Source organism: Heterodontus francisci, chromosome 30 (assembly GCF_036365525.1).
Source record: "Heterodontus francisci isolate sHetFra1 chromosome 30, sHetFra1.hap1, whole genome shotgun sequence".
NCBI lineage: Eukaryota > Metazoa > Chordata > Chondrichthyes > Heterodontiformes > Heterodontidae > Heterodontus > Heterodontus francisci.
This window is the reverse complement of record NC_090400.1, coordinates 59,905,162-59,977,250: the sequence shown is the minus strand read 5'-3', so window position 1 is coordinate 59,977,250 and position 72,089 is coordinate 59,905,162. Positions and strand designations below refer to the sequence as shown.

General features: G+C 44.7%; 1 protein-coding gene across 2 annotated transcripts; it reads left to right on the top strand.

The window, feature by feature from the left end:
- Nucleotides 1–12,447: 12,447 nt before the first annotated feature.
- ywhae1 (tyrosine 3-monooxygenase/tryptophan 5-monooxygenase activation protein, epsilon polypeptide 1) lies at nt 12,448–69,853 on the top strand. Of its 2 annotated transcripts, none has more exons than XM_068010809.1 (6): nt 12,448–12,810; nt 47,812–48,011; nt 56,360–56,466; nt 58,512–58,718; nt 59,341–59,477; nt 68,841–69,853. In XM_068010809.1, exons 1-6 carry the CDS (start codon nt 12,747–12,749, stop codon nt 68,891–68,893), a joined length of 768 nt encoding a protein of 255 aa, XP_067866910.1. In that variant the 5' UTR covers nt 12,448–12,746; the 3' UTR covers nt 68,894–69,853. The 2 variants fall into 2 exon arrangements, with proteins under 2 accessions (XP_067866910.1, XP_067866911.1); XM_068010810.1 differs by lacking the exon at nt 12,448–12,810 and adding an exon at nt 30,486–30,567.
- Nucleotides 69,854–72,089: the final 2,236 nt, after the last annotated feature.

Sequence of the window (72,089 nt, the reverse complement as noted above, 5' to 3'; positions counted from 1 at the left end):
CCTCAAGTTTATAGATGGTAGCATGTGGGCGGCTAGTCAGGAGTGTGTTGGAATAGTAAAGTCTAGAGGTAACAAAGACAGGGTTTCAGCAGCAGATGAGCTGAGGCAGGGGCGAAGTTGGGTGATGTTACGGAAGTGGAAATAGGCAGGGTCAGTGATGGTGCGAATATGTCGTTGGAAGCTCCCTCGGGGTCAAATGTGACACCAAATTTGCAAACAGTCTGGTTTACTCGCAAACAGTTGCCAGGGAGAGGGATGGAGTCGGTCGGTGGGAAACAAAATTTAGAGTGGGGATTGAAGACAATGGCTTCAGTCATTCCAATATTTAATTGGAGGAAATTTCTGCTCATCCGGTACTGGAGTTACTCACTAATAACCTGCTCACCAACGCTCAGTTTGGGTTCCACCAGGACCACTTGGCTGCAGAGCTCATTACTGCCATAGTCTAAGCATGGACAAAAGAACTGAATTCCAGAGATGAGGTGAGAGTGACTGCCCTGGACATTAAAGCAGCTTTTGACCAAGTATGGCATCAAGCAGCTCTAGTAAAATTGAAGTCAATGGGAATCGGGGAAAACTCTCCACTGGTGAAGTGATACCTAGCGCAAAGGAAGATGGTTGTGGTTGTTGGAGGTCAATCGTCTCAGCTCCAGGACATCATTGCAGGAGTTCCTCAGGGTAGTGTCCTAGGCCCAAACATCTTCAGCTGCTTCATCAATGACCTTCCTTCCATCATAAAGTCAGAAGTGGGGATGTTCGCTGACGATTGCACTGTGTTCAGCACCATTTGCAACTTCTCAGATACTGAAGCAGTCCATGCCCACAAGAGAGAATCTAACCATCTGCCCTTGACAGTCAACAGCATTACCATTGCTGAATCCCCCACTATCAACATCCTGGGGGGTATCATTAAAAAAAAGAAAGACTTGTATTTATATAGTGCTTTTCACAACCAACGGACATCTCAAAACACTTTACAACCAATGAAATACTCTTGAAGTGCAATGTGATAACAACCAGATAATTTTGTTTCTGTGATATTGATTGATGGATAAGTATTGGCCCCAGGACACTGGGGTAAAAGCCTGCTACCCGACCCAAACCCGACGGGACACGACAACGTGTTGGATTCAGGTCAGGTCGGCCCCATCTTCTGGATTCGGTTTTCGGGCTCGGGTCAGGTCAGGCCGAGTCCGGGCTGTGCTTGGGTCGGGTCGGGTCGGGTCGGGTTGGGTCAGGCCGGACACACACGTTAAGTGCTCTGCTGGTAAGTATTGAAATTTTAAAAATTTACCTGAGCTGGGAGTCCGGGATCAAACTGAGTCTGCGGAGTGAGCGACGTCACTATGACATCATCGCGCATGCGCTGCAGCTTCCTGGAGGTTCCGAGTCCGAAGGTTTAGTTTAGTTTAGTTTAGAGATACAGCACTGAAACAGGCCCTTCGGCCCACCGAGTCTGTGCCAACCATCAACCACCCATTTTTTTATACTAATCCTACCCTAATTCTGTATTCCTACCACATCCCCACCTGTCCCTCTATTTTCCCTATCACCTACCTATACTAGGGGCAATTTATAATGGCCAATTAACCTATCAACCTGCAAGTCTTTGGCATGTGGGAGGAAACCGGAGCACCCGGAGGAAACCCACGCAGACACAGGGAGAACTTGCAAACTCCACACAGGCAGCACCCAGAATTGAACCCGGGTCGCTGGAGCTGTGAGGCTGCGGTGCTAACCACTGCGCCACTGTGCTGCACTGGTCAGGTCAGGTCAGGTCGGGCTCGAGTTCGGTCAGGTTCGGGTCAGGTTCTTTTTCCTGACCTGAACAGGCCTTTAACTGAGGTTAACTCCATAGGGCTGCAAAGTTAACTGGACCAGCCACATAAATACTGTGGCTACAAAGGCAAGTTTCGAGGCTGGGAATTCTGCAGCGAGTAACTCACCTCCTGACTCCCCAAAGTCTGTCCACCATCTACAAGGCACAAGTCAGGAGTGTGATGGAATACTCTCCACTTGCCTGGCTGGATGCAGCTCCAACAGCGCTCAAGAAGCTTGACATCATCCAGGACAAACCAGCCCGCTTGATTGGACCCCATCCACCCCCTTAAACATTAACTCCCTCCACCACAGGCACACCATATACAAAATGCACTGCAGCAACTCGCCAATCCTCCTTCGACAGCGCCTTCCTAGCCTGCGACCTCTACCACCTAGAAGGAGAAGGGCAGCAGATACATGGGAACACCACATGGCAAGTTCCCCTCCAAGTCACGCACCATCCTGACTTGGAACTATAATCGCCGTTCCTTCACTGTCGCTGGGTCAAAATCCTGCAGCCCCCTTCCTAACAGCACTGTGGGTGTACCTACCCCACATGGACTGCAGTGGTTCATGAAGGCAGCTCACCACCACCTTCTCAAGGGCAATTAGGGATGGGCAATAAATGCTGGACTAGCCAGTGACGCCCACATCCTGTAAATGAATAAGTAATAAAAATAAAATAAATCAGCATAGATAATGGCCTTAGGTCACTGGTGTATGGCTGCAATCTATAAACCTCTGACTCAGAAACAAGAGTCATGTCTGACACTTTCTAAGTGACAATACTTCATTGTCTTTTGGATATCATGAAAGGTGCGATATACATACAGGTTCTATCTGTGGCAAGGCCCTGTGTGTCTGGTTGTGTGTGGCAGTTGTAAAATTAAAGGAGCTTAAAAATACAGGAAATTAAGCAAGAAATTGAACCAAACACTCAAACTGATGAAGATGTCATCCATCCAGCTCATCAGATGGACCTTGCCTAACCCAGTGCTACCCACCCTTGTTTGATTCCTCCCTACAGTTGATACACAGACACTCTTTTTAATTCATTCTCAGTATGTGGGTGTCACTGACAAGGCCAGCATATATTGCCTGCTCCTGGCTACCCTTCAGAAGCTGGTGGTGGGCATTCTCCTTCAACCACTGGTAACAAGTTTAATGTAACTGAGTGATTTACTACGCCACTTAATACCTAAGAATCAACTACATTACTGCGGAACTAGAGTTACACATAGTCCCAGACTGGGTAAGGACAGCTGGTTTCCTTCCCCAGTTAAAGAACCAGATCGGTTTTTACAACAAGCCAACAGCCTCACTTTTACACGTACCAGTATTTTATTGATAAGTTGAATTCAAATTCTCAAACTTCCAGGGTGGAGATTTGAGCTTCCATTGTCTGGGGAGGCGGTGGCATATTGCTAATGCCAGTAATCCAGAGGTCCAGACAATGCCCTGGTGACATGGGTTCAAGTCCCACCACGGCAACTGGTGGAATTTAACTTCAGTTAATTAAAAATCTGGAATTGAAAGCGAGTCTCAATAATGGTGCCATGAAACGAGCATCGATTGCTGTTAAAAACCATCTGGTTCACGAATGTCCTGTAGGCAAGGAAATCTGCCGTCCTTACCCGGTCTGGCCCACATGTGACTCCAGACCCACAGCAATGTCGTTGACTCTTAACTGCCCTCTGAAATGGTCGAGCAAGCCACTCAGTTCAAGGGCAATTAGGGATGGGCAACAAATGCTGGCCTTGCCAGTGATGCCCACATCCCATGAAAGCATTTAAAAAAATTAGTCCAGTCACATAACCACTTCACTGCTTAACCGTCCAGTCCCTGCAGAAGTTCTCTACAATGCCTCCTTGGGTTGTTGAGTGACACTTCCTTATCATCTGAGGCATCGCATCAACAGGGGGAGAGAGCAATTTGAAGCCCCAACAACTTGCTTCCAAAAACATTTTTTAATGTGCATTGTGCAATTTTAGTAATTAATTGGTTCCTATAATTTCATAAAGGTGTAAAATGTGAACTCGCTACCACAGGGAGTGGTTGAGGTAAATTAAGGTATATTTAAGGCAAAGCTGAATAAACACAGGAGGGAGAAAGGAACAGAAGGATATGTCGATAGGGTGAATTGAAATAGGCACCCCATCTATTGCCTCAAACAACCACTCCGTCCACCACCGATGCACAGTGGCAACAGAGTGTACCAGATACAAGATGCCCTGCAACAACTCACCAAGGCTCCTTCGTCAACACCTTCCAAACCTATGACCTCTACCACCTAGAAGGACAACGGCAGCAGACAGGTGGGAACACCACCACCTGCAAGTTTCCTCCAGGTTACACACCATCCTGACTTGGAAATATATCGCTGACTATGCTGCCCCTCTGACAGTGCAGCACTCCCTCAGTACTGCCCCTCTGACAGTGCAGCACTCCCTCAGTACTGCCCCTCTGACAGTGCAGCACTCCCTCAGTACTGATCCTCCGACAGTGCAGCACTCCCTCAGTACTGCCCCTCTGACAGTGCAGCACTCCCTCAGTACTGCCCCTCTGACAGTGCAGCACTCCCTCAGTACTGATCCTCCAACAGTGCAGCGCTCCCTCAGTACTGACCCTCCGACAATGCAGCGCTCCCTCAATACTGACCCTCCGACAGTGCAGCGCTCCCTCAGTACTGACCCTCCGACAGTGCAGCGCACCCTCAATACTGCCCCTCTGACAGTGCAGCACTCCCTCAGTACTGCCCCTCTGACAGTGCAGCACTCCCTCAGTACTGACCCTCCGACAGTGCAGCACTCCCTCAGTACTGACCCTCCGATAGTGCAGCGCTCCCTCAGTACTGACCCTCCGACAGTGCAGCGCTCCCTCAGTACTGACCCTCCGACAGTGCAGCGCTCCCTCAGTACTGACCCTCCGACAGTGCAGCGCTCCCTCAGTACTGACCCTCCGACAGTGCAGCGCACCCTCAATACTGCCCCTCTGACAGTGCGGTACACCCTCAGTACTGACCCTCCGACAGTGCAGCACTCCAATACTGACCCTCCGACAGTGCAGCACTCCCTCAGTACTGACCCTCCGACAGTGCAGCGTTCCCTCAGTACTGACCCTCTGACAGTGCAGCGCTCCCTCAGTACTGACCCTCCGACAGTGCAGCACTCCCTCAGTACTGATCCTCCGACAGTGCAGCGCTCCATCAATGCTGACCCTCCGACAGTGCAGCGCTCCCTCAATACTGACCCTCCGACAGTGCAGCACTCCCTCAGTACTGACCCTCCGACAGTGCAGCGCTCCCTCAATACTGACCCTCCGACAGTGCAGCACTCCCTCAGTACTGACCCTCCGACAGTGCAGCTCTCCCTCAATACTGCCCATCTGACAGTGCGGCACTCCCTCAGTACTGACCCTCCGACAGTGCAGCACTCCATTACTGACCCTCTGACAGTGCAGCACTCCCTCAGTACTGACCCTCTGACAGTGCAGCACTCCCTCATTACTGACCCTCCGACAGTGCAGCACTCTCTCAGTACTGACCCTCCGACAGTGCAGCACTCATTCAGTACTGACCCTCCGACAGTGCAGCACTTCCTCAGTACTGACCCTCCGACAGTGCAGCACTCCCTCAGTACTGACCCTCCGACAGTGCAGCACTCCCTCATTACTGACCCTCCGACAGTGCAGCACTCCCTCAGTACTGACCCTCTGACAGTGCAGCACTCCCTCAGTATTGACCCTCCGACAGTGCAGCACTCCCTCAGTACTGACCCTCCGACAGTGCAGCGCTCCCTCAGTACTGACCCTCCGACAGTGCAGCGCTCCCTCAATACTGACCCTCCGACAGTGCAGCACTCCCTCAGTACTGACCCTCCGACAGTACAGCGCTCCCCCATTATTGACCCTCTGACAGTGCAGTGCTCCCTCAATACTGACCCTCCGACAGTGCAGCACTCCCTCAGTACTGACCCTCCGACAGTGCAGCACTCTCTCAGTACTGACCCTCCGACAGTGCAGCACTCATTCAGTACTGACCCTCCGATAGTGCAGCACTCCCTCAGTACTGACCCTCCGACAGTGCAGCACTCCCTCATTACTGACCCTCCGACAGTGCAGCACTCCCTCAGTACTGACCCTCCGACAGTGCATCGCTTCCTCAGTACTGACACTCCGACAGTGCAGCGCTCCCTCAATACTGACCCTCCGACAGTGCGGCACTCCCTCAGTACTGACCCTCCGACAGTGCAGCGCTCCCTCAGTACTGACCCTCCGACAGTGCAGCGCACCCTCAATACTGCCCCTCTGACAGTGCGGCACTCCCTCAGTACTGACCCTCCGACAGTGCAGCACTCCAATACTGACCCTCCGACAGTGCAGCACTCCCTCAGTACTGACCCTCCGACAGTGCAGCGCTCCCTCAGTACTGACCCTCTGACAGTGCAGCACTCCCTCAGTACTGACCCTCCGACAGTGCAGCGCTCCCTCAGTACTGACCCTCTGACAGTGCAGCACTCCCTCAGTACTGACCCTCCGACAGTGCAGCGCTCCCTCAGTACTGACCCTCCGACAGTGCAGCACTCCCTCAGTACTGACCCTCCGACAGTGCGGCGCTCCCTCAGTACTGATCCTCCGACAGTGCAGCGCCCCCTCAGTACTGATCCTCCGACAGTGCAGCACTCCCTCAGTACTGACCCTCCGACAGTGCAGCGCTCCCTCAATACTGACCCTCCGACAGTGCAGCACTCCCTCAGTACTGACCCTCCGACAGTGCAGCGCTCCCACAGTACTGACCCTCCGACAGTGCAGCGCTCCCTCAATACTGCCCCTCTGACAGTGCGGCACTCCCTCAGTGCTGACCCTCCGACAATGCAGCACTCCATTACTGACCCTCTGACAGTGCAGCACTCCCTCATTACTGACCCTCCGACAGTGCAGCACTCTCTCAGTACTGACCCTCCGACAGTGCAGCACTCATTCAGTACTGACCCTCCGACAGTGCAGCACTCCCTCGGTACTGACCCTCCGACAGTGCAGCACTCCCTCATTACTGACCCTCCGACAGTGCAGCACTCTCTCAGTACTGACCCTCCGACAGTGCAGCACTCATTCAGTACTGACCCTCCGACAGTGCAGCACTCCCTCAGTACTGACCCTCCGACAGTGCAGCACTCCCTCAGTACTGACCCTCCGACAGTGCAGCACTCCCTCATTACTGACCCTCCGACAGTGCAGCACTCCCTCAGTACTGACCCTCCGACACTGCAGCACTCCCTCAGTACTGACCCTCTGACAGTGCAGCGCTCCCTCAGTACTGACCCTCCGACAGTGCAGCACTCCCTCAGTACTGATCCTCCGACAGTGCAGCGCTCCCTCAATGCTGACCCTCCGACAGTGCAGCGTTCCCTCAATACTGACCCTCCGACAGTGCAGCACTCCCTCAGTACTGACCCTCCGACAGTGCAGCTCTCCCTCAATACTGCCCATCTGACAGTGCGGCACTCCCTCAGTACTGACCCTGCGACAGTGCAGCACTCCATTACTGACCCTCTGACAGTGCAGCACTCCCTCAGTACTGACCCTCCGACAGTGCAGCACTCCCTCATTACTGACCCTCCGACAGTGCAGCACTCTCTCAGTACTGACCCTCCGACAGTGCAGCACTCATTCAGTACTGACCATCCGACAGTGCAGCACTCCCTCAGTACTGACCCTCCGACAGTGCAGCACTCCCTCAGTACTGACCCTCCGACAGTGCAGCACTCCCTCATTACTGACCCTCCGACAGTGCAGCACTCCCTCAGTACTGACCCTCTGACAGTGCAGCACTCCCTCAGTATTGACCCTCCGACAGTGCAGCACTCCCTCAGTACTGACCCTCCGACAGTGCAGCGCTCCCTCAGTACTGACCCTCCGACAATGCAGCGCTCCCTCAATACTGCCCCTCTGACAGTGCGGCACTCCCTCAGTACTGACCCTCCGACAGTGCAGTACTCCAATACTGACCCTCCGACAGTGCAGCACTCCCTCAGTACTGACCCTCCGACAGTGCAGCGCTCCCTCATTATTGACCCTCTGACAGTGCAGTGCTCCCTCAATACTGACCCTCCGACAGTGCAGCACTCCCTCAGTACTGACCCTCCGACAGTGCAGCACTCTCTCAGTACTGACCCTCCGACAGTGCAGCACTCATTCAGTACTGACCCTCCGACAGTGCAGCACTCTCTCAGTACTGACCCTCCGACAGTGCAGCACTCCCTCAGTACTGACCCTCCAACAGTGCAGCACTCTCTCAGTACTGACCCTCCGACAGTGCAGCACTCTGTCAGTACTGACCCTCCGACAGTGCAGCACTCATTCAGTACTGACCCTCCGACAGTGCAGCACTCTCTCAGTACTGACCCTCCGACAGTGCGGCACTCCCTCAGTACTGACCCTCCGACAGTGCAGCACTCCATTACTGACCCTCTGACAGTGCAGCACTCCCTCGGTACTGACCCTCCAACAGTGCAGCACTCCCTCATTACTGACCCTCCGACTGCAGCACTCTCTCAGTACTGACCCTCCGACAGTGCAGCACTCATTCAGTACTGACCCTCCGACAGTGCAGCACTCCCTCAGTACTGACCCTCCGACAGTGCAGCACTCCCTCAGTACTGACCCTCCGACAGTGCAGCACTCCCTCATTACTGACCCTCCGACAGTGCAGCATTCTCTCAGTACTGACCCTCCGACACTGCAGCACTCCCTCAGTACTGACCCTCCGACAGTGCAGCGCTCCCTCACTACTGACCCTCCGACAGTGCAGCACTCCCTCAGTACTGACCCTCCAACAGTGCAGCACTCCCTCAGTACTGACCTTCACTGTAACTGGGTCAAAATCCTGGAACTCCCTTCCTGACACACTGTGGGTGTACATACACCCCAAGGACTACAGCGCTTCCAGAAGGCGGCACACCACCACCTTCTCAAGGGCAATTAGGGATGGGCAATAAATGCTGAGCTTGCCAGTGAAGCCCACATCCTATGAAAGAATAAAAAAAAGTCCGGATGGGAGGATCTTGTGTGGAGCACAAACACTGGCATGGAGCATTTGGGCCGAATGCCCTGTTTCTGTGCTGTAAATACTATGTATTATAATCTATTAAACACCTTCCTCTTCCAGTCTGCTTCTTGAGAACAGCCAACTGCTTCATGATGATGCAGTCTCTTTGTTGCCATGGATCTTACAGAAAACCGGATGCATTTAGATCCTTTATCACTCAATGCACTCTTCTCCTCCTCCGAAGGCACTGACAAATGCAGGGCATGTTCTGCGGGGAACAGTGCTCTTTAATAACCCAAATAGGTGGACACTCTCTGTGTTTGAGCTCAGTCCGTGAGGATTGCGACATTGTTGAACCACAGAGGGGCGTGACAGCTCAACTCCAGCCTATCCTCACCGAGTGTCTGTCTACATGCTTCTTCCAGCAGGGTGTGTATTGCCTCTGAGAGTGCAGCACTTCCTCAGTACTGACCCTCCGACAGTGCAGCACTCCCTCAGTACTGACCCTCCGACAGTGCAGCACTTCCTCAGTACTGACCCTCCCAACAGTGCAGCGCTCCCTCAGTACTGACCCTCCGACAGTGCAGCGCTCCCTCAGTACTGACCCTCCGACAGTGCAGCGCTCCCTCAGTACTGACCCTCCGACAGTGCAGCGCTCCCTCAGTACTGACCCTCTGACAGTGCAGCGCTCCCTCAGTACTGACCCTCCGACAGTGCAGCGCTCCCTCAGTACTGACCCTCTGACAGTGCAGCGCTCCCTCAGTACTGACCCTCTGACAGTGCAGCGCTCCCTCAGTACTGACCCTCTGACAGTGCAGCACTCCCTCAGTACTGACCCTCCGACAGTGCAGCGCTCCCTCAGTACTGACCCTCTGACAGTGCAGCACTCCCTCAGTACTGACCCTCCGACAGTGCAGCGCTCCCTCAGTACTGACCCTCCGACAGTGCAGCACTCCCTCAGTACTGACCCTCTGACAGTGCACCGCTCCCTCAGTACTGACCCTCTGACAGTGCAGCACTCCCTCAGTACTGACCCTCCGACAGTGCAGCGCTCCCTCAGTACTGACCCTCTGACAGTGCAGCACTCCCTCAGTACTACCCCTCCAACAGTGAGCCGCTCAAACAAGAGAGAATCTAACCATCTGCCGTGCCACTCAATGGCATTACGATCACTGAATCCCCCACTATCAACATCCTGGGGTTACCATTGACCAGTAACTGAACTGGAGTAGCCATATAAATAACATAGCTACAAGAGCAGGTCAGAGGCTAGGAATCCCAGGGCGAGTAACTCACATCCTGACTCCCCAAAGCCTGTCCACCATCTACAATGCACAAGTCACGAGTGCGATGGAATACTCTCCATTGCCTGGATGGGTGCAGCTCCAACAACACTCAAGAAGCTCGACACCATCCAGGGCAAACCAGCCTGCTTGATTGACACCCTATCTACAAACATTCACTCCCTCCACCACTGACGCACTGTGGCAGCAGTGTGTACCATCTACAGGATGCACTGCAGCAACTCACCAAAGCTCATTCGATAACACCTTCCAAACCCGTGACCTTTTCCACCTAGAAGGACAAAGCAGCAGACACATGGGAACACCATCACCTGCAAGTTCCCCTCCAAGTCACACACCATCCTGACTTGGAACTATAATCGCCGTTCCTTCACTGTCGCTGGGTCAAAATCCTGGAACTCCCTAACAGCACAGTGGGTGTACCTACCCCACATGGACTGCAGAGGTTCAAGAAGGCAGCTCACCACCACCTTCTCAAGGGCAATTAGGGATGGGCGATAAATACTGGCCTAGCCAGCAACACCCACATCCCATGAACAAATAGAGAAAAATATCTGATCCACTTGGCCCATCTCATTCCCAAGAACCACGTCTGGCAATGCCTCCCCTCTCGTTGGACTGAAACATTTTCCTGAACACACTTTAGGAACTCTTCCCCCTCTCTGCCCTTTATACTACTACTATCCCAGTCTATATTTGGATAATTAAAATCCCCCATTATATACTCTATAATTCTTACATCTCTCTGTAATTTCCTTGCAAATTTCTTCCTCTTCATCCTTTCAACTAGTTGGTGGCCTATAGACACCGAGTAATGTGACCGTACCTTTTTTGTTTCTTAGCTCTGGCCAAATAAGAATTTATCCTTGACCTTTCAGGGATACTGTCTCCCCAACACTGCAATGCTTTCCTTAATCAATAGCGGCACTCTTCCTCCTTTTCCATCTTTCCAAAACAGCTTATATCCAGGAATATTAAACACCCAGTCTTGCCCTTCTTTGAGCCAGGTCTCTGTTATGGCCACATCATATTTCCACATGGCAATCAGTGCCTGTAACTCACCAATCTTATTAACCACACTCCATGCATTCACATACATACACATTAACCCTGATTTTGACTTTATTACTTTCTCCCTTATTCTGACCCCATTTAGTAACTTACTATTCCCCACTCTAGTGCTATCTATCTCTCCCAGTGTTCTGTGCATCTTGGTATTCTGTTCTGATATTTCTTCCTGGTTCTCACACCCCTGCCAAGTTAGTTTAAACCCTCTCCAATAGCACTAGCAAAACGCCCCACAGGGATATTTGTCCCAGCTCTGTTCAGGTGCAACCCGTCTGGCCTGTACAGGTCTCATCTTCTCCAGAACTGGTCCCAGTGTCCAAGGAATCTAAAGCCCTCCCTCCTGCACCATCTTTCCAGCCATGCATTCATATGATCTATCCTCCTACTTCTATACTCACTTGCGACCGGTACTGGGAGTATTCTGGAGATTACTACTTTTGACATAGACTGCTTCAGTATCTGAGGAGTTGCGAATGGTGAACATTGTGCAATCGTCAGCGAATATCCCCACTTCTGACCTTATGATGGAGGGAAGGTCATTGGTGAAGCAGCTGAAGATGGTTGGACCTACAACACTACCCTGAGGAACTCCTGCAGTGATGTCCTGGGATCTCCAACAACCACGACCACTGCAGGGTCCCACAGTTCTGACCTTCCGACAGTGCTGCACACCTTCAGTACTGCCCTGGGATTGTCAGCCAAATGGATTAGTTTATCACTAAATGGATTAATAGTGGAATGCATCTACCAGTTTCCTTTTTGAATGTATATATATCATTATTGCAAGTATCTAATAATGATGGTTTACTTTCAGCTTGCATTATTTAATCTCTGGGTGGACATCCTGTGCTCCATGCGCCAACACACCCTCCTTTCGGGAAGTGGCTGGCGCTATTTTTCCAGGGTGGCTGGACACAGTGGCCTTCGCCTCTCTTTGTGTCTGCGCTCCGCTAAGCCGCTGCACCGCGCGGAGCGCTCGGCCGAAAGCGCGGTGCCCGGCACTTTGTGCTTTGTGCCTATTTTTTTGAGGGCGGCGAGGCCCCCCCCCCCACCGCGTTTGGGTATCCTTCCGCCGCGCTCCTGCCCACCGCGCACGCGCGCCACCCGTGTAGAGACAGTGACAGCTAGGGAAAGTAGTGCGCCGACCGAATCACCACCGGAGCAAAAAAAAAAGGGAGGCGGCGCAAGCGCTCGGGCAGCGGGGCCCGGTACTACACTCTGTCCGTCCGCCATTTTGGCAGCTGCTCGGCGGCGGGTGCGGGCTTAGAGTGTTGGCGGCTCAGCTGCTTCCTCAGGACGGCGGTCACTCCCTGGGTGTCTGCCTCTTGCCTCTTCATCATCTCTCTCTCTCACGATTTTAGCGAGAAAAAAAGGAGAAGCTTTTGCGGGTTTTTTTTTTAGAAACTCCACATCCTTCCCCCTCCCCCCAAAAAAAAAAACAAAAACCAACAACAAAAAAAAAACCCTCCCCCTCTCCATCGAGCGCCTTAGCTCCCCCGCCGGAGAACATGGCGGACCGCGAGGACCTCGTCTACCAAGCCAAGTTGGCCGAGCAGGCTGAGCGCTATGACGGTGAGTGATGTTCGGAGGGTTTAGGATGATATTTTTGGGAGGTGGTTTGTTGGGATGAGGTGGTGGTGGGGGGGGGTTTTAATCCTTTCCTTCTCCCTCCTCCTCCTCCCTCTTTCCCGGCCGCCGGCTTCACAAAATGGCGCCCGGCGGCAGCTCGGTGCCCGCGCTCTCCCCTACCCCAACTCTAACAAATACCCTGTCAGGGTCCATACCCCCCCCACCCCACCCCACCCCCATCTCTGTCTGTGTGGGGGAGGGGTGTTCCCTCCAGAGACAGGGAGAGGCACAGCAAGATTCCAGGCGCCTCTTTATTCACAGCGACCCCTCCCTTTTGCAGCGTGGAGAGGTGCATCCGCTGAGCCTTCTCGCTCTTCTAAATTCCTATCCCCTTTATTGCCTCTTTAAAATGTAATTTCTCTCCACATTTTCTGCAGTCACTGCTTCAAAATGCTAATTCATTGCCCCCGCCCCTCCTTTCACCTTGCAGAATGGCATTGGATTGCCCCCTGAACCTGGGGGGTGGGGTGGGTTCTGGGGTTAATGGACGGGGGTTATCCCTTCCTTCCCCCTCGCCCCCTCAATTTTAATTTTTAAAAAAGATTTTAATGGGTTTTGTCTCGGGAGTCCCACCACCCAGTGAATTGGCCAAGCCTCAAATTTTATTTATATATATATATATGTTCTACATAAAATAAAATGTCCAATTGGAAATGAGAGTTGGGATCCTTTAATCTTGTGTCTTTGTAATTTAATGTCTTTATTATCTGCACAGTGTGATTGAGGGTGATTTTTTTTCATTCTGCTGAGGTGGAAGTTACAGGTCAGCCTTTGCACAAACATGCTGAGAAATGAGGCAGGGTGGAGGTAAGAAATTCCTCCTCTCAAACCCAGCTTCTCATTGTAAAGGCCTTTTTCCTACCTCTAGTTCATCATGTGTTGATGGATTTTTATCTGATGAAGGTTTGATGGGTCATTTGGTTTTTGAGCTCTAAACCTGTTTTTAAGGGTTGGTCTGGATCCTGCTGTTGCAATCCTGGATATGTAGGTGCAGTTTTGGGGTAAAGTTGTTACAAAATTAATCTTTTAACATGAGGACAATTTCAATTTGTGAGTCTAGGACATTATTTTGATGCTATTCTGCAGTATTCACCCAAAAAACTGAAGTTTTGTTTACCTAAATGGTTATGTTAATGTATTCTGTTAATAATTAAAAGTGCAATTCCTGTCATTCATATTTTTAAAATCAGTTTGTTCCCTGTTGGTTATAAATCTAGCAATGTCATGATACTGTTGCAATAAATTCGTTTTAGTTTCTTAATGGTACCAGGCCAACTTTCTTTGTGGAGAGGGGCTATTCCTGTTTTATAGCTACCAGTTAGGGAGGTTTCAGCAGATTTCTGTGATTTGCTGCACTTATGACATGTTTTCAACTGTATTGCAATAACTGCAAGATGTATTGTAATTCCAAAGTCAGCTGTGAAAGGGATCACACTTTTTAATTGTAACAGGGACTTGTGCCTTGTAACTCTGTTTTGAGTGAAACTCCCTCAGTGCTGGCCTGTAGTTGGACATTGAAAAATCTTAAAGGCTGAGAGATTGTCAGCAGTAGTGTTGGTGGGCTTGGTTTCAAGAATTCACACTGAAAGCTGAGTGATTTGCATTGTTTTTCTCAAATTTTAGCTATTTTAGTTGGTTTCTCTAAAATGATTTTCTTGCATATATTTAGTTCCTTAATTGTGCATTGTTGGTAAAATTGCTCTGTAATCTTTACCATTGCTGGCATTATTCTGCTATGTGGGTGGCATAAGCAGAGTCCAGATGCATTTACCAGGCAGGCCACTGTTTCCCAGGCACCATTTGGTACAATGGCCAGGCAATGGGATTGGTTTAAGATTTTTTGAAGGTATGTCTTCTGAAGAAATGAGAATACCTGAACAGTTAAGTCCTCCCATCTTGGTGCATTATGCTGACCAGGCTAATAAGATTGCAGTGCTTCAGACATGATCTCATTGAGTATTCAGTGCCTGAAGGAAATCTTAAGCTATAACTCTGTTTTAGTTAACATCTTTTAACAGAAAGAATGGTAGCTTTTTTTCCGGTAGGATTCATCATGTTAACACTATCTAACTTGGGGACATTTTTGCACTTTCACTCTCCTGAGATACCTAGCTAAATCCAGGCCTCGCCCTTCACTGTTAGCTGGCCTAAAGTTTCTGTTTCTGAAACTGCAAATCTCTGTCCTGTTGACAGATGTTACCAGTACTTTGGTATTGTAGATTTAGATTGAGTGGCCTGTGTGAAATGATGGGGAGGAGAGAACTAGAACAATTGTGAACCCATTTTTAAAACAAATAAAACTGATTTGTAAACAAGTCTTCCATGTGTTTTTTTTAAACATAGTAGCAATAAAGCTTTGACTAGGGCATTACTGTCACTCTGGTTTTGAATGTTTCGATGTTGAAAAAAATAACTGGCTCAAGTTATCCACGCATTGCATGATATGGCATTTTCATACAGACCAGGAAAATGCAGTATTTGATCTCTGCTGTCTGATTAACCCTGCTGTTAATCGGGCCATGAACCAACTGTTGCTTCAACTGTATGCTCCATGGTGAGGGGAGAACATGGAGTGGGAATTTGAATATTGTTATGGAAGAATTTCTTGGGCAATTCTGACCTTTGGACCAGCCACTCTAGATCATCTGTTTGCATGGACTTTTGTTTCTATTGTCTCTTCTGCAGTTTCAGTCCAATTTGCTTACTCATTTTCTCTTTGTTCTGAATGTGCTCCATTCCCATTACCTGTCAATTCCCTTCATCCAAGGCCATTTAGAGGTGTGACTGTTGATTTGAGCTGGCAGGTCGTGACACCTCAACAGATTGAAACATGTCCCTAGCTGTGTGACTAAGACATCCTCAGCTGCTGGGTGGGTGGGACTTCTGTATTTTCAGTCCAGCCATTGACTCATTTGGTGCTCTGGAGTACAGGGTTTCTTTGAAACGTTTGACTTCTGTGTTTTAAGGATGACATGGAACCTCTCAACTGTGGAGTTTTAAAAACTTGATTACAATTTTCTTGTACATCCACAGATGCCAGCAGCTAGATCCTCTTGGTACACTGGTTAAACGGCCTAATCCTGTTTCATTTAAGTCCACATGCTGCATTTTCCATCAGAGACATTAAACAGTGATTTGAATCGGGAATCTACGATGCTTGTGGGGGGTGGTGGGGCAGCAATTGTAACACCTCAGCTTCTGCCGTAACTAAGATGAGCTAATTACGTGCAGACTGGCATTGCAGTTGGCACTTTTCGCCTTTGCAGTTTAGTGAAGAATGGATGAACTTTAATTTATATAGTGTGGTAGTATTACATTCTCAGAACATCCTGTCGGGCTATATAACCAATGACTCTTTGAAGTATGGCCTCTCTTAATGTAGGTAAGTGGGGCAGACAATTTGCATACAAAGTCCCACAACCATTAAATAAATAAATGCTCTTGAATAAATGACCAGTTAATTTGTTTTTGGTGGTGGTTGAGAGGAATGTAGGATCAAACACTGGGAGAAACCTGCTTTAATTGTGCCATGTGCACTTGAACAAGCAGGTTGAGCCTTAGTTTAAGGTCTCATCCAAATGACGGCATCTCAAATTGTGCCACACTGCATTGAAGTGTTTGCCCAGAACAGTTGCTGAAGTCTGCAGTGAGGTGTAAACTGTCAACCTCTGACTATTACAGTTTTACCAACTGAACCAAACTGACGCTGCCTTTATCAAATATGCCATCAGGGGAGCTAAAAGCTGCAGTTTTGATGGAAAATTAGTGTCATGCAGATGATGAACTAATCTGTAGTGGTGATTAATCGAGGTTTATACTTTTGCGTCCTTAAATATAGCGACAAATCTTGTCCATTTAGAAAGGTTTCTTATGTAATTTAGGAGGCTTTGATAGAAATAATTCTTGGGGCTTAAGTATAACTTTGCCATTTATCAAGTAAATGATCCAAACCATTTATTTAATTTCTGCGCTAAAATAATCTGAGGGACCTTAGCCCCTTCGTCCTTGCAAACTACTGACCCATATCCAACCTCCCTTTCCGCTCCAAAGTCCTTGAATATGCTGTCGCCTACTAAATCTGTGCCCATCTTTTCCACAACTCCATGTCTGAATTCCTGTCATCAGGTTTCTGCTATGGATCTTATCAAAGTCACAAAGGCCAACTTATGTGACTGACAAAAGTAAACTATTCCTTGTAATCCTTGTTTAGTTTAGAGATACAGCACTGAAACAGGCCCTTCGGCCCACCGAGTCTGTGCCGACCATCAACCACCCATTTATACTAATCCTACACTAATTCCATATTCCTACCACATCCCCACCTGTCCCTAAATTTCCCTACCACCTACCTATACTAGGGGCAATTTATAATGGCCAATTCACCTATCAACCTGCAAGTCTTTGGCATGTGGGAGGAAACCGCAGCACCCGGAGGAAACGCACGCAGACACAGGGAGAACTTGCAAACTCCACACAGGCAGTACCCAGAATTGAACCCGGGTCGCTGGAGCTGTGAGGCTGTGGTGCTAACCACTGTGCCGCGCCCCTTGTGTATGTCATCAAACTTGAAAAGGAAGGAGATAAATCAGGAAGTGATTGTTATTCAAGATTTTAAAGCTTTGAAGACTGTAGGAGGGAGGAGAAGCCTGAACTAGATAAGTTTTAGTTTTGAATCCTGAGAAAGAAGGGATTTGCTTTTTGCTTGAGGTCAGAGGAGATAATGAAGCAGTAGCTATAAGGCTATGATGGAGTGTGACACAGGGATAGGGTCATCAAAAGCAAGAGGTGGGAGCTGTTGGTTAGATTGGGGAGAGGCGTGAAGAGTCAGTTTTTGGAGAACCGTAAGAGTGCAGATCTTCACTGCCTTATTTAAGGGCATTGAGATTTAGATGCAGTGATTCAACCGTTGCAGGAGATTGGAGGTTGTGAGCACTGAGGTCATGCAATCTGAAGAAAGCTGATGAACATGGTCATCATGGCTGCACAGATGGAACAATGGAGGTAGGTTAGCATGGAAAAACTAACAGCTACACTGTTAGATTGGCAGAATGGGGAGTGGAGTCTCAGAATCAGAATTGTACAAGATGTCCATTTAGCCCATCATACTTCTGCTAGAGCTCAGAACTGTCATTTCCTTTTCTTCTTATTGTCCAATTTTTCTTTCAGGTTTCTGTCCATTTCCCTTTTATCCATTCTGGGTTTTGTTTCCCACAATTTTTTTTGTTTGACATTCTATGACCTAACAACTGAGTTTTTAAATTAAAAAAAAACCTCTTTGTTCTGATAAATTAATACTGTATAGTTATCAAATAGTATTTTCTGACCTTATCAAAACTCCATAATTCTTCCTTCTCACTTCTCTACTTCATATCTACTTCATTTTTGACTGAGTCCTAGTTTCTATAATCTTATTAACTGTCATTTTGAGTATTGTAGTGAATCTCTTGCATCCTCTCCATGGCATTAATATCCTTTCTAAAAGTTAGACACTGAGAACTGGACGCTATTCTAACATGCTTTGTATAAGTTTAGTATTGCTAATATGGTGGAGGACCTTGCGTAGTGCAATGTCACTGGACTGGTAATCTAGAACCTAGGCTAATGCTCTGGGGACATGGGTTTAAATTCCACCATGGTAGATGGTGAAATTTGAATTCAATTAATAAATCTGGAATTAAAAGCTAGTCTAATGGTGACCATGAAACCTTTCTCCATTGTTGTAAAAAAAATCCATCTGTTCACTAATGTCCTTTATGGAAGAAAATATGCTGTCCTTACCTGATCTGGCCTACATGTGACTCCAGACCCACTGCAATATGGTTGACTCTTAAATGCCCTCTGAAATGGCCCAGCAGGCCACTCAGTGCAAGGGCAATTAGCGTTGGGCAATAAATGTTGGATTATTCAGCGGCACCCACATCCCAAAAACAAATAAAGCCTCTTATCGAAGTTAGATCCTAGTGTTTACTCTTTAACAGCTCTTGGAATACGCGTCTGAAGCCCAAGATTTTGCCAATATTTGTCCTCCGCTCATTCTTCCTCCCAAAATGTACCACTTCACCTTTTTACACATTGAACTTTGGCATCTTTTTGCCCAATGTTAAACTTGTGTTTGTCCTCCTGAAGTTGTTTACAAGGATTCCTTAATGAAATGTGGTTAATATGTTAATTGAAAGTTTGTTTTCCCCTAGCAGCTAAGTGAGCAATTTGTTTGCTTGTTTAGGTGAAAGGGAATGAGGAACCCTCGCTCATTCTGTTGAAAAACGTTGAGAGAGATTTAAAAAAGGAGAAAGAGGAACCTTATTGGTTAGTGGGATCCTGCACAGGCCAGTCAGGGAAAGGATGTTCTGCCCTGGACTGTAGTCCGAATCTGTAGGGGATGTTCTGTTTTGTGTAAGATCACACTGAAGTTGGATAGGGTGCTCACTATTTTTATATCATAACCCAAAGATGAGTTTTACTAATGGAATGAAGAAAATCTGATCATAAGTTGCTTTATGTGCTAAACCTAGTCTTGACTTGGTCTGGCATCAGAATGATTGCCGTCGTATACCTATGCAATGTGCAAGTATCCAGTCCAGAGTGATGATCCTTCCATTGTCCAAGCAGATATAAGACAGTGAGTCAACTGTCGTAAAAGTAAAATGCTATGTCCGTGTTGTAATCTGGATAGGTGCTGGCGGGTAATTGTGCCATGTGCTCTATTGGTTACATCACTGGTGTCTAGATAGCTTCTTGGTGAACAGTTAGTGCAGTTAAATGATTTTCATCTGTGGGTCAATTCGCAAAGCACTATCTTAACATTTCACAGGTCGTGCGGTTTGTGTTCTAATATAGAGTGCTGTTTATTGGCTGCATCATTGCAGCTGGTTTTTCTACATTTTTATAAAATGTTGCTTTTTCTTTTTATGCAGTATCTTCCCTGTCCCCAAGAGAGACTCCTACTGAAGGATGATCCCACAGTTGCCAGTCCATTAGTCTTTATTAATAGTGGGGGCTTGGGAAGCTTTTAGAATGCTGCAGGCGTCACAATGGCTGTATGCCCTGTCCATCAGAAATCATTGACTATCAGGAGTAGAAATCCTGGCTGACTTTTCTCATAGTGCCACCACAACCCTTCCTAGTCAAGGCTAATTATAGTGCCCCTTTCCCCAGAGACTGAATTGACTAACTGAACAAAGCACAAATAAATTTGGTCCATATGATTCTGTTGCATGCTGATTTGACCATTTAAGAAGCGAAGCCTCTTATTTAGTCTAATCTCTGCTTTTTCCAAGCTTGTGAAAAACAGAGGTTAGTTGGTTTGGAAACTATATTCAGCTTTGAGAGCAGTTGCCTTATTATTCTTCCTTGGCCTCCTTGTCTATAGAGACAATGGGTAAGAGCCTGGAGGTGGGTAAGTGGTTTGTGAAGCAGCGCCTGGAGTGGCTATAAAGGCCAATTCTAGAGTGACAGACTTTTCCACATGTGCTGCAGATAAAATTGGTTGTCGGGGCCGTTACACAGTTGGCTCTCCCCTTGCGCTTCTGTCTTTTTTTTCCTGCCAACAGCCAGGTCTCTTCGACTCGCCACACTTTAGCCCGCCTTTATGGCTGTCTGCCAGCTCTGGCGATTACTGGCAACTGACTCCCACGACTTGTGATCAGTGTCACAGGACTTCATGTCGCGTTTGCGGACGTCATTAAAGCGGAGACATGGACGGCCGGTGGTTCTGATACCAGTGACGAGCTCGCTGTACAATGCGTCCTTGGGGATCCTGCCATCTTCCATGCGGCTCACATGGCCAAGCCATCTCAGGCGCCACTGGCTCAGTAGGGTGTATATGCTGGGGATGTTGGCCGCCTCAAGGACTTCTGCGTTGGAGATACGGTCCTGCCAACTGATGCCAAGGATTCTCCAGAGGCAGCGAAGATGGAATGAATTGAGACGTCACTCTTGGCTGACATACGTTGTCCAGGCCTCGCTGCCGTAGAGCAAAGTACTGAGGACACAGGCTTGATACGCTCAGACTTTTGTGTTCCGTGTCAGTGTGCCATTTTCCCCACACTCTCTTGGCCAGTCTGGACATAGCAGCAGACGCCTTTCCCATGTGCTTGTTGCAGTTGCCTTATTGAAGCTAATGATTCAGGAAGGAGAGACTTGGGTATGATCCCCTCTTGACCAAATTATTAGAAAAGGGAAGGTTGCTGTTTCAATGTACTAGCATGTCCAGAGCAGGAAGATGATAATTGAGGCCAGCATTCCTGTTAAAATGTACCCCTAAGAAGCTGTTGCAGGCAAAACGTGTACTCAACTATATTTACCAGTAGAAATTCTGCTACTGTTTTAAAAATCTTCCACTTACAGATGTATGTAGCTATTTTTGTAGTGAGTAACTTTCCAAGTTACAGGCAACACTGATCTTGCTGTAAATGAAATGTTGGATGTACGGTAATGCTACACCAAAACCATTTTAAAATGTGATATTGTCATAGTTATACAGCACAGAAACAGGCCCTTCGGCTCGACGTGTCTGTGTCGGCCATCAAGCACCGAACTATTTTAATCCAGCACTTGACCTGTAGCCTTGTATGCTGCGGCGTTTCAAGTGCTCATCTAAATACTTCTTAAATGAAGTGAGGGTTCAGAAGAGTGAGGAGGGATCTCGTAGAAACCTATAAAATTCTAACTGGACTTGACGGGGTAGATGCAGGAAGGATGTTCCCGATGGTGGGAGAGTCCAGAACCAGGGGTCATAGTCTAAGGATACGGGGTAAACCTTTCAGGACTGAGATGCGAAATGTCTTCACCCAGACAGTGGTGAGCCTATGGAATTCGCTACCACAGAAAGCAGTTGAGGCCAAAACATTATATGTTTTCAAGAAGGAGTTAGATTTAGCTCTTGGGTCTAAAGGGATCAAAGGGTATGAGGCGAAAGCGGGAACAGGTTACTGAGTTGGACGATCAGCCATGATCATAATGAATGGTGGAGCAGGCTCAAAGGGCCGAATGGCCTACTCCTATTTTCTATGTTTCTATTGTTCCTGCCTCTAACACCTTTTCAGGCAGTGTGTTCCAGATTCGAACCACCCTCTGGGTGAAAATATTTTTCCTCAAATCCCCTCTAAACCTTCTGCTCCTTACCTTAAATCTATGCCCCCTGGTTATTGACCCCTAAGAGAAAAAAGTTTCTTCCTATCTAACCTATCAATGCCCCTCATAATTTTGTATACCTCAATCATATCTCCCCTCAACCTTCTCTGCTCTAAGGAAAACAAGTCTAGCCTTTTCAGTCTAGCTTTCAGATTACATGCCTCAGCTAATAAAGGCAAGTATCCCGTATGTCTTCCTAACCACCTTATCTACCTGTGCTGCTGCCTTCAGTAATCTATGGACAAGCACCCCAAGGTCCCTCTGACCCTCTGTACTCCCTAGGGTCCTACCATCCATTGTATATTCCCTTGCCTTGTTAGTCCTCCCAAAGGACTAGGGCGGCACTGTGGCGCAGTGGTTAGCACCGCAGCCTCACAGCTCCAGTGACCCGGGTTCAGTTCTGGGTACTGCCTGTGTGGAGTTTGCAAGTTCTCCGTGACCGCATGGGTTTCCGCCGGGTGCTCCGGTTTCCTCCCACAGCCAAAGACTTGCAGGTTGATAGGTAAATTGTCCTAGTGTAGGGATGTGGTAGGGAATATGGGATTAATGTAGGATTAGTATAAATGGGTGGTTGTTGGTCGGCAAAGATTTGGTGGGCTGAAGGGTCTGTTTCAGTGTTGTATCTCTAAATAAAAATAAATAAAATAAAGTGCATCACCTCACACTTCTCAGGATTAAATTCCATTTGCCACAGCTCCGCCCATCTATATCATCCTGTAAGGCTTTCCTCCTCACTATATACGACGACACCAATTTTCGTGTCATCTGCGAACCTAATCAGAGCACTCAAGAACAAAAGGGAAGTAAATACATTTTTGGAATATAATTTACAACTATAGATCATAACTCGATCAAAATATTTCAAATCACCAACTCTGGTTTGGCCATCCCAAACAATACCTGATATCTCTCGCTCCTTGGCTAAGTTCTCCATAATTCTAGAACCATCCTGGAGTTTAGAAGAATGTGAGGCGAATTAGTTGAGACATACAAGATTCTGAAAGGGTTTGACAGGGTAGAAGCTGAAAGACTGCCTCAGTTGGTCGGGGAATCTAGAACACGGGGGCACAGCCTCAGGACAAGGGGCCAACCACTCTGGACTGAGATGAGGAGAAACCACCCCACCCATTGTGTAGCAGTGTTTGAGCTTCTTTATGTAGTTACTTGTCCATGATTGTAATTTCTGGAAATGTTGAGTCTAGAAATGAAGTCGCACCAACCTTTGAATCTGGAATAGTTCTATTTCGAATTATTTTGCCTCAACATTACTTTGAAAGGCACACCATCTTGGTAAATGCTTCTGTGGGGGACTTTTTGGGCTGAATTAACATATTAATATTTGCAATGACGAATATACTAAATTTTTGTTTTTTTGTACCTGTGGCCATCACAGTATGTTGTGCTCCTCTAGGCCTTTGCTAATCACAGTCTAAGTGGCTACTCCATGTTGTGCAAAAATGGGCAACTTGCTGTCATTTCTTCCATCCCAATATTAGGAGTTTCCTTAATATAAGTGTCAAGGTAGCAGGACAGGTTGGTAAGGTGGTTAAGAAGGCATATGGAATCCTTTCCATTATTAGCTGAAATATAGAATATAAGAGCAGGGAGGTTATGTTGGAAGTGTATAACTCATTGGTTAGGCCACAACTTGAATACTGTGTGTAGTTCTTGTCACCTCAGTACAGAAAGGATGTAATTGCATTAGAGGGTACAGAGGAGATTTATGAGGATGTTGCCAGGACTGGAAAAATGCAGCTATGAGGAAAGATTGGATAGGCTGGGGTTGTTCTTCTTTGATCAGAGAAGGCTGAGGGGAGATCTGATTGAAATGTACAAAATGTTGAGAGGCCTGGATAGAGTGGAGGTGAAGGGTCTAATCACCTTAGCAGAGAGGTCAGTGACGAGGGGGCATAGATTTAAAGTGAATGGTAGAAAAATTAGAGGGGAGATCAGGAAAAACCTTTTCACCCAGAGAATGATGGAGGTCTGGATCTCACTGCCTGAAAGGGTAGTTGAAGCAGAGACCCTCAACTCATTCAAAAGGAGTCTGGATATGCACCTCAAGTGTCGTAATCTGCAGGGCTACGGACCACATGCTGAAAGGTAGGATTAGAAGAGGTGGATTGTTCTTCGGCCAGCACAGACACGATAGGCCAAGTAGCCACTTTGTGCTTTAAACCTTCTATGATTCTATGAATATCTGGTTTGAAAAAAGATGTATCCTTGCACTCCCTGTTGCAAATGTTTAATTCTACTGCCTAATCTGTGTACGTTTAGGATTAAGTAAGTCTTTTTTTTTAATCCGCTGTTAGTAATGATGCATAATTAAAATAGTAAATTATTCTTGTGGCTATTTTGCCTTTTCACTGAGATCAACTTTGTCCCTGAATACCCCATTAATAGTTTCTACTTGTGCTACAATATTACGTATATTCTAATATACTGTGCATCAAACGTCAAGCGCTTTTTCCCGTGGCAATTGCTAATTATTCAAATTGTTTTTTAACTTGAAGGAAACTCGGAATGATGTGGGCCTGGCCAGAAATAGTAATTGTACTTTCAGAAAATTACAAGGGGTGGGGTGAGTGCGCAAGTAGCAGGGCAGGACATCAAGGGCGTTTTGGTGAAACACAGGTGAACTATGAGAGATGCAGCAAGTCTGTTCCCTTTTAGCTGATCTTAGCCATTATATTCCTTGAAATTCAAGTAATTCAGCTATGGTAGTTTCTAAACTCTAAAGTGAATTCATACATTAATGTGGGGATGGTAGGAAGAGACAGTGCTTTTTGCAATTAGATCTAAAGGTAGGGATTAAGGATATGGAAATAGGTACCTTTGCAGAAGTGGCTAAATATTTTGTTAATTTGTTTAAAGGCATTTTCTGAAAATTTCAACATGTAATCTGAAAGCGTACAAGTGCTTGGAGTTATGACTGTGAAAGGGAGTGCAAAATCTGAGGCTTCCTTTAAAATGATACATAATTGAGAGGTATTGCAATTAGATGCTGATTTTTTTTTTGTTTGTAATTATCTCATTGGTTCTCTACTGCCATGCTCCCTTGTTTTGAAACTTTGCAGCGGTTCAAGAAGGCAGCTCTCCACCAGCTTCTCAAGGGCAATTAGGGATGTGCAAGAAATGCTGGCCTGGACAGCGAAGCCCACATCCCATGAACGAATAAAAGAAAAAGCTTCCTCGTCATTAAATTTACACTGACATACTACTGATATTTAAAATGCAACTTTATTTATCTTTTGGATAATACCAATTCCAGTGATTCCACTTCAGTTAGTGACGACCTTTTACAAATGCGGTGATTATGAATATTGCAGTGATCTACCTAATGAAAAACGTACACCCACAACCGTTAGCTTAAGGAAATCCATCAATAGCCTAATTGAAATGGTGTTGGGCACTGCAGATTTGAGCTTTTAAGCATTATCCTTCTGTTAGTAAGTATGGTGTGCATGGTTAGATGCAGCCTATGAGTGGTCAGATCACACAAGCTGGAATGTTCAGGGAGTGGTAAATTATCAAACCTGGGTCTTTGCAAGTTTGCTATTGAATATATAAATCTGCCAAGTTACTGATAAAACATTCTTACCATAAGCTTTCCTTGATGTATACAAATTTTTTATCAGTTTAACATGCTTGTATTTAATGTTGATGCTCCCTCTTCTGTTTTTAATTCAAAAATCAGATGCTTCAGAAACTATAGTTGCTGCATTCTAAAATTGCTTTAATACAAGCTTTGGTACCTCTACTATCTGCGTAATTAAATTTCTAGATGAGCATCCTTACAATGTCAACAACCCCTAGACTAGATTTGTTTCTGCTAGCTCTATCAATCTGAGCTGGATTCATACCTGGTTCCCATAGTAAAGAGCCTTTCTATTCCAGGCATTCGAAATGGGTTTTTTTAAAGTCCTTGCTGTGCCCTCAAACTTTTAATGATGCCATATTGTAGGGTAGAATCCTGTGCATTCAAAACCAGATCTGTGAATTAGCTGTTGCTGACCATATAAAGGATGCACAGTGTTAAAAGTTCTGTTTGTAATAGTGCTTGGGCGTAATGGTAAATTTAATCTTGCACAGTAAGTGGACTATTCAAAAATCATGATTTAACAAAGCGTCTTTCTGGTTGTAAAAACTAGGGCGAATACATCTAGGTGTTTGTCATTCAACAGCCGCAACATATTTGCTTCTAATTGTATGCAACTATGCTAGTTACACACATGGCTGGTTAAGTAATTTGAAACCAGCTGCAATGTCCTTGCAGGTAAGTTGCTTCAGTCAATGCCGCTCGGCTTTTTTAATGACAGAAATCACATTTAAGCCAGTACACTTAATGCTGTGTGTTACTTTTAATTTGTTGCCAATATTGCAGTAGTGATGAATTGCTTGAAATATTCTCTACCGGGTTAGTTTTCTCCACACACCCCCTCCCCCCATGGGATGCATTACTGTGTTAAAGTTGCAAAAATTCTGTCACCATTTCTTCTTTAGAGTTTTAATAGATCATAATGAATCTGAGATTTTCAGAGGTATCCATAGACTGTTGGGTGTTTCATGACTTTTAAGTGGTCTAAGTTTGACCACAAATTTAGTGTGTACGGAGAGAACATCTTTAGCATTAGTGAAGCGTTGTCTGCTCATGGTATACATGTTCAGCATAATACTTGTAGACATGCCATCGTGAGAGCGAGTGGAGTGGCACATTATTGGCAAAATTAAAGTTAGAATCATGTCTTTGCAGTTCCTGGTGCTCGTCCACAGATGTTTGTTTGAGAGCAGGCTGTGTGCCTACCAGGATGTTTGCATGAGTGAAGGGAGTGCACATTTTATGGGGGCAGGGAATTGGGAGAATGGAGACATAAGACAAGAACAATTCCCATGAAAGTTAAAATTGTGTTGTGAAACTCAACTAATCTCAGTGAATGCTTGTAAACTAATTGGCAGTCTAGTTTCTGTAAACCCGACTAACTTGTGGCTTAAATATATTAATTGCCTTCCGGTAAAAATGAATTTAATGTGTTTTGATCTTTTTTTGAAATTTGTGCATTTTGTTAATTCATTTGTTTGAAATTTAAAATTCTCCTATGACATGGCTTTTTGGTTGGATTATTAAACCAGATAGTTGGCAATATTTAACAATGGTGGAAGTGAAGAACAAAATTTACAGTGTCGCTGGGTCAAAATCGTGGAACTCACTACCCATCAGTGCTTTGGGAGTACTTTCGTACAGGCTGCAATGGTTCAAGGCAGCACATCACCTCTTTCACTAGGGCAACTAGGAATGGCAATAAATGCCAGCAATGCCCATATCCCAAGAATGATTGATTTTTTAAAAATCTGTGAAAAGACTCAGTTAATGTTTTGCCTGAATGTTTTTTTTAATTCTTCCATGGGATCTGGGCGTCGCTGGCAAGGCCAGCATTTGTTGTCCACCCTTAATTACCCTTGAGAAGGTGGTGGTGAGCTGCCTCCTTGAGCTGCTGCAGTCCATATGGTGTAGGTACAGCCACAGTGCTGTCAGGAAAGGAGTTCCAAGATTTTGACGCAGCAACAGTGAAGGAGTGGCGATATAGTTCCAAGTCAGGGTGATGTGTGACTTGGAGGGGAACTTGCAGATGGTGGTGTTCCCATGCGTCTGCCCTGGTCCTTCGAGGTGGTTGAGGTCGCTGATTTGGACGGTGCTGTCGAAGGAGGCTTGGCAAGTTGCTACAGTGCATCTTGTATGTGGTGTACACTGCTGCCGGTGGTGGAGGGAGTGAAAGTTCAAGATGCTGGGTGGGGTGTCGATCAAACAGGCTGCTTTGTCCTGGATGGTGTCCAGCTTCTTGAGTGTTGGATCTGCACTCGTCCAGGCAAGTGGAGAGTATTCCATCACACTCCTGACTTGTGCCTTAATGATGGTGGATGGCTTTGGGGAGTCAAGAGGTGAGTTACTTGCCACACAATTCCCAGCCTCTGACCTCTTGTAGCCGCAGTATTTATAGTGAGGTGTTAATATGCATGTACATCCTGTTACACAGCCACGTGCGAGGATTTTTAAATTTATATTAATAGACTTAAATTATTTCTGGTGTTGCTTTTACCCCACCTACCACTCCAGAAACTGCTGAATAAGTGCTTTTTAGTTTCTCATTTGTTATATTTGCATCATTCTTTTGATCTGTATGCCAAAGCTAATCATTGTTGAATTTATCTGTCAGAATCATTCTGCAACACTTTTCATTTTCTGTTTTTACTAGTCTCTCCATTATATTCTCAACCAGCTTGTATTTAGCTTTGATAACCATTAATGCAGATATAACGGTGACTGTTCCCTTTTTTACATTTGGGAGATAGTTTTGCTGCTTACTATGCTCCTTCACATGCTGTTTCTTTAGGGTGAAAAGACTGAATTAACAGCTGTGCAAATTTCAGAATTTTAATTGTTGGGAATTATATTTGGATAGGTGAATCCCTGGGGAGGGGGAATATATATAGCATTACATTGTGCACGTTTGGCTGCATTGAATGATAACCAATTAGAGTGTTTTAGCCTTTTGGGTTAAATTTATATTTTGCTATTTGCTGCTAGACTGAACAGAAAATATTTATATAACTCGATCAAGAAAAGTTTGAGCCTTTGGGCAGCATAGAGAAATTCTGATTCAAGTGTAAAATCCATCTGATTTATCAGGCTTAACCCCACTGCAGCAGTACTAGCAATCTTCTGTGGAAGGCCAAATGTCACTACTGTAGTCTGCCACAGCATACTGGCTTTGTGAATAGTTGGTACAATTTGGTTAGTCGCAGTATCAAGCAGTTGGATGATAGTCGAGATGTTCTTGGCTAATCAGTCAGAAACTGGGATCATTGAGGAAAAGGTGTACAGTTTCTCCTTTCTTATGTGACCAGCTTTGTGTGCAGCTCAGCTTTTTGTTTTATCCTTTCATGGGATGTGAGCATTTGTTGCCTATACATATTGCCCTTAAGGTGGTGCTGCGCTGCCTTGAAGCACTGCAATCCAAGTGGTGTAGATGCATCCACAGTGCTGTTAGGGAGTTCCAGGTTTTTGATCCAGTGATAGTGAAGGAATGGTGATGTAGTTGCAAGTCAGGATGGTGTGGGGCTTGGAGGGGAACTTGCAGGTAGTGTTCCTATGCGTTTGCTGCCCTTGTTCTAGGTGGTAGAGGTTGTGGGTTTGGAAGGCACTGTCGAAGGAGGCTTGGCGACTTGCTGGTGGTGCAGATGGTAGACACTGCTGCTGCAGTGCTCTGGTGGTGGAGGTAATTTTGTAATGAGAAATTACATTGATGGTGTGTCCTCAGTTTGCACAGCCGGTAAGGGACTTGACAACACTGAAGACGCCAACATATCCCTGTTTGCCTGAACAATGAAATAAAATTGAGCAAACCATAAATACCAATGTGTCCAGTTTTACAATCTGCCTGCAGAGGTCCTCTGTATGATGCAGTGAACGTTGCCATGTGCATAAAGAAGGTTTGAGTTACCCAGGATAGCAGTAGTGGTTTAATTAGCCTTTGGAGCCCTAGGTGAGGGCTCCCATTTTTGATAGCTACTACACCTCCCAATCTTACTGAGTGCACTGTATCATGTGTTGCTGCCTACAGTTAAATAGCCTTCTAATAATTGAAGTCCATACTCTGAACTGTGGCCACTTGGGTGAAGTTTAGGGGTTGTCCATCCCAGCAAGGACTCGCTGGCTTTAAAAAGGATGAGAACAGGAAGAAGAAATGCATAGGTGGTTTGGACTTACTTTTGAAAGTGAACATTTTCTCCTTTGTTGAAATGGGAGAGCTATTGCAATAGATGCGTCAAAAGTGACAGGTTTCTACCATGTGCTAATCAAATGAGGGTCCAGTGTAAGGTATAAATTTCAGCTTTGTTTGCCAATAACGACTGCCATTATCCTGTTGATTGTCAGTTGGGGAATCAAATCCCGCCCAGGCACTTTGCATTTGCCCTGAGGCAAGTGAGTGCCTGGGAATTAAGCACTTGTTTTCAACGGTCATTTCTTTCTTTAGCCTGAGCAATGCAGTGTTGCAAGAAATACTTGTGATGTCAGCCTGCATTCTATGTTGGTTTGGAGGAAGGATGTGTGGGCTGTCTTTAGGGTCGTTCAGAAGTTTGATTTCCAATGTTGGGACAAGGAATGTTGTGAATTGTGCTAAGAGGAGGAAACCGGAAGGGTGCTATTACTGCAAGGTGCAAGACGGGAGCATAACTTATTCCTGCATCAAACTGATTGCTGATAGACCCCTAAGTTTGCCAGTCTGCTGCAGAAGTGTGTCTAGATAAAATAATATATGCACACAAAGAAATGTATTAGGCTGCAGCCACAGGAACCATTTTAAATGTGTGTGGGTTGAGAGAGCTGTTCCTGTTCTAACCAGTGATAACCTGACCACTCATTTTGCCAGAGCATATGATCTGAAATTCACCGATGCAGAAACAGGGTGGCAGGAGTTGGATCTTGTACGTTTGAAGGATTTTAACAAACTTTCCTGGATGTGTCTGCAGAAGGATGCTGGCATTTAAAAAGAGGAAATTTGGATTTAGGTAGGAGGAGGTTTATCTTCAAATTAAAGTTGCTAATTTATTTTATTACAAATAACTGCTAGCAGCGTTCTAAACATTGTTTACACGAGTTCAAAAATGTTTATTTTAAATCCACTTTAGGTACTGGATTCAAACTTGATTGTGAATTATTTTGGTTGTTACTTCAAAACTCAATTGGTGGTAGACGTTTGAAACTTTCTTCCACAAATAGCTTTTGATGCTTGATCAGTTAATTTTAAAACTAAGTGATTTTTGTCAGCCAAAAGTGTTAAGGGATTATTTTTCTTCGATCATGGGATGTGGGCATTGCTGGCTAGATCAGCATTTATTGCCCATCCCTAATTGCCCTTGAGAAGCTGGTGGTGAGCCGCCGCCTTGAACCACTGCAATCCTTGGGGTCTAGGTACACCAACAATGCTGTTAGGAAGGGAGTTCCAGGATTTTGACCCAGCAACCGTGAAGGAATGGCGTTATAGTTCCAAGTTTGGAAGGAGTAATGTGACACGAAAGTATTCAATGAATGGCCTGACACTGGGAAGTTCCGAGGAACAAAGGGACCTTGGCGTGTTTGTCCATAGATCTCTGAAGGCAGAAGGGCAGGTTAATAGGGTGGTGAAAAAGGCATATGGGACACTTGCCTTTATCAATCGAGGCATAGATTACAAAAGCAGGGAGGTCATGTTGGAGTTGTACAGAACTTTGGTAAGGCCTCAGCTGGAGTACTGTGTGCAATTCTGGTCGCCACATTATAGGAAGGATGTGATTGCACTGGAGGGGGGTGCAGAGGTGATTCACCAGGATGTTGCCTGGGGTGGAACATTTAAGCTATGAAGAGAGGTTGGATAGGCTTGGGTTGTTTTCGCTGGAGCAGAGAAGACTGAGGGGTGACCTGATTGAGGGCGTACAAGATTGAGGGGCATGGACAGTGTGGATAGGGAGCAGCTGTTCCCCTTAGTTGAAGGGTCAGTTACGAGGGGACACAAGTTTGTGAGGGGCAGGAGGTTTAAGGGGGATTTGAGGAGGAACATTTTTACCCAGAGGGCGGTGACGGTCTGGACTGCATAGCCTGGGAGGGTGGTAGAGGCGGGTTGCCTCACGCCCTTTTAAAAAGTACCTGTATGAGCACTTGGCACGTCATAACATTTGAGGCTATGGGCCAAGTGCTGGCAAATGGGATTAGGTAGACAGGTCAGGTGTCTTAAATGCATCGGTGCAGACTCGATGGGCAGAAGGGCCTCTTCTGTACTGTATTATTCTGTGAAGTCAGGATGGTGTGTGGCTTGGAGGGGAACTTGCAGGCGGTGGTGTTCCCATGCATCTGCTGCTCTCGTCCTTCTAGGTAGTAGAGGTCACAGATTTGGGAGGTGCTGTCGAAGGGGTCATGGTGAGTTGCTGCAGTGCATCTTGGACATCGGTGGTGAAGGGAGTGAATGTTGAAGGAGTTGGATTGGGTGCCAGTCAAGCGGGCTGCTTTGTCCTGGATGATGTCGAGCTTCTTGAGTGTTGTTGGAGCTGCACCCATCCAGGCAAGTGGAGAGTATTCCAACACACTCATTGACTTGTGCCTTGTAGGTGGACGACAGGCATTGGGGAGTCAGGAGTTACTCGCTGTAGAATTCCCAAACTCTGAGCTGCTCTTGCAGCCACAGTGTTTGTGGCTGGTCCAGTTCAGTTGCTGGTCAATGCTAGCCCCCAGGATGTTGATGGGGGACTCAGCGATGGTAATGCCATTGAATGTCAAGGGGAGATGATTAGATTTTCTCTTGTTGGAGATGGTCATTGCCTGGCACTTGTGTGGCACGAATGTTACTTGCCACTTATCAACCCAAGCCTGGATGTTGTCCAGGTCTTGCTGCATCTGGACATGGGCTGCTTCAGTATCTGAGGACTTGCGAAAGGTACTGAGCATTGTGCAATCATCAGCGAACATCCCCACTTCTGACCTTATGATGGAGGGAAGGTCATTGATCAAGGAGCTGAACTCCTGTACTGATGTCCTGGGACTGAGATGATTGATCTCCAACAACCACAACCATCTTCCTTTGTGCTAGGTATGATTCCAACCAGTGGCGAGTTTCCCCCCGATACCCATTGACTCCAGTTTTGCTAGGGCTCCTTTATGTCGCACTCAGTCGAATGCTGCCTTGATGTCAAGGGCAGTCACTCTTGAGTTCAGCTCTCTTGTCCATGTTTGGACCAAGGTTAGGAGCTGAATGGCTCTGGTGGAACCCAAACTGAGCGTCAGTGAGCAGGTTATTAGTAAGCAAGTGCTACTTGATAGCACTGTTGACGACCCCTTCCATAACTTTGCTGATGATTTTTGTGGTGTACATTAACTATTTGGAAATAAATGTAGGGGGCATGATCAAGAAGTTTGCAGATGACACAAAGATTGGCCGTGTGGTAGATAGTGAGGAGGATAGCTGTAGGCTGCAGGAAGATATTGATGGTCTGGTCATATGCGCAGAAAAGTGGCAAATGGAATTCAACCTGGAGATGTGTGAGTTGATGCATTTGGGAAGGTTAAACAAGGCAAAGGAATACACGATTAATGGGAAAATACTGAGAAGTGTAGAGGAAGTAAGGGACCTTGGAGTGAATGTCCACAGATCCCTGACGGTAGCAGGACAGGTCGATAAGGTGGTTGAGAAGGCGAGGTCTCGAATATATGAGCAGGGAGGTTATGCTGGAACTGTATAATAGGCCACAACTTGAGTACTGTGTGCAGTTCTGGTCACCTCATTACAGAAAGGATGTAATTGCACTGGAGAAGGTACAAAGGAGATTTACGAGGATGTTGCCAGGACTGGAAAAATGCAGCTTTGAGGAAAGATTGGATAGGCTGGAGTTGTTCTCCTTGGAACAGAGAAGGCTGAGAGGAGATCTCATTGAAATGTACAAAATGTTGAGGGGCCTGGATAGAGTGGAGTTGAAGAGTCTATTCACCTTAGAGAGGTCAGTGACGGGGCATAGATTTAAAGTGAATGGTCGAAAAATTAGAGGGGAGATGGGGAAAAACTTTTTCACAGAGAGGGTAGTGATGGTCTGGAACTCACTGCCTGAAAGGATAGTTGAAGCAGAGACCCTCAACTCATTCAAAAGGAGTCTGGATATGCACCTCAAGTGTCGTAATCTGCAGGGCTATGGACCAAATGCTGGAAGGTGGGATTAGAATAGGTGGATTGTTTTTCGGCCAGCACAGACACGATTGGCCAAGTGGCCTCTTTCTGTGCCTTAAACATTCTATGATCAAGAGTAGACTGATAGCGTGGTAATTGGCCGGGTTGGATTTGTCCTGCTTTTTGTGTACAGGACATACTTGGGCAATTTTCCACTTTGCTGAGTAACAACTTGGGAGGGGCACGGCTATTTCTGGAGCACAAGTCTTCAGTACTATTGCTGGAATGTTGTCAGGGCCCATAGCCTTTGCAGTATCCAGTGCCTTCAGCTGTTTCTTGATATCACGTGGAGTCAATCTGATTGGCTGAAGACTGGCATTTGTGATGCTGGGGACCTCAGGAGGTGGTCGAGATGGATCATCCACTCAGCACTTTTGGTTGAAGGTGGATGCAACTGCTTCAACCTTGTCTTTTGCACTGATGGGGCAAAGGCCAAAGGCATATGGAGTTAGGTCGTAGATCAGCCATGATCTCACTGAAAGGCAGAACAGGCTCGAGGGACTAAATGATCAACTCCTGTTCCTATGCTCTTATAAACTGTTACAGGTTTTTATGTTGCTGGCTTGTTAAGAATGTTTTGGAATCCACTTTAATGCTGTATGATATGACTGCTATAATTGAAGTTGGTTCTTTGACAGATTTACTGTAGGATATGATTTTCTCCTTTTACTTGCAGTCTGATGGGTGAACATTCTCAGTTCAGTTTGTGGTTTATGGTTAACAACTGTACTAATGCAGTTCAAAATCAACATACTGGACACTCCGCCATGTATTTTGTATTTTCACTCCTCTTGGAGTTCAAAGCCAGATTGAATTTGGAAGAAGCTTTGTATGAGGACTGCTGAGGCAGCTTGTTGAAACAGAGTTTACAGGGTAGTTTCTGAATGTGGGATTCTGTTTTCCTGTTGGAGGGAGTGGGTAAGATGCAGGTTTGGAACTGCAGTTCAACAGATCACTGCTTGTTTTAGGGAGCAGCTGCTTTCTAGCTTTAGGTTAGAAAAGGAGAGAATTCCAACATGAAATCATAGGAATTTGTAGCATGGAAGGAGAGGCCATTCGGCCCATAGTGGCCGCATCAGCTGACAAGGAGCCATCCAGACTAATCCCACTTTCCGACTCTTGGTCCGTAGCCTTGTATATTATGGCACTTCACGTGCATTTATTTTTGTATCTTGGGGTGATAGAGGCAGAAACCCTTTCAGACAGTCCCCCCCGTTTGAAAACCCTGTGACCAGGAATGTTGAGCTGCCTTCTTTCAGCCATGTCTCAGTAATAGCTATAATATCATATTCCCACATGTCAATCTGTGCTGTCGACTCAATCTGCCTTATTCCCTGGACTTCTCATGTTGAAGTATATATCATTTAGTACTGCCGAACTCTCATATTGTCTATTTTCTGGCCTTTGTTTCTTCTGTCTTCCAAACGCACTCAGCGAATGCCTTCCATTCCCAACTTTTCTTCTCTCCTTTCTGAACCTACTTGCAGGTTCTTATCTCCCTGCCAAGCTAGTTCAGACTCTTCCCAACAGCACTTGCAAAACCTGCTGCGAAGATATTGGTCTCAGTCCTGTTGAGATGCAGCCTGTACAGATCCCACCTGCCCCAGAGGCGGTCCTAATGCCTCGGGAATCTCAAACCCTCCTGTGCCATGTCTGCAGCCACTTATTCATCAGCTCTGTCTTTCTGTTTCTGTACTCAGTAGCACGTGGCAATGGGAGTAATCTGGAGATTACTATCTTTTGAGGTTTTCCTTTTCAATGTCTCTCCTAGCTCCCTAAACTCTGCTTTCTCTCTGCCTATGTCACGGCTGCTGATTTGGGCCATGAGCTCTGCTGTTCACCCTTCTCTCCCTGCCCCCTCTGTCCTGTAGCCACTCAGTGAAATCCTTTGACCCTGGCACCAGGGAGGCAACATACCATCCTGGAGCCATGTCTGCATTTGCAGAAGCACATGTCTGTTTGCCCCACTATTGAATCCAGTATCACTGTTGCTTTTCCACTCATCTGCCTGCACTCCCCAGAGGAACTATCATTGTCACCAGCATTGGTTGGAGAACCAGATGCACTCCAGGGTCTCCTGCACTACCTGCATGTTCTTCCTTGACTGCCTGGCAGTCACCCATCCCTCTCTGCATGCACTCTCTTTTATTGAGGTGACCACATCCAGAAACATGCTTATCCATGAAACATTGAACCTTGTGGATGCACCGTAGTTACTCCAGCCACAGCTCAAGCTCCGAAACCCGGAGCTCGACCTAGCGACAATCTTGCACGTGATCGTCCAGGATTTCCCACATGACACAGGATGTGTATTCCACTAGGCTGCGGTGCCTTACTCTTGACTGTTAACTAGAAACACTTCCCGGCTATTAACCAGTAGGCTCCTTCCCTGGTTGTGACGTCGTTGTACATGTTGCTTTTGTTGGTGACTTTGCTGGAGGCGCTCTCGCTTTAATTTGGTTGCTGCGCTCAGTTTACTCAGGTCTGCTGCTGCTGCCGGTGAGTGTGTAGGCTGCCCCCCTCTTTTCCCCACCCCAAAGCCCCTGCCTTAACTCATCGGCTGCTGTACTCATTCTTCACTGAGGTCTGTTGCTGCCGCAGGTGAGCAAGGCTCTGGTTCGATCGCTACACGGGAGTTTCTGGTACTTTGTGTGTATGTGTATATATTTCGAGTGAAGAGGTTGTGATTTTTCTTCCCACTTCATGACTTTTTAGGAATTGAAGTTTCAGCTTGTTACCACGTGACTCAGTGGCCTTCAGTTAAAAGGTGATGTCCCTGGATCATACTTGTAGCTGGGGTGGTTTTGTATAGTTACAAATCTTCCTTAAAGGCATGGGACTAATCACCAAATTGAGTTCAAGTACTGTATTTTGGGCTTGTCTATGATGTGAGGTGAATATCCTGGCAATACTCAGTCAATATATGTTCTCATACACATAATAAGCATTTGAGCATGGTACAGGAGGATAACCTGTGGAATTCTCTTGCAATAAGAGTCAAATGTTTCAAGGGGTAGCAGAGAGAGAGAGACAGACAAGGAAAGAGGAATGTTTCTTAAACTGACATAATTTTGTGCGCTTGATGCCTCCTCATAGTTATGTTCATTGATTTATACCTTGAAGCAACTCCAGACATATTACTTTTGGTTCACAGTGTGGGGAAGTTGAGTATTAAAATGAAGGCTGCATTGTAAGCTACTCCTGAGTATTGAGAAAAGAAAAAAAGTGCTGCTTTAGCAATAGAAATAATGTCTGGGCAGTTTGGGGATTACAGTGCAGTAAAATGAGGAAATAGTCTGGCCTGCTGGATTACTTTAATTCTGCCTGTTAGCACTTACTCATAGTGCAGGGCTTGCAGAGACAGTGAGTGGTTACGAATCAGCTATTCAGATCTTTTATGATGTTTGTTTCTGTAACATGCAGTAAAACTTATTTGTATATAAATGTATATTTGTACATTCCTGTTGATTATTTGGTCTCTCTTTGTGACGACACAATCTTAAAGTTGTCACGCTTTGTCTTTGATCAGATGTAGTTTAGGATTGCTGCACTCCAACAAAACTTATTAACCACTGAATTTCTCCAGAACCTTGTTGCTGTAAATTTTAGTGTAGCTGTTCCCTCAATGTCCTGTTTCAAGCAAGTTTAGCTGTGATCTGAAACACACAATTTGTGTACCAGTGTGAATGGAACCAGTGATTATGGACAGCACACTCCCATGTATAACAACTGTTAAGGTTAGCTCAACAGAATATAGTGTCTCCAGTAGTTTTTAAGGATGCATTCAAAATGAGCAATACAAATGGCTAACAGTTTTTGAATCTTCACACTCTTTTCTCTTCGAGAAACGTCTGAAGTAGTGGAGGGATTTACAGGCTGATAGTCCAACAAGCCGTGATGTGAATGTTCCCTCTGGCCATAACCATCTTTATACCAGCTGATGGGATAAGTCTTGTAGTGTGTGAGGGCTTATGGGCTCCTGCAACTGCTATGATTAGGCGAGGGGGCACCCACTGGATGAGAGCATTCTGCTGATTAATGTTAATATTTTCTTGCTCTGCTTTGGCTAAAGTGTGTTTGCATTTAGAACTAACTAGGTTTCCAGGTGGTCTGAGGAATCTCTAGACATCTGTTGGTGGTAGTTAGGTCTTGAGTGTTTGGAAGCAAGCCAGCTCTTTGTTTATCTGTCCTGTATATGGATTCCAATAGAACGGCAGTTAGTGTCTTTGGCTCAAATGCAGTTATTTTTAGCCACATTTTCTAGCTGTTCAGTTACACACAGCCACTGATTCTGATGCAATATTGGATTCATGCTTTGTAAATACTGATCTTTCAAAATATTTGTAAAGTGTATGAGTGATGCCAAGTGGTAATGAAAGCCTGATAGTGTTATTGCCCCCTTTGTCAGCTTTGGGTCAGATCATCTTCTCCCTGACTTCTTAGTAACATACTTCGTCTCATGCAGTAAATTTGAGGTGGTATTTATTGAAGGAAGCAATATTTTTCCCCTGTAACCTTTACTTCAGCCTTTGAGGTTTCATGTCTTCTAGAAGTTGTAACTAGTTGGTGTCCCATCTAAAATCCTTACCCAATAGGTAATGTTAGAAATCAAACAAGAAAAGTGTCATGGATATGTACAGTGCATTCTATGATATTGAGTTAGATGCAGGCCAGATTTTGTTGGTAGCAGAGATGGCTACATCTGGGCTTAGTGTTCGGTGAGCTTGAGAGGAGGGGGCAAGAAGAGAGTAAAGCATTCAGGATTCTTTTTCCTGATTGCAATGGAAGAAGACTGTGGAGACGGTACAGAACAGATTCACTCTTACTGGGGGTAAGATGGGGCTTTGGTTATGAGAGGCTTGAATAAGTGGGCTGTTGTCAGTTCACAGGAGATCTTATAATTGTGAAAGATTTTAATAAGTAAATTGACAAAAACATTCCACTGCTAAATTTCTGCCTTCTAATTACTAACATTCATTAACACCTGAAAGAGTGGTGGAAACAGAATCTGCACTAATTTATAGAAGGGAAGGGAATAAATAGTTGAAACAGAATTTGAAAGGATAAGCAGAGAAATGGGGGGAGGCGGTGGCGTAGTGGTCTTGTCACTGGACTAGTAACCCAGAGACCCAGGGTATTGCTCTGGGGACATAGGTTCAAATCCCACCACAGCAGAAGGTGGAATTTGAATTCAATTAATAAATCTGGAATTTAAAAAGCTAGTCTAATGATGGCCATGAAACCATTGTCGACTGTTGTAAAAACCCATCTGGTTCACTAATTTCCTTTAGGGAAGGAAATCTGCTGTCCTTACCTGATCTGGCCTACATGTGACTCTAGACCTACAGCAATGTGGTTGACTCTTACATGCCCTCTGAAATGGCCTAGCAAGCCACTCAGTTGTACCACCACCTTCTCAAGGGCAATCAGGGATGGGCAATAAATGCTGGCCTGGCCAGCGGCGCCCAATCCCATGAACGAATTTTTTAAAAAAAGTGAATAGCTGTTGAGCTGGCACAGGTACAATGAACTGAATGGTCTATTGTACTGTAAAATTCTGATTGTATGATTCCTTGCTGGAAAGTGGATATAGTTAGTTAAGATTGGGCTGGCCTGCGATGTTCCCTCCCACATTTGAATAGCTTGCTGACACTAATGTCAAAGTTCATACGTGAAGATTAGCTATTTGGATGGAATGCTGAATGGCTAATGGGGCCTTACTCCTACTTCAGCATAGATGCCTACCATCATTGGAGGAAAATAGAGACTTAATTTACTCTATTTGAACGTCGAAACTATTTTGGTGAGGGTAGGGAATGTGGATCAGTTCCCTGATTATCACAATACCAGTAAACTAGTTATACTACCACGGAACAATTTTTTTTAAAAGCCAAAGCATATGGTACCAATGGACAAGGCACTGCAGAAGGGAAGAGCAAAGAGTAGAAATATAGGAGATTCCATAATTTGGGTTGGGGGTGGGGTGGTGCAAGGTGGCAGACAGGCATTTCTGTAGCTGTCATTGTTTGTCCTGCAATGTTATATTACCTTCCTGGTGTCAGAGTAAAGGACATCAGAAAGGGTGCAAAATATTCTGTAAGGGGAAAGGAGTGAGTCAAAAGCTGTGGTAAATGTCGGTACCAATGACCGAGAAGGCAGGCATTGAAGTCCTCTGGTCATATTTTCAGGAGCTGGGGCAGGAGAAGGGAGTTAAAAGTAGGACCTCGAAGGTAGTAATCTCTGGATCGCTCCTAGTGCCACGTGCTAGTGAGAGTAGAAATAGGAAGATAGGGAGGATCAGTGCATGGCTTGAGGCATGGTGCACTGAGGAGTGCTTCAGATATTTGGGACATCGGGACCAGCTCTGGGGCAGGAGGCACCTATTCAGAAGTGACAGGTTGCACCTCAAGATTGGTTCCAATGTCCTTGCACGGCAGTTCACTTGTGTGGTTGGGAGAGTTTAAACTAAAAATTTGCAGGGTTGTGGCCGCCAACATATAGAAGTTGAAAAGAGGAATAAGATGCACAAAGGAGTGAGAAGGAAGTAGTACCATATTGGAAAGGAACAGACGAAGAAGGATTATGAGGAATTCAAAGTCAGGTATGTATGTAAATGCATCAACTGTGATGAATAAAGTTGGTGAGCTATAAGTGCAATTGGCTGTGTGGGAATATGATGTAATGGGCAATAACAGAAATGTGGCTGAAAAATGGTGAGGACTGGGTGCTTAATATTCAAGGATACAAAGTGTTCAGAAAAGGTCGGGAAGGAAAAAAGGGAGGTTAGGTGGCAGTACTCATTAGGGAAGACATTGTATTAGAAAGAACAAAGAACAGTACAGCACAGGAACAGGCCATTCGGCCCTCCAAGCCTGCGCCGATCTTGATGCCTGCCTAAACTAAAACCTTCTGCACTTCCGGGGACCATATCCCTCTATTCCCATCCTATTCATGTATTTGTCAAGATGCCTCTTAAATGTCGCTATCGTACCTGCTTCCACCACCTCCCCCGGCAGCAAGTTCCAGGCACTCACCACCCTCTGTGTAAAGAGCTTGCCTCGCACATACCCTCTCACCTTAAACCTATGTCCCCTAGTAACTGACTCTTACACCCTGGGAAAAAGCTTCTGACTATCCACTCTGTCCATGCCACTCATAACTTTGTAAACCTCTATCATGTCGCCCCTCCACCTCCATCGTTCCAGTGAAAACAATCCGAGTTTATCCAACCCCTCCTCATAGCTAATGCTCTCCAGACCAGGCAGCATCCTGGTAAACCTCTTCTGTACCCTCTCCAAAGCCTCCACGTCCTTCTGGTAGTGTGGAGACCAGAATTGCACGCAATATTCCAAGTGTGGCCTAACTAAAGTTCTGTACAGCTGCAGCATGACTTGCCAATTTTTATACTCTATGCCCCGACCGATGAAGACAAACAAGCTGTATGCCTTCTTGACTACCTTATCCACCTGCGTTGCCACTTTCAGTGACATGTGGACCTGTACACCCAGATCTCTCTGCCTGTCAATACTCCTAAGGGCCATTTACTGTATACTTCCCACCTGCATTAGACCTTCCAAAATGCATTACCTCACATTTGTCCGGATTAAACTCCATCTGCCATTTCTCCACCCAAGTCTCCAACCGATCTATATCCTGCTGTATCCTCTGACAATCCTCATCATTATCCGCAACTCCACCAACCTTTGTGTCGTCCGCAAACTTACTAATCAGACCAGCTACATTTTCCTCCAAATCCTTTATATATACTGCAAAGAACAAAGGTCCCAGCACTGATCCCTGCAGAACACCACTAGTCACATCCCTCCATTCAGAAAAGCACCCTTCCACTGCTACCCTCTGTCTTCTATGACTGAGCCAGTTCTGTATCCATCTTGCCAGCTCACCTCTGATCCCGTGTGACTTCACCTTTTGTACCAGTCTGCCATGAGGGACCTTGTCAAAGGCTTTACTGAAGTCATATAGTTAACATCCTCTGCCCTTCCAAGAGAATGTCTTTGAGAGGACATGGACAGAATCCATTTGGTTAGAGTTGAGAAATGGAAATGGAAAGGGTATGATCTCAGTACTAGGAGCATTCTATAGCTGGGCCTTCAAATAGTGAGAGAGGAGCAAATATGCAGGGAAATCAGAGATCTGCAAGAATGATAGTGGTTGGGGGACCACCCACAGATATTGGGGGGCTTTAATTGCTCACATATTGAGTGGGATGATAGAGTGAAGGGTAAGGAGGGGGAGGAATTTCTGATGTGTTCAGGAGAACTTCCTTGAAAAATGGAACCAAAGATTGACAGGAAAAACTGCAATGGAACAATGGGTGATCTTTAAAGAGGAGACTTCTTGGGTACATAGAAACATAGAAAATAGGAGCAGGAGTAGGCCATTCGGCCCTTTGAGCCTGCTCCGTCATTCATTATGATCATGGCTGATCATCCAATTCAGTAACCTGTTCCCGCTTTCACCCCATACTCTTTGATCCCTTTAGACCCAAGAGCTGTATCTAACTCCTCCTCGAAAACATTCAGTGTTCTGGCCTCAACTGCTTTTTGTGGTCGCAAATTCCACAGGCTCGCCACTCTCTGGGTGAAGAAATTTCTCCTCATCTCAGTCCTGAAAAGTTTACCCTGTATCCTTAAGACTATGACCCCTGGTTCTGGAATCCCCAACCATCGGGAACATCCTTCCTGCATCTACCCTGTCAAGTCCTGTTAGAATTTTATAGGTTTCTATGAGATCCCTCCTCACTCTTCTGAACTCCAGCGAATATAATCCTAACCGACTCAATCTCTCCTCATACGTCAGTCCCACCATCCCAGGAATCAGTCTGGTAAACCTTCGCTGCACTCCCTCTATGGCAAGAACATCCTTCCTTAGATGAGACCAAAACTGCACGCAATATTCCAAGTGTGGCCTCACCAAGGCCCTGTATAATTGCAGCAAGACATCCCTGCTCCTGTACTCTAATCCTCTTGCTTTGAAGGCCAACATACCATTTGCCTTTTTTTACCGCTAGTTGAACCTGCTTGCTTACTTTCAGCGACTGGTGTACGAGAACACCCAGGTCTCGCTGCATATTCCCCTTTCTCAGTTTATAGCAGTTCAGATAATCTGCCTTCCTGTTTTTGCTACCAAAGTGGATAACCTCACGTTTTTCCACATACTGCATCTGCCATGCATTAGCCCACTCACTCAACTTGTCCAAATCACCCTGAAGCCTCTGCATCCTCCTCACAACTCACCCTCCCACCCAGTTTTGTGTTATCTGCAAATTTGGCGATACTACATTTAGTTCCCTCATCTAAATCATTACAGCTAGGTACATTCCAACAATGGAAAAAGGTAAGGGAACCAAAGCCAGGACTCCTTGGATGCTGAGGGAGAGAGAGAATATGATGAAACAAAAAAAGGGTGTATGATGCATGTCAGGTTAATTCTTCAAATACAATAAGTTGAGAGGAGAAATGAAGAGGAAAATAAGACTGGCAGAGAGTGCATATGAGAGTGGAATGGCAGTTAACTTGAAAGGAACCCATAAATCTTCTACCGGCATGTAAATAGTAAGCAGGCAGTAAAAGGTGGAGTGGTGCCTATTGGGGCCAAAGAGGGCTGATGTATGCTTCGAGGCGTAGGGCAAGGCTAGAATACTTAATGAGTACTTTGTATTGTTCACTAAAGAGGAGGATGCTGACGGAATATCAGTAGAAGTGGTGATGGTAGAAGTAATGGATAGGATGTACTGGAAAGACTAGCTATGCTTAGAGTGAACAAGTCACCTGGTCCAGATGGCTTGCATCCCAGGTTGCTAAAAGGAAGTGGGAGTGGAGGTAGTGGAAGGGCTTCCCATAATCTTCCAATCTTCCCTGGATACGGGGGGAGCTGCCAGAGGATTGGAGAGTGGCAAAAATGACGCCCTTATTCAAGAACGGTGTAAGGACAGACCTAGTAACAAACAACCGGTCAGCTTAACATCAGTGGTGTACGATTTTACAAACAATCAGGGAAAAAGTCAACAGGCACTTGGAGAGGTGGGGAGAGGTTTGAGTAAATTAAGGATAGTCAGCTTGGATTTGTAAAAGGCAGATCATGCTTGACTAATCTGATTGAATTTTTGATAAAGTAACAGTTGATATAGGGAAAGCAATGGATGTTGTCTATGTGGATTTTAAGAGAGCGTTTGACAAAGTACCACATAAAAGACTGGTGAACAAAATTGAGGCTCATGGAATAGGAGGGTCAATGGATAAAAAAAAAGTTTGACAGAAAACAGCAAGTGGTGGTAAATGATTGCTTTTCACACTGGAAGATGGTAGATAGTGGTGTTCCCCAAGGCTCGGTGGTAGGCCCACTGCTTTTTTGATGTATATAAATGACTTGGGTATGCGATACAGGGTAAAATTTCAAAATTTGCTGATGCCAAACTTGGAGGTGTGGCAGACAGTGAGGATGATGCCAGTTGACTGCAACAGGGCATAGATGGGCTAGCAGAATGAACAGGCAAGTCACAGATAGAATTTTATATAGAGAAGTGTGAGGTGAAGTATTTTGGCAAAAGGGATATTGAGAGGCAATATATACTTAATGGCATAGTTCTAAAGAGTGTGCAGGGGCAGAGGGACCCAGCAGTCCTTGTGCGTGATCTTTAAAGATGGCAGGATATTTTTTGAGAATAGTTAGTAAAGTCTGTGGGATCTTGGGCTTCATAAATAGAGGTATTGAGTACAAAACTGAGGAACTTATGCTGAATGTTGATAAAGCTCTGGTTAGGCCCTGAATGGAGTATTGTGTGCAGTTCTGGTCACTTTGTAGGAAGGATGCGAGGGCCCTTGAGAGGATGCAGAGGAGATTTACCAGAATGGTTTCAGGGATGAGGGATTTTAGCTACAAGGTTAGGTTGGAGAAGCTGGGGTCGCTCTCCTGCGAGCAAAGGAGATGGAGGGGAGGTTTGATAGAGGTGTACAAGATTATGACAGGCTTAGATAAGGTAGACAAAGAAAAGCTGTTCCCATTAGCTGATGGTACAAGGATTAGGGGACACATTAAAGGGTTTGTGCAAGAGGTACAAGGAGGAAATGTGAGGAAAAACCTTTTTATACAGTGAGTGGTAATTGATTTCAAAAGGACACTTGGAAATATACTTGCAGGGCTACAGGGATATCGCGGGGGAATGCGACTGACTGGATTGCTCTATAGGGAGCTGGCATGGACTCGATGGGCCAAAAGGCTGCCTCTTGTGTTGTAATGAGACTTTAACTTGTGTTTTGTCACTGGTGCACATCACTGAAATGAAATAATGCAGATTAATCCTTTTGTGTACTGAATTTTTTAAATTTGCTTTTGTTAACTGTTGCTACCTGGTCTTTGCAGTACCTGCTTGCTTTCCTTATCTGATGTCTGCTTAGAATCTCTCTTATCCTAAAGGAGGCAATTTACTCGCACTTAAACACTCCCAATAGTTGAATAGATCATTGTTGGATCAGACTTGGTAACAGTAACAGCTCCTCGTTAGTCACTTTTCTGCTGTCCTTAGTTATAATCTTGTCAACTGGAATGGCTGTCTTTGCTGTCAGTTGGCATCTGATGTGCCTAAGATGTACCTTTTTTTTGGTTTGTACACTTGAATGTTAAGCAGTTTTATATTGCTGGAGGCTTGTATATGAGGAGCTGCTGCTACCAGGATCAGTCTTTGTGCGATGTAAAAAAACGGCAGGAACTGTGCATTTGTTTGGATGGGCTAATTGTTGATAGGATATCGATCAGCTAGACCAATAAACCTCTGGTTCTGGCACCTTGCGTTTGATTCTACACATCCCTAGTGTGTTTTGCACTGGCTGTTAAAAATATCATTGCAGCAAATTCACTCAGGCTGGTTCTAATTGGCCTTTGACACAGATGGGTAGCTCAAGACTTGCCTCTAGTTTGGATCACCCTGTAGCTCTACATATAGCTACTTTTACTCTTAATTCTGATCTTGTGTTCTTTTTATTCTGAAATACCTTTTCTTATACTGTGAGTAAATTTGACCACAGTGGAACATTTAACAAGTTTTACTTATTTGACCATTAGAAACCAGTGAATGGATCTAACTTATCAAATGATGGAATGCGATTACCAGACCATTGGTAAAAAATCCATGCCATGGAATTTGACTAATTCAGTCGCTAGAAATTATTGGTCCTATTTACAACTTCTGAAGTGCTTTTCAGCTATCTTCCTTGGCTGAATGCTCGCCCATTCCATGCTTCCTGCAAGCATGCTCCTGTGCAGTTCTAAAAGTTGTGGAGCCAGCTGGTTGTGTGGGGAGTTGAGGGTGTGACCTTTTTTGTTCAGAAGATTCTGGGAGTGATTATATTTGCTCAATGACATGGCTATTTACAGTTTTGCGTAATATGTTCATCAAGTCTCAAACTGCACTTAATGGCTTTTTTTTAAATGCTGTTTGCAGCAGCGTAGAGATCTGGTGCTGTTTAAAATGGAAGTTCTAGCCAAGGGTTGTCCAACGTACGGCCCGTGGATGTAATCTGTTCCCGGGGTCATTCCTCATCCTCACCGTGACTGGAGATGAGAAATTTCCATTGTCGGGTTGTCTTTTAAACGACTGCGCTGTCAGTTTCATGCCCGACAGCTGCTGACGTTGGGAACAGCGGTTTCCTAACGCTCGGGGTTTTCTGGTGGGTTCTGACACTTTTTTTAAAAAGCCTGCAGGAAAACCCTGGGTCTGTTGGGAAACAGCTGTTCCCGATGTCAGCAGCTGTCAGCTGTGAAACTGACAGATCTTTTTTTTGAAAGAACTGACCAACTATCTTAGCATTCCACTCTGCAACTGTGAGGGCGGTGTGGGGAGAGATCAAAGTCTCCTAATAGATGGACACCTATCCAGAATACTCTGCATCGCTACAAAGTGTGTGGGTAGATATTGACTGCTTATGCAAGCAAAAACAACGCCTGATATGTCACTAAATCAGTTTTCAATATAGTGATGAGAAAGCAAGTCAATAAATTAGTCTTATTTAAATACTCTTCACAAAAATGCAATTTGTTGTTTTTAATAGAAAAAATTTTAATGCCTTTATCTTTCGAAATTTGTTCACCGGCCCCGGGCCGAGCAAAAATCACAATGCGGCCCTCCGCCCAAAAAGGTTGGACAGCCCTGGTCTATCCTATACAGCTGCATTTGCTGAGGAAGAGCCTGGTAGGTGGGAATATTACTATCTAAATAGTCTGGAGTGGAGATTTGGCGAGGAATGGATGGAAGGTGTAACCTCATTCCCTGAGATAGGAGCTTTGAGTGCCGTTGAAAGATTGTAATAGTGGAGCTGTTGTATGCTGAAGTAAAGTAACTACAGGCATTTGACCAATATGGGTACGGTGTACTCAGCAGCTTTTTATGGGATGCCAATTGTGCAAATGCCTGTCCAGTCTGGAACGAATAAATTGCAGGCAAAGATTGGACATGCTGCTTAAACTGCACAAATAATTCTTTACTTTGGGAAGCAATCAAGTTCAAACTGGCTGAAAACCAGGTACAGGCTGCTGATTTTCTCTGTATTTTGTTTAGTGGGATATGGCAAATTTTCCATTGTCTACCTTGCTTCCACCTCTTGTATATTTTTAAAGTTCAAACCAATTGAACTTGCAAGTTTCCTGCTTCTCGTGCAAGTTAATGAAAAAGTTTCTACTTAGTATTGGATAGGAGTTCAGTTAAATGCAACAAATAAGTACGGGTTGGCTTACATTTTTAGCATTTAAAAAAGAGTTGCAGCTGTACTGTAAAATGGTATATCAAAAAAAATGAACAATTTGAGTTGAGACACAACTAATGGATTGGTTTTGAACCTTGAATTCAGGAGTTCATTTTTCTCTAAACTTGCTTTGTTATCATGACTGTAGGACATCAGGAGCTGGGGCGTGAATGCCATTCACAATTTGGTTCTATTAATTCTTTCAACTCAAAATAATGAAACCTGAAACTTGCAAAATTTATGGATTATCCCTTAATGCATTAGTCACCACTAGTTACTTTGATTTCTATTTTTTTCCTGTGGCACAGAAATGGTGGAATCAATGAAGAAGGTAGCTGGCATGGACGTGGAGTTGACGGTTGAGGAAAGGAATTTACTGTCTGTGGCCTATAAAAATGTGATTGGAGCACGGAGAGCGTCCTGGAGGATAATCAGCAGTATTGAGCAGAAGGAGGAAAACAAAGGCGGAGAGGATAAACTAAAAATGATCCGTGAATACAGAAAAACGGTAAGGCCAAAAGGTTTGCTATCCCCAACAAATGCTAAAGATATATAAAACATTTTACAAGTAATAATTCAAATGTGTTACTTGGCAGTAGGCTGATTACTGAGCCTCCAAAGAGATTGGCAGTGACTTTTGTTTCATATTTCAGTGTATCTTTTATTTTAAAAGAACCTGTTCCATGTTGCTGTCACCATCCCATAAAAGCATGCATTCGAGAAAGTGCAGAGGTGAGAAACGGTAACCTACCAGGAAAGGTTTTAGAGGGAGCATGCCATCCCAATCTGGTCTGAGCTACACTGGGTTCCTGTCCCACACAACATGGTTGAATCTTGCTGCTCTCTGAGGTGGCCTCAGAAGCCATTAGTTGCCAAGGCAACTGGAAGTGGTGATAAAGGCAGTCTTGCTGGCATTCACAAAGCTGACAATTTTTTTTAAAGTAAGGGGCAATAGACTAACTTTTTCTTATCCTTGAATTATCTTCTAGTTATGGAAGCAGTTAGTGTGTTAAGCAAATAATAGAACCTAAAGTCTGCTCTGCAAAAGTGCTATAGTTTGGGTAGATTACTGGAGCATGTGCCATATTACTGAATCCTTGAGTGAACAGCAAAGCAGTAATATCTTGGAAGAGTTCTGCCAAAGCCATAAATGGAGAATGGAATCTCAATTTATTTATCAAGTATACCTTGAATCTAGAGATTGGGTTGCTGCTCTTAAAATGGTTGTGCCAACTTAGAATGCATACAGGTAGTTCATTTGTTTTTAGGGAGATTTGAGTTTTCCCAATGCAATTGACTGTGGGAGTCGGCTTGCATGACTGGTTAAATCTGACTGGTTTAGTTGCAGGTTCTGTCATCTTAGACGGGCTACTTTTTAAAGCAATCAGTTTTATACAAGCATTGCATGGAAAAGCTGAGACTTCTAATACCAAAGAATTCCATTAAGTGATACAAAAGTAAAATATCACAGATGCTGGAAATTGAAATACAGACAGAAAATGCTGCAAACACAGTAGTTCTAACAGCAACTGTGGAGTGATAGTGATAGTTAACATTTCAAATTGATAATCTTTCAACAGTTGTGATGAAAGGTCATCAATCTGAAATGTTAACTCTGTTTCTCTCTCTCTCTGCATAGATGATGCCTGACCCACTGAGTATTTCCAGCATTTTCTGGATTTTATTCCATTAATATGCAGTTTGGAAATCTTTGTTCTTGTGTTCTTGGAATCCTGGATGAAACAGTGCTGTTTCAACATCACAAAAGAGTTCACTTATAACCAGAGAATTTACTAATTTCCAACAAAAATTGCTGATTTTATAATTTATTTCATCCATTTCCAGCCCCACTCAGTTGGAACACTGAGCACTTCATTCCAGTTACCATGTACCTCTGAACTTCAGTTAAACAGTAGCTCCCATTTTAAAAAAACAAATCCGTGTCTTTTCTCCCTTCCTTAGTTCGTGTGCACCTCTTTCTAGCCCTGGGGATTCTGACTGTGTCTTCATGTCGCTGTTACTTGGCTTGCATTCTCAGAGCTCTATTTTCATCCTACAATGAAACTGGTTGCTTCTACTGTGCACCATCCTTGCTACCTGGCCAAGATCTGAATCTTGGTATGTAAGAAATTTGAATCAGTCACTGCTAGAAACTAGTTGCTGATTGGGATAATCTGGGAATGAGACTGATTCCTACAATTGTAATGCAGACTGCTGAGGGGTTAATTCACAGTAACTTAAATTTTACTAGTGACTTTAATATATTGCAAGGCATTTCAAAGGAATGTTAACGAACAAAATTTTGCCGAGCCACATGAGATATTGGGGCCGATGACCAAAAGCTTGGTCAGAGGTAGGTTTTAAGGAGCGTCTTAAAGGAGGAAAGAGGCAGAGAGATTAGAGAGGGAGTTTGCGTTTTGGGCCTTAGCAGCTGAAGGCATGGTTACCAATGTTGGAGCAATTAAAATTGGGGATACTCAAGAGGCCAGAGTTCGAGGATCACAGATAACTTGGAGGAGGTTACAGCAATAGGGAGGGACGAGGCCATGGAGAAGTTTATAAACCAGGATGAGAAACTTAAAATTGAAGCATTTGCTTAACCTGGAGCCAGTTTAGGTCAGTGAGCACAGAGGTGATGGATGAACAAGACTTGATTGAGTCAATATACGGGCAGCAGAGATTTGGATGACCAAATTAGCGGAGGGTAGAATGTGGGAAGACCAGCCAGGAGTGTGTTGAAACAGTTAAGCCTATAGATTTCTTTGGTAGAGGAGTAATGACAGCACATTTGAAGGGGCGAAGCACAGTATCAGAACAGTTGGCGATATCAGCTAACATGGGAACCAAGAAAGTAAGTTGGGTGATCATCAATTTGGTAGGAATGGGATCGAGGGAGCAAGTCTCATAGACGTGATGAGCTCTGAGAGAGCAAGGCAGGTGATGGGATAGAACCAGAGAAAGCAATGAGTTGAGGGCTAGGGCAACAGGGAACATTAGGGGAAGTCCAATTCACCTGAGCTCGGGGAAGGGAGAGAAGTGGAAGAGGCAGCTGAACAGATGGTCTCAATCTTTAACAAAGAAGTCTGTGAGCTCCTCATGCTTGTTGAAGGTGAGAGTGGTTTAAGAAAACAGTTTATCTTTGTATTCCTGGATGATTTTTGAATAGTGAGCAGTTTTAGCAATGGCGAACAGGACCTGATAATGCTTTGTATAGTCCAGCTAGATCTGCTGATGGATGGTTAAAACCAGTTATCCACCGGTGACAATGTAATCTGCATCCCTTGGACTTGAGGGAGCAGAGGTTAGGGGTATATGAGGAGAATGACTAGGATAAGAGAATATAATGGTTTTAATGGGGACAGGGGCATCAAAAGTGGTGGAGAGGGTGTGATTTTAGTAAATTGGTAGTTGCAAAAATGTCATGATAAATTGTGAACCAAAGGCTTGATAGTTAAAAATTTGAAAGTACAGCAGTAAGTGATTTGCAGCGTTTTTCTCCAAGGGCAGTCACAAAGAAGTGGGGTTGGGTGTGGGAAGGGGACTATGGGAAGAAAAATTAGCATGCAGGTACAGCAAATAATTTGGATGGCAAATGGAATGTTGGCAATTATTGCAAGGGGGGGGTGGAGTATGTAAGAAAGGAAGTATTGCCACAACTGTACAGGACATTGGTGAGACCGCACCTAGACTACTGCGTACAGTTCTGGTCTCCTTATGTATGGAAAGATATACTTGCATTGGAGACAGTTCAGAGAAGGTTCACTAGGTTGATTCGTGGGATGAAGGGGTTGTCTTATGAGGGAAGGTTGAGCTTGTATTGATTGGAGTTTAGAAGAATGAGAGGTGATATTGAAACATAAGATTCTGAGGGAGTTTGACAGGATAGATGCTGAGAGGATGTTTCCCCTCGAAGAATCTAGAACTGGGGGGCACAGTCTCAAAATAAGGGTTCTCTCCTTTAAGAGGAAGATGAGGAAGAGTTTCTTCTCCCAGAGGGTCACTAATCTTTGGAATTCTCTTCCCCGGAGAGCAGCGGAAGCTGGGTCGTTAAATATATTCAAGGCTGAGTTAGACAAATTTTTGATCTACAAAGTAGTCGAGGGTTGAGGGGGCAGGCAGAAAAGTGGAATTAAGGCCATGATCTTATTGAATGGCAGAGCAGTCTTGAGGGGCCAAATGGCCTACTCCTGCTCCTATTTATGTTCCTGTAAGAAAATGATCAGAAATTGCCTGATCAGTGAATGCTGCAATGGGGGTAGTGAGGTCACATGAGAAGGCGAGATTAAGGGGTTGGCTGTGAATATGGGTAGGAGAGATGTAGAGAGGAAACAAAGGCAGTGAATTCTGGAGAGAGCAAGGTGGTTGAAATCACAGGATGAGAAGTTGCTCGGCGCAGATGTTGAGGGGGAAAAACGCCAATATCTGTGAAGCTTGATGCGATTTTTGAGTGAGCAGTACAGAATATAGATTTTGCGTGATGCGTGAGGGTTGGAACAAAGTGAGATGCTGAAGGGAGAGGTTGCTGGAGGAATAGGGAGACAGACCAATGTGTGATTCAGAGATAAGAACTACATCACCACTGCAATGGTTTGAGTGGGGCAAGTGGTGGAAGATAAAGCCAGATGGGGAAGCTTCATTAAGGGGATAGGTGACAGCACCCCTCAGTCATATCTCTGTCAAGACCATGATGTCAATAATGGGACCTTGTTCACAAGCGAATGTGCATTCTGGAGGGAGTTGTTGAGAGGAGTGATAGCCAATCCACTGAGAATTCAAGGATCAGAACTGAGTGATGAGGGGCCACAGAAAGGAAGTTGGCAAGATTAGCCCCCTGCAGGCATACATGGTGGGAAGGGCAGGGAGGGAGTAGCATGGGACATTTGGGTTTGCTGCTGGTTAGGATGCAGCGATGCGTGTCTTGATGGGCCTTTTGGAGGGGGCCAAGAGAAGTAGAGGGAGGCTGTAGGATTATTCAAGCGGGAGTCAAGTCTGGGATGGCAGCAGATGAGTAGGAATGTCAATGAGTGCTGAAGAATTAGTGCTTGTGATGTTAGAGTACCTGCAGAAGTGAAATGAGGCATGATGGCGGGAAGGACAAAGAAAAAATGATAAAAGGGAGAGAAACGAAAATTCAAGTGATGTGTTCGGGTCTGAAGCACCAGCAACAACAAGCATGGGGAAACTAAGCTACAGAGGGCTTGTTGCACGCTAGGTCAAGATAGCAATTCTTTGAACTGCATGGGGAGTAGAGAGGAAGAACAAGTAGGGAAAAGCTAGATTTAAAGTCAACGGTCTGAAAAAGTTGATGCAAGTTGGGTAGAGTCAGCAAAGAACTGATGTCCAGGTGATAATTAGGTGGGTGAGACCAGAGGCAATTGGATGGGAAGAGTATTGATGCATGTATTTCCTGTGCCCGTATTGAAACAGCTGTTGCTGGTGCCTAGACTTCCACATGAAGACGAGACCGCCGCTGGTGCATGTGGATAGATCCTGAGAATTACTGCTGATAAATTTAAAAATTGCAAGAACGGAGTGCTATTTCTCAACTGTCAAAATTGAAAATCAAGAATCATTTAAGTGAAGCAAGTTTTTACATGGAACACAAATGCAGTTCTGTTGAGGGAGTTTTCCTTTCTCCATCAGAAAAAAGTTGCTGTGAAACTTCAAATACTTAATTTTTAACGTATAGATTGTTAGTTTCCAATTTCTTTAGTATTCGTGCGCTGCTGTTCTCAAAATCTGAAGTTCAGTTTTCAATAGAATTTATTCCCATATTCCTTCTGAAATCTAATCCACTTTCTGATCTAATTAGAATGGTATTTGAGGAGCTCGGCTGAGAATCAATTCATGACCTCAGTAAGATTCGATTTGGAACAAGGAGAAATAATTTGATTGCATGTTTCAGTTTTGGAAATTATTTTCATTTCAGGGTTTGTTTCCATTTGGAATGCAGCAGCTTAAGAATTTTATTCTAATTCCCTGTCCAGTAAATGTGAAAATACCTAAAGGATTTGGATCAATCTAAACCCTGTTTGAGGCCCCTGTGTCTCGTGGAAATCTGAGCTGCTGGTGAAGTTTAACTCTCTTCTTAGTAGAAATTGGCCGGAACAGAAGTTGTGGTCGAGCAGTTCCTTTCCCGCTCTGATAACTACCCGCAGCGATTTTATGGTAATTGGTGAGGCATCCACCTACATCAAGGAGGGATCTCGTTAATTCATTCTAATTTGCATCCTGTCGCTCAGATAGGACCCTGGGGTGATTTTAATTACCTCCTGGTTGGTGTGACTGCTGTACTTGCTCCAACTACAAACCTGCTGGACACCCAGCCCTAAAAATTATTTTTTAAAAGAAAAGTTATTGCTGGAGCAGGCCTCAGAGGGAAAGTCTGCAACCCTCCGGTTTCCCAACCAAAGAACCCTGCTGGCACATGTGCGCTCCAACATGCGTACCCTGTGACTTAACTGAGTGCTGGAGAGTAGCATCTGGGCAACAAAACATTTGACCCAGCTTCTAAAACTGATTGGACCTCCTGCAACAACTCCAGGCAAGAAATCTGGCTCATCTCCCCTGCATTCCCCTCGGGAGTTAATCTGTACTCGTGACTGTTGTACACTAAATGGTGCATCCCAGGGATTATATTGAACTGAATGTTTCTAAGCACCAAACCATATATTTTAATCTAAAGCAGTTCTCCAAGTGTTTTTTTTTTTGGTTGGAAATGTGGGTAATTAACCAGCTGTAATAAAATCTGTCTTGGTATACTTGTGAACATAGGTGGCTTGTGTTGGTAAAAATGCAAGCTAAGCACTGAATCTTAACTTTACTGAATGGCGGGCTCCTAGTTTTGTCTTTCCAGCTTGTACTCAAATCAAATAAATAGTTTTTCAAAAATTACACTACTCCCTTGGGAAGAGGGAACAAAATCCCCAAATTGCTTTGTGATTGAAAGCTGGCTTCATGGACTGTGGTTTTTTCCATCAGTCAAAACTCAAGACTTGGAACTTTGCCTGGTAGTGTCATTAAAATAGTTCAATATTTTGCACTTAGGTTTGTGACACCTGGTGCATCAGGCATTCTGTGCAATAGTTGGCCCAGGAAACACTTCATGCTGCTGGAACAAAATTCCTTTATGCCTAGGAGTACTTTTAAAATGAGATTTTACCAAGCTATTCAATATATATTTTGTCTCTGGTTTGCAATACACATTGAAACATAGAATGGTTGTAGCACGGGGAGGGCCCCTCATGGCCATACTGGCTCTCTGCAAGAGCAGCTCACTAGTTCCATTTCCCTGCCTTTTCCCTGTAGCCTTGGATTTTATTCTCTTTCAGAAACCACAATTGAATCTGCCACTGTCTCACTCTCAGGCAGTGCATTCCAGATCCTAACCACTTGCTGTGTGAAAAGGTTTTTTCTTTATAATCGCCATTGCTTCTTTTGCCAGTCACCTTAAATCGGTCCCCTGTGGTTCTCTATCCTTCTGCCAAAGGGAACAGTTACTCCCTATCTACTCTGTCCAGACCCTTCATGATTTTGAACACCTCTATCAAATCTGCTCTTAATATTTTCTTCTCCAAGAACAGCCCTGGCTTCTCCACTCTATCCATGTAACTAAATTCCTCATCCCTGGAACCATCCTGATGAATCTCTTCTGCATCCTCTCTAGTGTCTTCACATCTTTCTAAAGTATGGTGCCCAGAACTGGACACACTACTTCATTTGAGGCCGAGCCAGTGTTTTATACAGGTTTATCTTAACTTCCTTGCTGTTGTACTATATGCCCATGATAACGTATGCCTTATTAACTGCTTTCTCAACCTCCCCTGCCACCTTCAATGATTTGTGCACATATACTCCCAGGTCCCTCTGCCCCTTTAGAATTGTACCCTTTATTTTATATTCCTACCAAAATGAATCACTTCACATTTCTCTGTGTTTAAATTTCATATGTCATTCCCCCAGCCTGTATATGTCCTCTTGAAGTTTTAACACTCTTCGCCTCATAGTTTGCAATTTTTTGTCATCCACACATTTTGCAATTGTGCTCTGTACACCCAAAGTCTAGGTCAGCAATATATATTAGGAAATGCAGGCAACTTTACACTGAGCCTGGGCCGCCGTCCTCCAATACCTTCCTCTGGTCCAAAAAATAACCTTTCATTACTACTCTTGGTTTCCTGTCACTCAGCCAATTTTGTATCCATGCTGCTGCTGTCCCTTTTATTCTAGGGACTCTAACTTTGCTGACAAGCCTGTTATTTGGCACTTAATCAAATGTGTTTTGGAGGTCCATGTACGCCACATCAACCACTCTGTTAACACATCAAAGAACTCAAGCAAGTTAGTGAAACAATATTTTCCCTTAACTAATTTTGATCTCAACTCAGATATTTGCAGATATTGGATGAGATGAGAAGGGACAAATCTGAGGGTACTGCTCTGGAATGCTTGTTATATTCCCTGAAAATGGATTAGAGTAGGGCTGATGAAGACCTTGGAACTGTTGATCATCGTGGCTGCATGTGAGCACAAGTAAACTGAAAGCACTTTGTTGCTACTGTGTCCTGCTGACTTGGCTGTCTTGAGTTCCATGGCTCATGTTGGTACTTCTCCAGCTTTCTATACATATATTTACATGATGAAACTCGAGACATTTGAAGTTGAAGTCACTGTTCACACGCATACACTTGTAGCTACTCTTGTAACTGGATGAAGATTGGTGGTCTCCTTTGAATTCATTTGCATGACTAATTTATATTGCTGCTAAAAAGTAACCATTTGGATAGGTTTATAATTAGAACCTTGGTCTGGTGAGAGTTCTGTGATTTGTAATTTTAAATACTGTTGTCATTTCAGGTTGAAGACGAGCTGAAATCAATTTGTAATGACATTCTGGATGTACTGGATAAACACCTCATTCCTGCTGCCAACACCGGAGAGTCAAAGGTTTTTTACTATAAAATGTACGTAATGGGCATTTCAGGATATAGACACATTTCCATGCTGGGGTATGGTGACCTCTAACTTGTAATTGAGAACAGTTCAACTGACAGCGGTAGCCAGTCCTTATGTGACACTGTTCCACTGTGGCTGGAGGTGCCATTGTACAACAGAAAGGTTCATGGGCAAGGATCTTCACTTTTTCCTCTGCCAGCCAAAGAAAATGTGACTAAGAAAATAATAAATGCTCCCAGAATGGCCTAGTAGGTAAAGTCAATGCCTGGTGTGGTAGTGGGGCCTGCTGACCTTAAGGTCCCAGCTTGGATTACTGGTCTGTGCTGAGTTAGCTGACCTCAGTCAGAGCAGCATTTGGGATAGTGCAGTTAGGCCAAGTGCCCAGGTTGAGAGGGGGGAAAGAAATCACCCAAGAATTGTGCTTCTGAACATTATTTGGTGACTCCTAATAAAGTACCTATGTGAGAATCTTGGGGAAATAAAAGATCAGTTTAGTTGTACTTTTATTTCCTGCTATCCCCGATCAAAATATACCCCCGTTAACAGTCAAGAGGCGAGGAAGAAAGATAATGTAAGTTCTTTCTTTACAGTAAATGTTATTTTTTTCTCATTAATATCAGCAAATTTCTTGATACTGTGTTCACTATTTTTCAGAGGGTGGGGAGTAGAGGGTGAGAGAAGGGGAATGGGTGATAGCTGAATACTTGTTTTGTATCCTTTTAAAGTTCCACAAGTCTTCAGATGAGTGTGATTTGTGTTGCTGGCCTTTGCTTTGTTTTCACTGCAGCTTTAAATCTAGTTTTACTGAAATGAAGAAGCCATGTGTTCGAGTTACCACAGAAAAGTTACAGCACAAAAAGAGGCCATTCAACCTATCGTGTTTGCGCCAGCTGAAAAAGCTAGCCACCCAATCTAATCCCACCTTCCAGTACCTGGTCTGTAGCCGTGCAGATCCAGGTTCCTTTTAAATGAGTTGAGGGTTTCTGCCTCCACCACCAATCCAGGCAGTGAATTCTAGACACCCACCACCCTTTGGGTGAAGAAGTTTTTCCTCGTGTCCCCTCTAATCCTTCTACCAATCACCTTAAATCTGTGCCCCCAGTAATTGACCTCTCTGCTAGGGGAAGCAAGTCCTTCCTGTCTGCTCTGTCCAGGCCCCCCCCTGTAATTTTGTACATCTCAAGTCGCCCCTCAGCCTCCTCTTGTAAAGAAAACAACCCTAGCCTACCCCATCTTTCCTCATAGCTGCAATTTTCAAGCCCTGGCAACATTCTTGTAAATTTCCTCTGTACTCTCTCCAGAGCAATTATGTCCTTCCTGCAATGTGGTGACCAGAACTGTGTGCAGTACTCCAGCAGTGGCCTAACCAGCAGTTTATACAGTTCCAGCATTACATCCCTGTATTTGTATTCTATACCTTAGCGAATAAAGGAAAGCATTTCATATGCCTTCTTCACTCTATCTGTCCTGCCACCTTCAGGGACCTGTGGACATGCACTCCAAGGTCTCACTTCCTCTACCCCTCTCAATATCCTCCCGTTTATTGTGTATTCCCTTGCTTTGTTTACCCTCCCCAAATGCATTACCTCACATTTCTCTGGATTGAATTCCATTTGCCACTTTTCCGCCCACTCAACCAAACCATTGATATTCTGGAGTCTACAGCTATTCTCTTCACTATCAACTACACAGCCAATTTTTGTGTCATCTGCAAATTTTCCAATCATGCCTCCCACATTTAAGTCCAAATCATTAATCTATACCACAAACAGCAAGGGACCCAATACTGAGCCCTGTGGAACGCCACTGGAAACCACCTTCCATTCGCAAAAACATCTGTCGACCATTACCCTTTGTTTAGTGTCTGAGCCAATTTTGGATCCAACTCGCCACATTCCCCTGTATCCCATGGGTGCTTATTTTTCTGACCAGTCTGCCATGTGGGACCTTGTCAAATGCCTTACTGAAATCCATGTAGATAACATCCATTATAGTTGAAACCGTTATGGTGACCTGGCCAGGGATTACTGATTGTCCTTTGTTATGATTTTAGGAAAGGTGATTACCACAGGTATCTGGCAGAGTTTGCAACAGGGAACGACAGGAAGGAGGCAGCAGAGAACAGCCTGGTCGCCTACAAGGCGGCTAGTGATATTGCAATGACGGAACTTCCGCCGACGCACCCCATCCGCTTAGGCCTTGCTTTGAATTTCTCTGTATTCTATTATGAAATCCTCAACTCCCCTGAACGTGCCTGCAGGTATGTACAAGATACACAAACTGGAGCAATGGGTAAAGGGTTTTTTGGATGAATTTGAAACTTGTGGTTACAGCCTCCTGTCCTAAAATTGCTGATGCACATTATAGTTGCCCTCTGGTACGTCATCTGAATGGCCCCTCTTGAGAGGCTGGACAGTGAGATAGCCAGTGTTTCAGCTGTGGAGAGCAAAATGCCAGCTGGGCTCCATTGATCACATTCAGTCCTGAGTGGAGTTCTCTCCCCACTCTAGGCTGATACTCCAGTGGAATAATGAGGGATTGCTACAGTGTTTTAAAGAGGCTGAATGAAATGTTAAACTGAGGTCCTGTCCACTTATTCCTGCTGTTCGGGTGCACGTTAAAAGGTCCCGTGGCACATTTTCAAGGGACTTCTGGTGCCCAGGCTAGCATTCCTTCTCGCACATCGCTGCCAAAACAGCAACAGGTCATTCGTCTTTGCTGGTGCAAAAAGGCTGCTGCTTTTACCCAGTGAACCACTCTACTGAAAGTGGTGGACTTGAGGTCAGCTGTGTTGAGACTGAAGTGCTTAGTGCCAGTTGGGTTGCGAAATCTTATATTAAGTTGGCTGAAGCAATAAAATAAAAAGCCTTTTCACCCCACAGATTGGCAAAGGCAGCATTTGATGATGCAATTGCAGAACTGGACACCTTGAGTGAAGAAAGCTACAAGGACTCCACACTCATTATGCAGTTGTTACGTGACAACTTGACACTATGGACTTCAGACATGCAGGGAGATGGTACGTAACCAGAAAAGGCTGCTGATTTGCAGGGAACCTTATCTTTCTTTCATGCAGTAATGAATGCAGTAGATTCCCTATTTGTTTTGCTCCGTAAAATTCTTCACCCTCACCCTACTGAAACCAGAGTTGGAGAGGGCCTAAATGTTTGTTTGAAGTGATTAAATCCACACCCCAGCAGCTCTGGGGAATCTTCAGTGCAAATATTGCAAGGATCCCTTGTGCCCACTTGTCTACACTCATCAAACTACTGCAGCCAACCTAAGAAGGAAGCCTTTTTCCTATCTGGGATATTTCATGTCTGGATGTATTCAAAGGGAAATGGGGGAGGAAATAGAAAAGATGAGCTATTGGGGCTCTTCTTAGAAAGCTTTAACTCTTCTAGCCTGCTCCCTCACCAAATTATCCCAGTTTAGTTGCAAGGATCTTTGCTCGAGTCTTCACCAAAGGACCCTTGGCCATCTGAAATTGACAGGAAATGAGGGCAAATTACTGTGGACACTGGAAATCTGAAATACAAACAGAAAATGCTGGAAATACTCAGGTCTGGCAGCATCTGCGCAGAGAGAAACAGAGTTGATGTTTCAGGTTGATGACCTTTCATCAGAACAGAAATTGACAGATCTTGGCCCAACTCAACTTTTTAGTATTTACAAGGGTTGAAATTTCTCCTTGCCTTGGGCCTGAAACCCACTTAAGCTGCTTTTAAGGAACGGCTGCAGCTGCTTCTCCCCTTCCTATAGCCATGCTCCTTATCCTGACTGAGGTTGCCCCTCTTGATGATGCTTTGACTAGCTGTTTGGGAGCTGCACAAGACTTGTGCTCCAGGAAGTCTCCTCACTGTGGTGTGTGCCTGAGTCCAGGTCACACCACTCAGGTGCCATGCGCTGGTGCTTTGTATTAAGGATATTGTGGGCAGAGGAAAAGCTTGTTGGCTGACCAGTATGGAGTTAATGGTGTACTATGTTTCATCTACTGAATGGCACTTTGGGGAGCTCCCAGCCTCGGTTCATGATTATTGCCCAGCATCATCTGGTTGGCTCTGAGTATTTACCAAAATAGGTTGCTTTAAGGAAATTGGCTCTAGCTATATCTAGCAGCAACAAATCTCTAATTCCCTGTGCTGCTTACTTCCCAGACTCAAACATTTAAGCTAAAAAAAAATTTGGTTCAGATATATCGTAAATCATCTCTGCCTCCTCTGGGATAGTTAAGGTGGCTTTTACGGCATGTTGATTATGGGGCCAATTTAACTTTTGGAAACCAGAATCATTCTTCTGTTTTTGCTCTGTGTTTAAACTCTTAAATTCAATCTTCAGTTCTGAGATTTCACTCCCAAGGTGACTAGGAGTTGATGTGTATATTTGAGTCTGACAGTATGTCGTGTGCCTTTTCTGTCCCCATACGCCAAGCATTGGTTTCATTGTTTCCCCCTCTCCCTCCCTCCCCTCTTTCCTCTCCACCCCCACCTGCCTTCTCCTCTTATAACAAGAAATAGGAGCAGGCCATTCAGACCTTTGTGCCTGCTCTGCCATTTAATGAGATCATGGCTGATTTTATTTTAATTAGAGATACAGCACTGAAACAGGCCCTTCAGCGCACCGAGTCTGTGCCGACCAACAACCACCCATTTATACTAATCCTACATTAATCCCATATTCCCTACCACATCCCCACCATTCTCCGACCACTTAACCTACACTAGGGGCAATTTATAATGGCCAATTTACCTATCAACCTGCAAGTTTGGGGCGGCGCAGTGGTTAGCACTGCAGCCTCACAGCTCCAGGGACCCGGGTTCGATTCTGGGTACTGCCTGTGTGGAGTTTGCAAGTTCTCCCTGTGTCTGCGTGGGTTTTCTCCGGGTGCTCCGGTTTCCTCCCACAAGCCAAAAGACTTGCAGGTTGGTAGGTAAATTGGCCATTATAAATTGTCATTAGTATAGATAGGTGGTAGGGAAATATAGGGACAGGTAGGGATGTTTGGTAGGAATATGGGATTAGTGTAGGATTAGTATAATTGGGTGGTTGATGGTCGGCACAGACTCGGTGGGCCGAAGGGCCTGTTTCAGTGCTGTATCTCTAATCTAATCTAAGTCTTTGGCTGTGGGAGGAAACCGGAGCACCCGGCGGAAACCCACGCAGTCACAGGGAGAACTTGCAAACTCAGCACAGACAGTACCCAGAACTGAACCCGGGTCGCTGGAGCTGTGAGGCTGCGGTGCTAACCACTGTGCCGCTCCATTTTCCTGCACTATCCCCGTAACCCTTGATTTTAATATGTAGAAATCTATCAATCTCAGTCTTGAACATTTTCAACTGAGCCTGCACAGCCCTCTGGGGCATGGAATTCCCAAAGATTCACCACCCTCTGAGTGAAGAAATTCCTCCTCATCTCAGTCCTAAATGGCCTGCCCATTATTCTGAGACTAAGTCTCCTGTTTATAGACTCCCCAGCCAGGGGAAACATCCTGCATCTACCCTGTCAAGCCCTCTAAGAATTTTGTATGTTTGAATGAGATCACCTCTCATTCTTCTAAACTCCAGCGAATAAAGGTCAAGTCTATTTAATCTTCCCTCATAGGACAATCCCTCCATCCCTGGAATTAGTTTGGTGAACCTTCATTGCACTTTCTATGGCAAGTACATCTTTCCTTCGATAAGGAGACCAAAACTACACACAGGCTTATATAATTGCAGCAAGACATCTTTACTTATATACTCAAATCCTCTTGTAATAAAGGCCAACATACCATTTGCCACCTTAATTGCTTGCTGTACCTGCATGTTAGCTTTCAGTGACTCGGGAACAAGGATGCCCAAGTCCCTTTGAAGTTCAACAGTTCCCAGCCAATCACCTTTTAAGAAATATTCTGTTTTTCTTACCAAAGTGGATAACCTCACATTTCTCTAAATTGTATTTGAACTGCCAATTTTTTGCCCACTCGTTTAGCCTCTTCAAAGCCCCTTGCAGCATCTTTGCATCCTTCTCACAACTCTCACTTCCATCTGGTTTTAGAGTCATAGTTTTACAGCACAGAAACAGGCCCTTCGACCCAACGCACCTACACCGACCATCAAGCACCTGTCCTAACTAATCCCATTTTCCCGCACTTGGCCTGTAGTCCTGTATGTTATGGCATTTCAAGTGCTCATCTAAATACTTCTTGAATGTCGTGAGTGTTCCTGCCTCTACCACCTCCAGGCAGTGGGTTCCAGATTCAAACCACCCTCTGGGTGAAAAAATTTCTCCTCAACTCCCCTCTAAATCTTCTGCCCCTTACCTTAGATCTATGTCCCCTAGTTATTGACCTCTCCGCTAAGGAAAAAAGTTTCTTCCTATCTATCCTGTCAATGCCCCTCATAATTTTGTATACCTCAATCAGGTCCCCCCTCAGCCTTCTCCGCTCCAAGGAAAACAACCCCAGTCTATCCAGTCTGTCTTCATTACTGAAATGCTCCAGCCCAGGCAACATGCTGGTGAATCTCCTCTGCACCTTCTCCATTGCAGTCACATCCTTCCTATAGTGTGGTGACCAGAACTGTACACAGTACTCCAGCTGTGACGTAACCAGCATTTTATACAGCTCCATCATAACCTCCCTGCTTTTATATTCTATGCCTTAGCTAATAAAGGCAAGTATCCCATATGCCTTCCTAACCACCTTATCTACCTGTGCTGTTGCCTTCAGTGATCTGTGGACAAGCATCCCAAGGTCCCTCTGACCCTTTGTACTTCCTAGGGTCCTACCATCCATTATATATTCTGTTGCCTTGTTAGTCCTTCCAAAGTGCATCATCTCACACTTCTCAGGATTAAACTCCATTTGTCACGGCTCCGCCCATTTTACCAGCCCATCTATATCGTCCTGTAGTCTAAGGCTTTCCTCTTCGCTATTTACGACACCACCAATTTTCGTGTCATCTGTGAACTTACTGACCATACCTCCTATATTCACATCTAAATCTAAATGGTTTTGTGTCATCTGCAAACTTGGAAATATTACATTTAATCTCCACATCCAAGTCATTGATATAGTTTGTGAATAGCTGGGGCCCAAGCACTGATACTTGCTGTATTCCACCAGTTGCAGCCTGCCAACCTGAAAATGACCCACTTTTTCATACTTTGTTTTCTGTCCATTAACCAGTTCTCAATCCATGCCAGTATATTCCACCCCCTCCCCACACCCCCAATCCCATGTTCTCATTTTGTTTACTAATTTCTTGTGTGCGACCTTATCAAAAGCTTTCTGAAAATCTAAATCTACCACAGGTTTGTTAAACATGATTTCCCTTTCATGTTGACATTGCCCATTCCTACCTCTATCCTGTTCTCACATCCTTTATTACAGATTCTAGCTTTTCCCGACAACTGATAGACTAACAGGTCTGAAGTTCCCCATTTTCTTTCTCCTCTCATAGTGGGGTTACAATTGCCATGTTCCAATCTGCAGGAACCATTCCAGAGTCGGTCTGTCTCCCTTGTTTCTCTCCCTCCCCCTTCTCTCCTCCGCTTGCCCCCCCCTCCCCCCTCCTCCACCGTGAGAGCCTGTCGTAAGTTTGCAGATGACACGAAAATTGGTGATGGTATAAATAGTGAGGAGGAAAGCCTTAGACTACAGGACGATATAGATAGGCTGGTTAGATGGGCGGAGCAGTGACAAATGGAATTTAATCCTGAGAAGTGTGAGGTGATGCACTTTGGTAGGACTAACGACAACGGAATATACAATGGATGGTAGGACCCTAGGGAGTACAAAGGGTCAGAGGGACCTAGGGGTGCTTGTCCATAGATCACTGAAGGCAGCAGCACAGGTAGATAAGGTGGTTAGGAAGGCATACAGGATACTTGCCTTTATTAGCCAAGGCATAGGATATAAAAGCAGGGAGGTTATGATGGAGCTGTATAAAACGCTAGTTAGGCCACAGTTGGGGAACTCTGTGCAGTTCTGGTCACCACACTATAGGAAGGATGTGATTGCAGTGGAGAGGGTGCAGAGGAGATTCACCAGGATGTTGCCTGGGCTGGCGCATTTCAGCTATGAAAACAGACTGGATAGACTGGGGTTGTTTTTCCTTGGAGCGGAGAAGGCTGAGGGGGGACCTGATTGAGGAATACAAAATTATGAGGGGCATTGACAGGATAGATAGGAAGAAACTTTTTCCCTTAGCGGAGAGGTCAATAACTAGGGGTCATAGATTTAAGGTAAGGGGCAGAAGGTTTAGAGGGGAGTTGAGAAATTTTTTCACCCAGAGGGTAGTTGGAATCTGGAACCCACTGCCTGAAGAGGTGGTAGAGGCAGGAACACTCACGACATTCAAGAAGTATTTAGATGAGCACTTGAAATGCCATAACATACAGGACTGCAGGCCAAGTGCGGGGAAATGGGATTAGTTAGGACAGGTGTTTGATGGTCGGCACAGGCGCGTTGGGTGGAAGGCCCTGTTTCTGTGCTGTAAAACTCGGTGACTCTGTGACCTGTTATGAATATAACACTGGGTGTAGTGTTAATGGTTTTGCCTAATAGACTGTCTGCATTCAGCAGCTTCTCCAATGTCGGTTGCTGGGTGAATGATCTCTTTTCTGAGCCTCAGTGGCACGAATTGGTGTTGAGATAACTAGGCACTCTGTATCATCATACATCTCTCTATTTCATTCAGGAATCTCTTGCTTTAATGTGTCCTTTGTTATTTACTATTACATTTCTCTGATTCTACATTCACATTCCTGACTTTTTATCTTCTACTCCTTTCTCCTTCCTGAATAGATTCCTAAAGGATATGAACCAATCATTCCCCCTGTAATCTTTACTTTGTAAGTCATTCAAAAATGCCAAGCAGTTGTCATATCACCCAAGATGTCACAATACCATTTTAAAACTAGTTTATAATGTTGCATTGTTGGGGCTTTTTCCTGGAGAGGCAGGCAGGAGCCCTGGGGAGAGTAAATTACGTTGTAACTAGCTGATTCTGGTCCATTTTGTGATTCTTGCTATAAACTTCAATGACATGAGGTTATAATTAGCTCTGCCATGTTGGGGAATTTGCGACTCGGTGCTCTGGCCTCCCATGCCATACCTGATCTTGGCAAACTGCTGGGAGTTGGCAAGTGAAGATCAGATATCTTCCTGTGCTTGTGCCCTCCATCCTAGCAGCAAGTTCATAATGGCACAGCCAAAGCTGTGGGGTGAGGGAGTGGGCCTGCATGGCCTATGCTACAGGTGGCACATAAACTTGGGGAGAAAAACTTTACAAAACTTACAGCCAAAGAAAAAGCAGTACTCTATCCCTATCCCTAAATTGCTAACTCCAGCGAAACATTTTTAGGCCAGTAAGGGAAAGGAAATTTTAATCTTAAAATTGGATTTGTGGTTTTCATATCTGCCTGGTATTGTGACATCTGCCCCATCTCGCACTAACCTCTGTGTGGCTCGTCTCACAGCTGGGCTTGTCTCAGTGCTCTTAGAATTGGACACACTTGGAGGAGCTGCAATTCAACATGTGGGCATGCTCAGACTTACTTTCTGTCTGTGGCTTCAGCCACTCGTGCATTTCTGCTGTAGTGTTGTCCCATCTATAGTCATGATCAGGAAAAGCAGTCTGGAATATCTGTAGCCCTGCATCATGGGCAGCTGTCTTCATTTGTGGTCCCTGTAGTTTTATTGTGTTGTAGGGAGGATAGTTTTTTGCCGTTAATCTGGGCATGCTCAAGACGAGCAGTTCTGTTCTATATTTAATCCGCTCATTCTTTGCTTGGGCTTGTTGGTGTGCTTGCTGTTCCTAAAGCTGTAGTGTCTCTACAAACTAGTTTTTGTGTTTATCCTATTTTATACAGACTAGTGATTTGAGAGATTGAGTGAAGCATCTCGAGTAGGTCCAGTCCCACCAGAGGTATTGTAATCACCCATCCCTGCTGAAAGGAGGTCCTCACCAATGCAATGAGTGGTCTAAAGAACCTTGCTAAAATCAGTGATGGTTAATTGTAAATGATCTTTTTAGCAATAAGGCAGTCCAACCATAGAGATGCGAAATGTTTGCAAAAGCTTTTGGTGAGCACTTGTTGTCCATGGTCATTCGTTGTGTGCTAGAGCTATAAAGCCAGGCACTCTCCCCACCATTCTTTTTGTCAAGGCTGTGAATTAAAACCCTACCCTTAGTTTCCATTACCTATGTGGTGCAGCATTGATTACAGCAGGCTTGCTCTCCACAGCATCAATTACATGTCCTAGTGCTCCAACTTTATAGTATCCTTTTGCATCAATTTGATACTTTCTACCTACATCAACCATCATTAAATTGTCTGGTTAGCCTGAAATTGTGAAGAGTCTCGTGCTTGGCTCCTATCAGCAGTGAGGCTACCAATAACTGGTTTCATGTGCAACTATTTCCTCCAGTGTTTTGGATTAGATTGAAGCCCAGGTCCCAGAGGTGAGAGTAGCACTAACCCACTGATAGATGGGCATGCAGACCATCAGTTGTACCCAAACTTTTTGATTCTGATGGGGGACTTGGTCTTCCCTTGCATCACTTCCCTCAGTCTTTCCAGTATACAAATTTAAAAGTAATTCTAGTTCATGCATTGCCCACCATTCACCCTTGATATGGACACTGATGGACCTGGTATAATGCAAGAGGTAGTGCAGTAGCTACTGTGCATAATGCCTCTACTTTTAAAGCTCTGGTGCTTGTAGTTGGTCTGATCTTTCTAATACTTCTGACCTATTTTTAAACTAATTCTCCTATTTTGGCTAAAGTTATGTTATGAACTACTCCATCAGTATTTGCTTTAAAGATTTGCAGTTCAGCAGCACTGGAGTTACCAGGGCAATAGCCTGTGCTTACAGAAATCCATTTCCTTTCACTTGAACAAAATGATCTTGATTCTAACCTACATTCAGGTTTTTTTTGGTGGGAGTGAAATAGTGTAACCTCAGGACTTCCTGCAACTTTGTGGCATTGGTGTGTTACTGCAAAGTAGTGCAGTCTCCAGCTAACACAGAAAAAATGGGTAATAACCTGATAATTCCAACAACCATTGCTTCTCACTATTGGCAGACATGTGCTTTGTGGTTAAGTGGTGCAAGCATGGTGTTTAATTGCAGTTTGAATTCTTGATGCAAGTAATAATGCCCCCTCCTGCTGCAGCAAGGTTGCCTTTAAGGTTTTGGAACCAGTGGCTTGTTTCACTCCACAATTGGGCATCCCAACAATATTTGAATTGAGGTCATATCGCTAGCTCTGAGTAAGCTGCTCAGCCTTAACAGTCAAATAATTCTTCATAGGTAATAATTCTGCTATCTTGTCCCCACCCCCAATATAGTTCCAGAATGGATAAGTTGACTAGAATCCAGGTCATGAAGTAGAGTTGTGAACAGTTCAAGGAGCTGCTATTCCTGGTTTCTCACCGTATGTAAATCGTTGGCTGGAGTAATTGGGAATGGGACTCATGAGCCAGTATAACGAATTATAGAAAATTTTTCCCAGAGGTAGTGAGTGACCACTTAGAAGATAATCTTAACTTGCTTTGGCCTCATGTGGGACACCAGATTGCAAACACATTGTGTTTGTGAAATTCCACCCTGTGCTATTTCAACTGGTATTAATCCATTCCAAAGTAAGCTGGCAAATGCCCATGCACCACCTTGAAGGAAATTAGGGGTGGGCAATAAATGCTGGCCCACATCCCATGAAAGAATATTGTGCTTTTATGTGTCAGTAATTTGAGTCCTGTATAGTCATATGAGTATGTCTTATATTTGCTTTATGTCACAACACTTGAAATGTAACAGTCACCAAATGCTCCAACCACATGGTCTGTTACTGGTCTGAACATGGGCATAATGGCAGGAATTTATAATCTATTGGTTCCTTTGTTTCTTTTATTCTTGCTGAATACAAATTCTCAAACCTTCTATCTGTAGTTTTTGAATAGAATTATGCTTTGCCAACTGAGAAAGTTTTATGTCCAATGTTTATTTCTGCAGTTTATGCAGAACTGTCCTGTTATTTCATGGCCAGGCCCTGCATGCAGATGTTTTCATTTCCTCTTTTTGGGTTTTGGTGTTGGGGTGGGAGGTGGTGTGGAGACATCAATTGTCTGATCTTTTTAAGACAAAAGCTTGCTTGTCAGAGTTGGAATCTGGCTCGCCTTGCAGGATTGAAGAATGCTGAGGCCAAAAGTGGAAAATGGATTGGGGCAGATTGCCCATAGCTTCAGTGGCTGGAATGCAACAGCTAATCATTAGAAAGCTGCATGTATTTGGAAAGCTGCTGCTGCTGTGGAGGCTGTCACTGATGTGTTTAGATATGCTGTCGGTGTGTAAATTGATTCTTTCCTCTTGCCTCATTCCTTTCTGCACAGGTGAAGAACCAAGTAAAGATGTGGTGCAAGATGTTGATGACGACAATCAGTGAGAAGACATGGCGAATGAGAAGACCCTGTCTGCCCCTCTCCTGTCCCTCCCCACAGTCCTAGTCCAAGCTGAGAACCAGTAAATTTGATGTTGGTGCTGGACCTCAGAATTAGCTATGTGCCCATTTGGGTTCCGAGGATTATTTTTGGGTTTTTTTATTTTAATTTTTTTACTTGTTTAAAATAAAATCTAAAAGCAATGCTGGCTCTCTATGGATGTTTAACTGGGACCTGTTTTCTTGACTAGATACAATTCTTTGCAAATCCTTTTGAATAAACTGTTCAATCCTATTTAATGCAGCTTTGTGAATAATTCATGCATCCACCTTTTTACCATTCGAGGTCTGAGCTGTGCATTGGAATTGGTCAGTCGTGAATTGCAATGATTGACACCCGAGCCCAGCTCCTTTGTGTGCTGTGACCCCCTTGGCCCTTTAAATGTGTTGTGCGTTTACAATGCACCAAACCGTCTTAAATCCTCTTGGCGACTGCATGCTCTTGGTTTGCTTTTCTTTTATTCTCCAAAAAATGTACTTGCATTGACCAGTGTGGCTAAACAAATAAAACTCTGTCGCTTGTGAGCAGTTAAATAGCTTGCTCTGAAAGTCTGTGAGCCTGATGTGCACAGTGTTTTCCTTCAGTGTATTAACCCTGAAGATAGCAGATGACAGTTACAATCCATGGATAGTCCTTTGCTGTTATTTTTGTCCATCCTGGCAGAGCAGGTCGTGTTTGAGCTGCTGTTGAAGCCTGCATGCTTTGTTAAAACAATTTTTTTCCCCCTACTTGTTCCTCCTCTTTCCCCCTCCCCTTCTCTTTCTCTCTTTGTTCAGTATGTGTAACTTGAAGCTAATTTGTACTACTGGATATATCTGACTGGAGCCACCGATACAGAACTGTATCCTTCTTACTGAAACACAGCATGGATTAATATTAAACTTAAATAAAAGAACCTAAATTAAGATCTCTTTTACTGTTCATCCTGTCTGTGACTCTGTTGCCTGTTTGTTCATAGACTTGAGAGAGAGCACAGTGAATTGAAGGGATGTTCCTGTTCACTATCCTATGTGTGGCATTTAGTATTTTAGTGCCAGAATTTGAGGCAAGATTGTGGGGAGTGAGAAGTGTTGGAGAATCTTGGCATTATTACAGATCAGTTAGTTAATCGGACTTACAGAAAATATTCTGCAAAACTGGTACTTTATCATGTGGCAGTAGCTTTAGATATTGGCATGATTTGTAGAGTCCAGTGCAGCATTGCCTCCCCATATTATACCCTGGCTGTTGTACATTGTTGATTTTGGAGATGCGATTATTTTCCCCTCCGGGAGCCATTGACTAATGCTAATTTCAGTTCTACTGATGTCAGCAACCCTTCGCTACTTTGCTGAAAAGATGATCCTTGAGTGTATAAAGTGGAGTCATTTCTGTCCTTGTTCCAGGCCTCTGCACGTGTCCACAGACTCTATAGCAGCTGCTATTTATTTGTAATTTGGAGTGGGTTTCCTTCTTAGCTTAGGAACACTTTTTTTCCTTCGACAGCAACTTCCAAACGTGTGCTCTCTACCATCTAGAAGGACAAGGGCAGCAAATGCATGGGAACACCACCTGCGAGTTCCCCTGCAAGCCCCACACCATCCTGACTTGGCACTATATTGACGTTCCTTCACTGTTGCTGGGTCAAGATCCTGGAACTCCCTCACAGCACTGTGGGTGTACCTACGCCACATGGACTACAGCAATTCAAGAAGGCAGCTCACCACCACCTTCTCAAAGGAAATTAGGGATGGGCAATAAATGCTGGCTGAGTCAGCAATGCCCACATCCCGTGAAAGAATATAAAAATTACTGACTTTTAACACCGCAGCCAGAACCCATTCTTGATCCATATCCATTGACCCCTGCTATGTGCATGCAAAACATTTGAGGTCATATCTCTTCAAACAGATAGAAATGGAGTCATATAGATGTTTGGGCAGAGTCCTTCATTGTGACTTATTCTGTCTGCATTGTAACTCCTTAATATGTTGCGAATATGCCTCTCCAGGAATTATTTATTGATCTAAGCGACCGAATAAGACACTAAGTATACATCACAATAACTATTGAATTATAATGCAGTCTTATTTTCCCCCACGTAGTTAATCAGTTGAGTGGAAAAGGTTATATAATGACCTTATAAGGGACAAGAAGGACTGTCTTTGCAGTGATAACTGAGTGCACACCATAAAATGCAGCAATTAAAGAGCTGTGGTCAATTGTTCAGCAAAATATCTTTGGAGGGGAGCAGTTCATTTGATGGTTGGAGACCACTTGCTTACCATTACCTTCTGGGCAGAAGGAGCCTGTTCCTGATGGGTGTGCAACATTAGCAAATGAAGCAAGTGTACTCAACCCACACTAGAGAGCACAGTGGAAATTTCTCTGCGCCCAGTGGGAGTTTGCTAAACTTGTAAATGATATTAGTCAGTGAAATGCAGAGTTATATTTTTAAGGATGATGGGGAATCACCTACCAAGGGCAATGTTTTGGTACATCAGAGATGAGGAAAGGTAGATTTTAGAGCAAACCCAGACAAGAGATCATCTCTGCTAAAAGGGTCAAATATATGTAGTAAATAAACTTGAACTATTGGTCCACTTAAACTGGGTAATAGCCAAAAGAAATCTCTCTTCAGGAAGTGGAGGAAGCAACAGTGAAGATAGACATTCTTTTTAAAAAAGAGATCAATTATAAATCTCATGATTTTATCTTGTGAAGCATTTTGGAAACTTTCCATGAAAAATTATTCAGAAGTGAGGAGGAAACGGTGTAAAAATACAGATGGATATTGTTGTGAAGATTAGGTATACTTGATTTGCATCTATTTGTAAGATGGAAAATGGAAGTTCACAGAATTTGGGATGTGCTGATTAATGGGTAAATGACATTTTAAGGGTTGAGCTGTGTCTGGGAACTATAAATCAGCAAATTTAATATCAAAAAAATGACATCTAAAGGAACTATTTGTAAAATAACTTTGGGAGAAAAACAAGGCATGAAAGGGACAGCTAACATTTCAAGAAAGGTCCCATTTGAGCGGCTGGTGTTTGGAAAATATTTGTGATGTGTGGGGCAGGGGAGTGCAGTTGAGATATATAGTTTTCAGAGAACTTGAGAAGGTTCAGTATAATTTATGGCCAAGATGATGTAGATTGG

Excerpts from the sequence above, each read along its gene's own strand:
- ywhae1 (XM_068010809.1), top strand. The coding sequence starts at position 12,747 with ATGGCGGACCGCGAGGACCTCGTCTACCAAGCCAAGTTGGCCGAGCAG. Across the intron at positions 48,012-56,359 it reads TCCGTGAATACAGAAAAACG|GTTGAAGACGAGCTGAAATC; the intron begins GTAAGGCCAAAA and ends TTGTCATTTCAG. Across the intron at positions 58,719-59,340 it reads TCCCCTGAACGTGCCTGCAG|ATTGGCAAAGGCAGCATTTG; the intron begins GTATGTACAAGA and ends TTCACCCCACAG.